General features: G+C 56.9%; 1 protein-coding gene and 1 long non-coding RNA gene across 4 annotated transcripts; one reads left to right on the top strand and one right to left on the bottom strand.

The window, feature by feature from the left end:
• Positions 1-878: 878 nt before the first annotated feature.
• LOC128949997 (uncharacterized) lies at positions 879-1,998 on the bottom strand. The gene is made up of 3 exons (XR_008484298.1): positions 1,748-1,998; positions 1,419-1,705; positions 879-1,227 (listed from the first exon to the last, which is right to left on the bottom strand). It is a non-coding gene; the product is annotated as an uncharacterized LOC128949997 (long non-coding RNA).
• A 13,770-nt stretch (positions 1,999-15,768) lies between these two features.
• On the top strand, positions 15,769-56,660 carry LOC128949996 (uncharacterized). Of its 3 annotated transcripts, none has more exons than XM_054294889.1 (4): positions 15,769-15,896; positions 28,757-29,779; positions 30,028-31,035; positions 31,226-32,626. In XM_054294889.1, exons 1-4 carry the CDS (start codon positions 15,882-15,884, stop codon positions 32,054-32,056), a joined length of 2,877 nt encoding a protein of 958 aa, XP_054150864.1. In that variant the 5' UTR covers positions 15,769-15,881; the 3' UTR covers positions 32,057-32,626. The 3 variants fall into 3 exon arrangements, 2 of the variants coding, with proteins under 2 accessions (XP_054150864.1, XP_054150863.1); XM_054294888.1 differs by lacking the exon at positions 15,769-15,896 and adding an exon at positions 28,240-28,522; XR_008484297.1 differs by lacking the exons at positions 28,757-29,779; positions 30,028-31,035; positions 31,226-32,626 and adding an exon at positions 56,576-56,660.
• The last annotated feature ends 13,783 nt before the right edge of the window (positions 56,661-70,443 follow it).

Below are 70,443 nucleotides of genomic sequence, written 5' to 3' on the forward strand. Positions count from 1 at the left end.
AAATTCCGGAGGGAACCGCGGGAATTTTGCACCGAGCGGGCGGAATTCCGCACGGAAACGAAGGAATTTTAACCGGAACCAGAGGAATTTCGCACAGAACTTCGGGAATTCCGCAGGAAAATTCGGGAATTCTGACCAGAACCGGCAGAATCCGGGACGGAAAGGAGGAAATTTTGGCGGGAACCGACGGAATTCCGCACGGAAATGAAGGAATTTTAACCGGAATCCGAGGAATTCCGCACAAAATTTCGCAGGAGAATTCGGGAATTTTGACCAGACCCGGCAGAATTCGTGAGGGAACCGAGGGGATTTTGCACAGAACCGGCAGAATTCTGGACGGAACCGCGGGGATTTTGGGCAGAATTCGGGAGGGAACTGCGGGAATCTTGGGCAGAGCCGGCGGAATTCCGGAGGAAAACGCGGGAATTTGGGGCAGAACGGGCAAAATTCGTGAGGGAACCGCGGGGATTCCGGAGGGAACCGCGGGGATTTCGGGCAGAACCGTGAAAGTTCGGGAGGGAACCGCGGGGATTTTGGGCAGAGCCGGCGGAACTCCGGAGGAAAACGTGGGAATTTTGGGCAGAACGGGCAAAATTCGTGAGGGAACCGCGGGGATTCCGGACGGAACCGCGGGGATTTCGGGCAGAACCGTGAAAGTTCGGGAGGGAACCGCGGGGATTTTGGGCAGAGCCGGCGGAATTCCGGAGGAAAACGCGGGAATTTTGGGCAGAACGGGCAAAATTCGTGAGGGAACCGCGGGAATTCCGGACGGAACCGCGGGGATTTTGGGCAGAGCCGGCGGAATTCCGCAGGAAAACGCGGGAATTCCGCCCAGAACCGCGCGGATCAGAGCGCCCCGCCCCGGCCCCGCCCCCGGCCCCGCCCAGGGCGCGCCTGCGCGCCAGGTGAGCGCGGGCAGGGCGGGCAAGGGCGGGCAGGTGTTCGTGTGCCACTGCGGGAAGGCGTTCTCGCACCGCTCCATGCGGCAGCGGCACGTGAACATGCACCTGGGGCTGCGGCCGTTCACCTGCGCGCTGTGCCGCAAGCGCTTCAAGATGAAGCATCACCTGACGGAGCACATGAAAACGCACACGGGGCTGCGGCCCTACACCTGCCACACCTGCCACCGGGCCTTCATGTGGAGGGACAGCTTCGTGCGGCACCGCGGCACCTGTGCGGGGACACCCGGCACACCTGAGTGACACCTGAGTGACACACCTGTGACACCTGGCACACCTGAGTGACACCTGGGCACAGGTACTGTCACACCTGGCACACCTGGCACAGGTCCTGCATGTGGAGGGACAGCTTCGTGAGACACCGCGGCACCTGTGCGGGGACACCCGGCACACCTGAGTGACACACCTGGGTACAGGTACTGTCACACCTGGCACAGCTGGCACACCTGAGTGACACACCTGGGTACAGGTACTGTCACACCTGGCACACCTGGCACAGGTCCTGCATGTGGAGGGACAGCTTCGTGAGACACCGCGGCACCTGTGCGGGGACACCCGGCACACCTGAGTGACACCTGAGTGACACACCTGTCACACCTGAGTGACACCTGGGCACAGATACTGTCACACCTGTGACACCTGCCACACCTGCCACCGGGCCTTCATGTGGAGGGACAGCTTCGTGCGGCACCGCGGCACCTGTGCGGGGACACCCGGCACACCTGAGTGACACCTGAGTGACACACCTGTCACACCTGAGTGACACCTGGGCACAGATATTGTCACACCTGTGACACCTGCCACACCTGCCACCGGGCCTTCATGTGGAGGGACAGCTTCGTGCGGCACCGCGGCACCTGTGCGGGGACACCCGGCACACCTGAGTGACACCTGAGTGACACCTGAGTGACACACCTGGCACACCTGAGTGACACCTGGGTACAGATACTGTCACACCTGGCACACCTGGCACAGGTCCTGCATGTGGAGGGACAGCTTCGTGAGACACCGCGGCACCTGTGCGGGGACACCCGGCACACCTGAGTGACACACCTGGGTACAGGTACTGTCACACCTGGCACAGCTGGCACACCTGAGTGACACACCTGGGTACAGGTACTGTCACACCTGGCACACCTGGCACAGGTCCTGCATGTGGAGGGACAGCTTCGTGAGACACCGCGGCACCTGTGCGGGGACACCCGGCACACCTGAGTGACACCTGAGTGACACACCTGTCACACCTGAGTGACACCTGGGCACAGATACTGTCACACCTGTGACACCTGCCACACCTGCCACCGGGCCTTCATGTGGAGGGACAGCTTCGTGCGGCACCGCGGCACCTGTGCGGGGACACCCGGCACACCTGAGTGACACACCTGGGTACAGGTACTGTCACACCTGGCACACCTGGCACAGGTCCTGCATGTGGAGGGACAGCTTCGTGAGACACCGCGGCACCTGTGCGGGGACTGCCACACCTGAGTGACACCTGTGCACACCTGGATACAGGTACTGTCACACCTGTAACGCCTGAGTGACACCTGAGTGGCACCTGGGACACCTGAGTGTCACCTGTAACACCTGGCTACACCTGAGTAACACCTGGGCACAGGTACTGTCACACCTGCCACACCTGCCACCGGGCCTTCATGTGGAGGGACAGCTTTGTCAGGCACCGCGGCACCTGTGCGGGGACACCCGGCACACCTGAGTGACACACCTGTGACACCTGGCACACCTGAGTGACACCTGGGTACAGATACTGTCACACCTGTGACATCTGTGCACACCTCGACACAGGTACTGTTACACCTGGCACACCTGAGTGACACCCGGCACACCTGAGTGGCACCTGAATGACACCTGAGTGACACCTGAGTGACAGCTGAATGACACCTAAGTGACACCTGAGTGACAGCTGGCACACCTGGACTGGTCACGTCACACCTGGTGGGGTTGGTGATGTCACACCTGGAGGCATGGACAGGTGAGGGGGGCGGGGACAGCTGGGTACAATGGTGACGTCACGCCCAGGTGAGCCTGGAGGTCACACACCTGGATGACGTCACACCTGGCGGGGATTATGCCACACCTGGGCAGGAGGGGGGGGATGTGTGCAGGTGATGTCACACCTGGGTGGGTGGGTGATGTCATAACCAGGTGACATCACACCTGGAAAACCGGGTCCCACCCATCCCGTGTCACCTGGATCCCCCTCACACCTGGATCCCTCACACCTGAGTTCCAGCCCGCCCAGATGTTCGGGTTCCTGCACAGCTGGATCACCAGTTCCCAGCACACCTGGGCACCTGCACCTGCCCAACACACCTGGATCCCTCCAGACCCACCTGGATATCCCCCAAAAACACCTGGATCCCCCCAAAAAACACCTGGATCCCCCCAAAAAACACCTGAATCACCCCAAAAAGCACCTGGATACCTCCCAAAAACACCTGGGACACTCCAAAACCCACCTGGAGATGCCTCTGGGACACCTGGATCACCCCTGGGACACCTGAATGCCGCTCGAGGACACCTGGATCCCTCCAAAACCCACCTGGATCCCCCCAAAACCCACCTGGATCCCTCCAAAAATACCTGGACCCACCTAGCAAACACCTGGAGATGCCTCAGGAACACCTGGATCACCCCTGGGACACCTTGGCCCGCCCAAAACCCACCTGGATCCACCCAAAAATCACCTGGAACTGCCCCCAGGACACCTGAAACCCTCCCAGGAACACCTGGGTTCCTCCTGAGCACACCTGGAGCCCTCAGGAACACCTGGAGACCCCCAAAAAACACCTGGGACAAACCAAAAAACACCTGGGAATGGCTCCAGGACACCTGAATCTCCCTCGAGGACACCTGGATCACCCCAAAGCCCACCTGGATCCACCCAAAAATCACCTGGAACTGCCCCTGGGACACCTGAAACCCTCCCAGAAACACCTGGATGCCTCCTGAGCACACCTGGAGCCCTCAGGAACACCTGGGACACCCCCAAAAACACCTGGGACAACCCAAAACCACCTGGGACAACCCAAAAAACACCTGGGACAACACAAAAAACACCTGGGAATGGCTCCGGGACACCTGAATCTCCCTCAAGGACACCTGGATCACCCCAAAGCCCACCTGGAATCTCCAAAAACCCACCTGGACACGCCCAGGAACACCTCGATGCCCCCAAAATCCCACCTGGGACCACCCAAAACCCACCTGAGGCTGCCAGAAACCACCTGGGACTGCCCAGAAACCACCAGGACCCACCCAAAAACCACCTGGGACCCCCAAAATCCCACCTGGAACCCCCAAAATCCACCTGGGACCCCCAAAATCCACCTGGGACCACCCAAAATCCCACCCAGGACCACCCAAAAACCACCTGGCACCCCCAAAAACCACCTGGACCCACCTAAAAACCACCTGGGACCCCCCAAATCCCACCTGGACCCCCCAAATCCACCTAGGGCCACCCAAAATCCCACCTGGCCCCTCCCTCGTGACGTCACAGGTGTGGCCATGCCCCCCGCTCCTCCCCCCCCCGGGTTTCTATTTTTGGGTCGATTTGTGGCGATTTTTGGTTTCCATTGATAAAAATCCAACTGGGGGCGTGGCCAAGGCTCCTTTGGGGGTGGGGCTTTTGGAGGGGGCGGGGTCAGAATGCAGAACTGGGGCTTGGGAGGGGCGGGGTCTGAAGGGGTGGGGCACCCTGTGGGCGTGCCCAGCAGCAATGGGCGGGGCTAGAAATGCAGGGCGGGGCTTAAAGGGCGTGGTCAACACCTGGGGGTTCATCCTGCCCCCTCCTGACCCCCAAAACCTCACCTGGGACCCCAAAATCTCCTCAGGACCCCCCAAAACCTCACCTGGGACACCTGGGAAACCCCGAATCTTTGGGAATTCTCACCTGGGACACCCAAAATCTCCTCAGGACCCCCAAAACCTCACCTGGGACACCCCAAATCTTTGGGAATTCTCACCTCAGACCCCCAAAATCTCCCCAGGACCCCCCAAAACCTCACCTGAGACACCCCAACCTAGCTTGGGACACCTCAAATCTTTGGGAATTCTCACCTGGGACACCCCAAAATCTCATCCAGGACCCCCCAAAACCTCACCTGGGACACCTGGGAAACCCCAAATCTTTGGGAATTCTCACCTGAGGCTCCCAAAATCTCCTCAGGACCCCCCAAAATCTCACCTAGGACCCCCCAAAACCTCACCTGGGACACCTGGGAAACCCCAAATCTTTGGGAATTCTCACCTGAGGCTCCCAAAATCTCCTCAGGACCCCCCAAAATCTCACCTAGGACCCCCCAAAACCTCACCTGGGACACCTGGGACACCCCGAATCTTTGGGAATTCTCACCTGGGACACCCAAAATCCCCTCAAGACACCCGAAAACCTCACCTGGGACCCCCAAAACCTCACCTGGGACCCCCCATACCTCACCTGGGACACCCCAAATCTTTGGGAATTCTCACCTGAGGCCCCCAAAATCTCCTCAGGACCCCCCAAAAGCAGCCAGAGGAGTAGGCGTGGGGCGGGGGCGGTGACGTCACCCCTTCCGAATTCCGCTCTCCGTCCGCGTCGCGTCCCGAACCGCGAGCGGGGCGAGCTCGCGTCCCGGAGTGTCCCCAAAGCGTCCCCAGAGTGTCCCGGAGTGTCCCCAAAGCGTCCCCAAAGTGTCCCAGAGTGTCCCCAAAGCGTCCCCAGAGTGTCCCCAGAGTGTCCCCAAAGCGTCCCCAAAGTGTCCCAGAGTGTCCCCAAAGCGTCCCCAGAGTGTCCCGGAGTGTCCCTGAAGTGTCCCCAGCGGCCATGGAGCCCCGCGAGGTGCGACAATCCTGGGGTGGGAGGGGACGGAGGGGACACGGGAGGTGGCAGTGGGGACACGGGGGTGGCAGTGGGGACAGGGAGGGGACAGACGGACAGGGAGGGGACAGAGGGACAGGGAGGTGGCAGTGGGGACAGGGAGGGGACAGAGGGGACACGAGGGTGGCAGTGGGGACACGGGGAGTGGCAGTGGGGAGAGGGGGGTGGCAGTGGGGACAGGGGGGTGGCAGTGGGGATAGGGAGGGGACAGACGGACAGGGAGGTGGCAGTGGGGACAGGGGGGTGGCAGGGGGGACAGGGAGGTGGCAGTGGGGACACGAGGGTGGCAGTGGGGACAGGGAGGGGACAGAGGGGACAGGGGGGTGGCAGTGGGGGCAGGGGGGTGGCAGTGGGGACAGGGAGGTGGCAGTGGGGACAGGGAGGTGACAGTGGGGACAGGGATAGGGAGGTGGCAGTGGGGACAGGGAGGGGACAGAGGGGATACGGGGGGTGGCAGTGGGGACGGGGGGGGTGAACGGAGGCAGTGGGGGACAGAGGGGACACAGGGGTGGCGGGAGGGGCAGGGGGTCGCAAAGGGGACAGGAGGGCATAGGAGGAAGCGGGGAGGTGACAGAGAGGTGAAGGGAGGGGGACAACAGGAGGTGGCAGGGGGTGGCAGAGGGGTCAGGGGGTGACGAAGGGACAGAGGGACAGCAGAGCCCTGCGGGGAGGGGACAAAGGGGATCCCGGGAGGGCACAGGGGACACCCCAGGAGGCCACAAGCGCCACCATGTCCCTGACACGTCCCCTGTCCCCTCCCCAGCTGCTGGAGCGGCTGGTGGCCGTGGTGGCCACCCTGGGCAGGCTGGTGGCCATCGCGACCGCGCCGCGCAGGGGCGTGCTGCCGGGTGGGACCCCAAGGTGGCCCTGGGGACCTTCATCCGTCACCTCAGGGGGACCCTGGGCTGCTGCGGTGTCACCTCCTGGCGCCGCGGCACCCCATGTCCCTCCTGGTGTCCCCATGTCCCTTGAGGACACTGAGGACCTTTTGGGGACACCACCCCCGGTGTCCCCATGTCCCTCCTGGTGTCCCCATGTCCCTTGGGGACACAGAGGACCTTTTGGGGACACCACCCCCGGTGTCCCCATGTCCCTCCAGGTGTCCTCATGTCCCTTAGGGGACACTGGAGACCCTTTGGGGACACTGAGGACCTTTTGGGGACACCACCCCCGGTGTCCCCATGTCCCTCCAGGTGTCCCCATGTCCCTTGTGGTCACTGAGGACCTTTTGGGGACACCATCCCAGGTGTCCCCATGTCCCTTAGGGACACTGGAGACCCTTTGGGGACACTGAGGACCACTTGGGGACACCACCCCAGGTGTCTCCATGTCCCTTCTGGTGTCCCCATGTCCTTGAGGACACTGGAGACCCTTTGTGGACACTGGGGATCCTCTGGGGACACCACCCCCGGTGTCCCCATGTCCCTCCTGTTGTCCCCATGTCCCCTGTGGACACTGAGGACCTTTTGGGGACACCACCCCTGGTGTCCCCATGTCCCTCCTGGTGTCCCCATGTCCTTCCAGGTGTCCCCATGTCCCTTGTGGTCACTGAGGACCTTTTGGGGACACCATCCCAGGTGTCCCCATGTCCCTTAGGGACACTGGAGACCCTTTGGGGACACTGAGGACCACTTGGGGACACCACCCCAGGTGTCTCCATGTCCCTTAGGGACACTGGGGACCCCTTGGGAACACCACCCCCAGTGTCCTCATGTCCCTTCTGGTGTCCCCATGTCCCTCCTGGTGTCCCCATGTCCTTCCAGGTGTCCCCATGTCCCTTGTGGTCACTGAGGACCTTTTGGGGACACCATCCCAGGTGTCCCCATGTCCCTTAGGGACACTGGAGACCCTTTGGGGACACTGAGGACCACTTGGGGACACCACCCCAGGTGTCTCCATGTCCCTTAGGGACACTGAGGACCACTTGGGGACACTGAGGACCACTTGGGGACACCACCCCAGGTGTCTCCATGTCCCTTAGGGACACTGAGGACCACTTGGGGACACCACCCCAGGTGTCCCCATGTCCCTCCTGGTGTCCTCATGTCCCTTAGGGGACACTGGAGACCCTTTGGGGACACTGAGGACCTTTTGGGGACACCACCCCAGGTGTCTCCATGTCCCTCCTGGTGTCCCCATGTCCCTTAGGGACACTGGAGACCCTTTGGGGACACTGAGGACCACTTGGGGACACCACCCTTAGGGACACTGGGGACCCCTTGGGGACACCACCCCCAGTGTCCTCATGTCCCTCCTGGTGTCCCCATGTCCCTCCAGATGTCCCCATGTCCTTGAGGACACTGAGGACCTTTTGGGGACACCACCCTTGGTGTCCCCATGTCCCTCCTGGTGTCCCCATGTCCCTTAGGGACACTGGGCACCCTTTGGGGACACCCCCTCAGGTGTCCCCATGTCCCTCCTGGTGTCCCCATGTCCCTTAGGGACACTGGGCACCCTTTGGGGACACCCCCTCAGGTGTCCCCATGTCCCCTCAGGTGCCACCACCGGCCCTGTCCCCACCCCCTGGAGGTGCCACCATTGTCCCCATTGGTGGGGGGAGGGGGGTTGGGGTGGGGTTGTCACCAAATGTCCCCCAGCGCTGGCGCCGCGTCACCGTCACCATCCTCGTGTCTTGTGTCTGTCCCCATCTCACCGGGGGGGAGGTGACACCCGTGTCCGTGTGCCATGTCCTGTCACCAGGGTGGGTGGGGACAGTTTGGGGGGTTGGGGACAATTCAGGGGGGTGGGGACAATTCAGGGGGGTGGGGACAGTTCAGGGGGGTTGGGGACATTTTGGGGGGCTGGGGACATTTCAGGGGGGTTGGGGACAGTTCAGAGGGGGCTGGGGACATTTCAGGGGGTTGGGGACAACTGAGGCAGTGCCAGGACAATTTTGGGGGTGGGGGGACAATTCTGGGTGGGGGTGGGGACAATTTTGGGGGTGAATCGCCTCCGTTTTGGGAGGGGGTGGGGACAAACCGAGGGCGTCCCGCCTTCAATTTTTGGGGTTAATTTTGGGGTGAAACTTTTAGGGTCGGGGTTAATTTGAGGGGTTCAGGGTTAAGTTTAAGGGTTCGGGGTTAATTTTAGTGTTAATTTTAGGGGTTCACGGTTAATTTTAGGGGTTCAGGGTTAACTTTAGGGTTAATTTTAAGGGGTCGGGGTTAATTTGAGGGGGTCGGGGTTAATTTTAGGGGTTAATTTGAGGGGGTCGGGGTTAATTTTAGGGGTTAATTTGAGGGGTCGGGGTTAATTTTAGGGGGTCCGAATTAATTTTGGAGTTAATTTTAGGGATTCAGGATTGATTTTGGGGGTTCAGGGTTAATTTGAGAGGTTCAGGGGTTAATTTGCGGGGTTCAGGATTAACTTTAGGATTAATTTTTGGGGGTCGGGGTTAACTTTAGAGGTTCGGGGTTAACTTTAGAGGGTCGGGGTTAATTTTAGGAGTTCAGGGCTAATTTGAGGGGGTCAGGGTTAACTTTAGGGTTAATTTGAGTGAGTCAGGGTTAGTTTTACGGGATCAGAGTTAATTTTAGGGGTTCAGGGTTAATTTTAGGGTTAATTTGAGGGGTTCAGGTTTATTTTTAGGGGATCAGGGTTAATTTTAAAGGGTCAGGGTTAATTTTAGGGTTTCAGGGTTATTTTTAGGGGGTCGGGGTTTAATTTGAGGGGTTCAGAGTTAATTTTGCGGTTAATTTTAGGGAGTCAGGGTTATTTTGAGGGGTTCTGGGTTAACTATAGGGTTAATTTTAGGGCGTCGGGGTAATTTTAGGGTTAATTTTAGGGGGTCGGGGTTGATTTGAGGGGGTCAGGGTTAACTTTAGGCGGTCAAGGTTAATTTTAAGGAGTCAAGGTTCATTTTAGGGTTAATTTTAGGGGGTCAGGGTTAATTTGAGGGGCTCGGGGTTAACTTTAGAGGGTCAGGGTTAACTTTAGGGGTTCAGGGTTAATTTTAGGGGTTCAGGGTTAATTTTAGGGGGTCAGGGTTAATTTTAGGGTTAACTTCAGGGGTTCAGGGTTAACTTTAGAGGGTCAGGTTTAATTTTAGAGGATCAGGTTTAACTTTAGGGGTTCAGGGTTAATTTTAGGGTTAATTTTAGGGGTTCAGGGTTAATTTGAGGGGGTCAGGGTTAACTTTAGGGTTTCAGGGTTAATTTTAGGGGTTCAGGGTTAATTTTAGGGGGTCAGGGTTAATTTTAGGGTTAACTTCAGGGGTTCAGGGTTAACTTTAGAGGGTCAGGTTTAATTTTAGAGGATCAGGTTTAACTTTAGGGGTTCAGGGTTAATTTTAGGGTTAATTTTAGGGGTTCAGGGTTAATTTGAGGGGGTCAGGGTTAACTTTAGGGTTTCAGGGTTAATTTTAGGGTTAACTTTAGGGGGTCAGGGTTAATTTTAGGGGGTCAGGGTTAATTTTAGGGTTAACTTTAGGGGTTCAGGTTAATTTTAGGGGGTCAGGGTTAATTTTAGGGTTAACTTTAGGGGTTCAGGGTTAATTTTAGGGGGTCAGGGTTAATTTTAGGGTTAACTTTAGGGGTTCAGGGTTAACTTTAGGGGTTCAGGGTTAATTTTAGGGGGTCAGGGTTAATTTTAGGGTTAATTTTAGGGGTTCAGGGTTAATTTTAGGGGTTCGGGGTTAACTCCGGGGCGGGTCAGGGATGGTTTTTGGGTGCATTCGCGTTGATTTGGGGCCGCCCCGAGGGCCCCGCGCCGGTGCCGCAGGTGAGTGAGCCCCGCCCGGGGTGGGGCGGGGGACGCTCGGGGACACTGGGGGACACTGAGGGGACACTGAGGGGACACTGAGGGGACACAGGGGACACTGGGGGACATTGAGGGGACACTGAGGGGACACTGAGGGGACACTGGGGGACATTGAGGGGACACTGGGGGACATTGAGGGGACACTGAGGGGACACTGAGGGGACACAGGGGACACTGAGGGGACACTGGGGGACATTGAGGGGACACTGAGGGGACACAGGGGGACATTGAGGGGACACTGAGGGGACACAGGGGACACTGGGGGACATTGAGGGGACACTGAGGGGACACTGAGGGGACGCTCGGGGACACAGGGGACACTGGGGGACACTGAGGGGACACTGAGGGCGGCGCTGGCCGGGGCGGGGGGGTGAATGAGCCCCCTCGGTGCCTTGCAGGAGAGGCAGCTTTCCGCCGTGGGTGCAGCAGACCCGGGTGTGATTTGGGGGGCCGGGGGGGTCCCCGGGCGGCCCCCGCCTCCGCCCCCGCCACCCCCGATCACGGCCAACGGCTGCGAGCGGCGCGGCCCCGCTGCTGAGCACTGACCCCCGCCCCGGGGGTCGCCGGGACCCCCCCCCTCAAACAAATCCGCACCCACACCCCCCCTTGAGTCCCCCCGAAACCCCCCCAGCCCTGGGGGAAAAAAGGGGGAAAGGGGAGGGCGGGGGGGAGGGGGGAACACCCGGAGACCCCCGGGGTGAGGAGGAGGAGGAGGAGGAGGAGGAGGAGGAGGCGAGGGGGGCTCGCGTTTGGGGGGGGGTCTCTGTCACGCGAGGAATTCGGGGGGGTTTGCGCGAGGAATTTTTGGGGGGGTCCTCGTGCAGCAGATCCTCGTGCAAAGGGCTCCTCGCGCGGGGAAACGGGGGGGGGGGGAGCGGGACAGGAATTGGGGGTCCCCGTGCGACAATTTGGGGTCCCCGTGTGAGAATTTTGGGGTCCCCGTGCGAGAATTTTGGGGTCCCCTTGCGGATTTTGGGGTCCTCGTTCCAGGAATTGGGGTCTCCGTGTGACGATTTGGGGGTCCCCATGTCAGGAATTGGGGGTCCCCGTTTGAGAATTTGGGGTCCCCGTGTGGATTTTGGGGTCCTCGTTCCAGGAATTGGGGTCTCCGTGTGACGATTTGGGGGTCCCCATGTCAGGAATTGGGGGTCCCCGTTTGAGAATTTGGGGTCCCCGTGCAGATTTTGGGGTCCCCGTTCCAGGAATTGGGGTCCCCGTGTGAGAATTTGGAGTCTCCGTTTGAGAATTTGGGGTCCCCGTTCCAGGAATTGGGGTCCCCGTGTGAGAATTTGAGGTCCCCATGTCAGGAATTTGGGGTCCCCATGCGACAATTTGGGGTCCCCGTGTGAGAATTTGGAGTCCCTGTGTGAGAATTTGAGGTCCCCGTTTGAGAATTTGGGGTCCCCGTTCAGGAATTGGGGTCCCCGTGTGACGATTTGGGGTCTCCATGTCAGGAATTTGGGGTCCCCATGCAACAATTTGGGGTCCCCGTTCCAGGAACTGGGGTCTCCGTGTGGATTTTGGGGGTCCCCGTGTGAGGATTTTGGGGTCCCCGAGCAAGAGTTTTGGGGTCCCCCTGCAAGGGCCCCTCGCGCCACCATCACCTCGTGTCACCAAGAGGAATTTGGGGGTCCTCGTGTGCCAGAGCCCCCCGAGTGTCACCAGTTCCTCACCGAGGGCTCTGAGTGTCACCCTGAGGAATTTGGGGGGCCCCGAGTGGCCACCAGCTCCTGGTGTCACCAAGAGCTCCTTGGGTGCCACCAGTTCCTCAAGTGCCACCATCTCCTCGTGTCACCAAGAGCCCCTCGGGTGCCACCAGCTCCTCGTGTCACCAGGACCTCGTGCAGGAGAAATTGGGGGAGGGGGTCCTTGTGCCACCAGGAGCTCCCCGAGTGCCACCAGGCCTGGCCCAGCGGGTCCCTGGTGTCACTGGGGTCTCTCTGCCCTCGGGCACGCACCGGGACCCCCCTGAGCACCGGGACCCCCCAATTTCACCGTCCTCGTGCACCGGGACCCCCCCTCAGGACCCATCAGGACCCTCGAGTTTCCCTTCCCCCCTCGGGACCGCCAGAGACCCCCCCCCATCAATCAGCGCCGTCACCGAGCACCGGGACCCCCCCCTCGAGCATTGACCCCCTCATTGTGCACCGGGATCACCGGAAACACCCCCCGAGTCACCGAGACCACCGGACCCCCCCTCAAACATCGCCAGCCTCGGGCACCGGAACCACCGGAGACCCCCCCGAATCACCGAGCACCGGGACCCCCCTTTGTGCACCGCCCCCCCTCGTGCACCAGCACCGGGACTGGACCCTCCTCGAGCACCGGGACCACCCTCCCGTGCACTGACCCCCCCTCACCGCGCACCGGGACTGGACCCCCCCTCGAACCCCGGGACCCCCCCCGGGCAGCGCCACCCCCGAGCACCGGGACTGGGACCGGACCCCCCCTCGTGTACCGACCCCTCCCCGAGCATCGGGCCCGGACCCCCCCTTTGTGCCCACCCACCCATCACGGGGGTTCCGCCCCCTCCCCTTTGACCCCCCGGGAACAGCACCGGGACTGGGGGCGGGGGCCCAGGAGCGGGACCGGGGGGACTCCGATCGCTGGGGGGCCACAGGGGGGTCCCCAGCACCGGGGGGTCCCTTGGGGCTCAATCCTGTGACCCCCACCCCGTTATCACCAGGGTCCCCTCCCAATTTACCGGGACCCCCCCCATTCACTGCCTCCCCACTTCACCGACACCCCCAAAGCGCTGGGACGCCCCCAGTCCATGAGACCCCCCCCAGTGCAGCAGGACCCCCCACTCACCGCCCCTCCCCCATCCATGGGACCCCCACCTCACCGCCCCCCACTCACCAGGACCCCCCAATCCATGAGACCCTCCCCCCCACACTCACCAGGACCCCCCAATCCATGGGACCCCCCCACACTCACCAGACCCCGCCCCCCACTTCGGCACCCCCCGGGCCCCCTCCCCATTGAATGAACCCCCCGAAACGCCCCCAACCCCTCCCCTCTCGGCCCCCCGAGCCCCCGGCCGGCGTTGGGCCCCGCCGGGGCCGGGCTGGCTCCACCCCCCGGGGCCCCCCCGGGACCCCCAGGACCCCCCGAGCCCCCCCGGTGGGGCCGGGCTGGCTCCACCCCCCGGGGCCGCCGCTGAGCGGAGCCTTTCAATAAACGCCGATCGGTCTTGTAGCCACGCCCACAGCAGGGCGGGGCCGCGCGGGGTGGCCAATGGGGAGCGGGTGAGCGGGAGGGTTAAATAGGATCATGAATGGGAACGTGGGAAAAGGGGCGCGGCTCCGGGAGCACCGGCCAATGGAGAGCTGAGGGGGCGTGGCCTGGGATTGGGCGGGAACGGGCCGTCAAGCAATGGAGGCGTGGAAAGAGAGCGGGGCTCCGGGAGCGGCGGCCAATGGAGAGCGGAGGGGGCGTGGCCTGAGTTTGGGCGGGAAGGGGCCGGCAAGGAGCGGGGGTGAAATTATCCCGAAATTACCCCAAAAAATCCAAATCCCCCCAAACTCCGGTCAAGGACCACGAAGTACTCCAAAAATACCCCAAAGTTGCCCCCCCTCAAAAAAAAAAAAAATCGAAACTCCAGTCAGGGACCATATAATGACCCCAAATCCCCACAAAATTGCCCCACATCCAATCAGGGAGGCTCAAATCCATGTAGGAACGCCCAGATTTACTCGGGATGCCCAAAACCCGGTCGGGACCACCTAAAATCTTCTCAGGACCCCTTAAAATCCCCCCCAGATCCCCTCAGGACCCCCCAAAATCCCCCCTCAAATCCTCTCACAACCCCAATTCTCCATAGCGACCCCCCAAAATCTCCACAAACCCCTCCAGGGCCCTCAATTCTCCCTCAGGAGGCCCCCAAATCCACTCCAAAGCTCCTCGGGAACCCCAGTTCGCCCTCAGGGCCCCCCAAATCCCCTCATATCCCCTCAGCACCCCGAAACCCCCACACAACCCCCCTAAACCCCCGGTTCTCCCTCAGGGACCCCCAAAACCCCTCAGAATCCCCCACATCTCCTCATGACCCCTCACAGCCACTCAGGACCCCCCATTTCCCCTCAGAACCCTCCAAAACCCTCCAAATCCCCTCAGATGCCTCCCAAATCCCCTCACGACCCCTCACATCCCCTCAGGACTTCCAGATCCCCTCAGGACCCCCCAGATCCCCTCAGGACCCCCAGTTTCTCCTCAGGAACCCAAATTCTCCCTCAGGACCCCCCAGTCTGGCTCAGAATCCCCCAGATCCCCTCAGGACCCCCGGTTTTCCCTCAGGAGCCCACAAACCTCCTCATATCGCCCCAAATCCCCTCAGGACCCCCAAATCTCCCTCAGGACTCCACAAACCCTCTCAAGACCCCTCAAATCCCCTCAGAACCTCTCACATCCCCTCAGGAACCCCCCAGTCCCTCTCAGAAACCCCCAAATGCCCTCACGACCCCGGATTCTCCCTCCGGACCCTGCTCAAATCCTCTCAGGACATCCCCAAATCCCCTCACTTCACCTCACAACCCCACCAAACCCCCTCAGGACACCCCAAATCCCCTCAAATCTCCTCAGCCCTCCCCAGTCCCCTCATAATTCCCCCAACCCCCTCCTCACCGCCCCCACCGCTCCCGGTGCTGACCGCGGTCGCTGTCGCCCATCCCGCGCTGCCGGGGGCGGTCCCAGGGCTCCCTCGGCGCCCCCAAATTCCCGCCCCGTCCCCGCCCCCCGCGCCTCAGCCCCGCTCCGCCGCCGCTGGGCCCCACCGGGACCACAATGCCCACAATGCACCGCGGTTCTGCCGGAAGCGGCCGCACGACGCCGCCGCGGGGGGGACTTCTGCCCATACTTCTGATCGTGGCGCGCGGCTTCTGATCTTCTGATTGGTGCGCGCGGCTTTTGGCGCTTCTCACCAGAGGTCTCGCGAGAGAATCAGGACGCCAATTTGAGTGACGGCAACTCTGTGGGCTCCTAAATGCGGCCGGGAACGGCAGAATCCGCCTGGAAATGGCGAGATGGAGCCTAAATCCCCTGGGGATGGAGTCTAAACCCCCTGGGATCGAGCCGAAGCAGCCACCCATGCATTGGAGCGGTACTGGAAAGGGCGGGCGGTGACGTCACCTCGCCCGCCCCCGCCCCGCCCCTTTTGGCGCTCCTCGCGCAGCGCCTCCGCCATTACCGCGCGCGCCGCCGGCGGGGCCGGTTCTGTGCCTGGACCGGCGCCTGTCCCGGGACTCGTTCGCCACCCGAGCGTCCCCAAGTTGTCCCCAGTGACGATGGAGGCCAAAGAGGTGCGACAGGAAAGGGGAGAGGGGACATGGGGGGTACCCGGCCGGTAGCGGGGACAATGGGGGAGAAGGGACAGTGGGGGAAGGGGGGACGCGGGGGGTGGCGGGAGGGGACAGGGGGTCGCAAAGGGGACAGGCGGGAGTGTCGCCGTTACGGCGTGGCGACCTGGTTCGGAGTCCGGCACGGTGACCCAAAGCCCAGGGTCACTCGGTCCACATGCTCCTGACACCAACGTGGTGAACAGCAAATGGCGTTTATTAGGGGGTCTCAGGGGTTTATAATGGCTTGGGCAGTCAGCGTCATTTCCTTCTGCTCACGTCCGGCTGGGTGCGGCCAGGTACGGAGCGAAGGTCTGACTGCAGGGTGAGAGGGGCTTCCTATCTAACCGTACAGCCCGAGATCTTCTGCACGCTTGTCCCTGACTCTCCACACGGGAGTGGCAGGAAGCGGGGAGGTGACAGAGGGGTGGAAGGGGGGTACGAGAGGAGGTGGTGAAAGGGGGCAGTGGGGAACGGTGGGGGTGGCAGAGGGCACAAGGGGGTGACCAAGGGATAGAGGGAACAGCAGAGCCCTCCAGGGAGGGGACCCTGGGAGGTCACAGGGGCTACCGCAGGCGGCCACAAGTGCCACCAGGTCCCTGACACGTCCCTTGTCCCCTCCCCAGCTGTTCCTGGGCCTGCTGCAGCCACAGGTCACCATGGTTTCCATCCTGGGCAAGCTGCCGGACACCCTGCCCAGATGGGACGAGATGCCACTCAAGTCCCTAGAGTACCTGCGCTCGAAGCTGGTGGACTTCAGCGGGAAGCTCGGCGGCACCATGAAGTGCATTGATGACACCTGGTGGCACCGCGATGTCACCTCCAACAATAAAGCCCCTCCCGCCTCCCTGAGTGGAGCTCTGGCCGCCTATGAGAACACCCCATGGACCACCTGGGACCATGTGACAATGGAGGCCTGGCACATGCTGGGGTTGGCGGATAAGCGGCTGGAGAACTATGCTGAGCTGGCCAGGGCAGCCCCCGCACTCCTCAGCATCTGCAGGGATTTGGCCGCCGAAGTGACCTATCTGGAGGCCACTGCCTGGGCCAGGGAGCAGCAGGACGAGTCTGCCTGGTTTTGGATAGCTCAGGAAAACATGGTGGAGCTGGGTCTGGCCCTGGGCAGGGAGGAGGAGGCCGAGGTTTTTTCCACGTGGGAAGCCCAGGTGAGAGAACAGGCCAGGGTGGCTGCCAGCGTGGCAACAATGGCCACCATGGTGAGAGAGCGGGTGGAGGAGGCCCTGGAGCTGCTGGAGCGCTTGGTGGCCGCGTGTGACGAAGCCACCGCGTTCCCCCGGGAGCTGCAGCGCCTGCTCAGGGACACCATGGCTACCCTGGAAGGGACAAATGAGGCGTCCCCCGATGTCCCCGAGGGCTTGGTGGCCAAGGTGGCTGTGGTTGAGTGGCTGTGGGAGGCTAACGCCCGCCTGGTCAAGGATCATTTGCTAGGAGCAGTTGACATTGTCACCAAGCTCTGGTTCACTGGTGGTCGCACCAGCCCCAGTGGCTGTGGGGTGGCCGAGCGGTGCCAAAGAGCCATCGAGGACATCCCAAGGCTCCTTCGACCTCCACAGCGTCCCCAGAGCGTCCCCAGAGTGTCCCCAGTGAGCATGGAGCTCCAAGAGGTGTGGCTGGGGGGAGAGGCGGAGGGGGGAGAGGTGGACAGAGTGGACACTGGAGGGGTGGGGGCAATTATTGGGGATAGAAGCCACATGGGGGTGGTGGGAGGGGACAGGGAGTCGCCAAGGGGACAGGAGAGAGTAGCTGGAAATGAGGGAGGTGACAGGGGAGGGGACAAAAGGGAGGAGGGTGCAGTGGGGAATGGGGTGACATAGTGGGGAGGAGGACACTGGGGCTGGCAGTGGTGGCAAAGGGGACAGCAGTGGGAGCGGGGGGCTGGCAAAGTGGACAGCAAGAGGGCAGGGGCTACGAGGGGAGGGGCAGGGGGTGTCAGGGGGATCAAGAGGCTGACAAAGAGATGTACAAGACAAAGGGGAGCCCTCGGGGACAGGGGGCCAGCCCAAGAGGCTGTAAGTGCCACCAGGTCCCTGACACCTCCCCTGTCCCCTCCCCAGCTGTTTCTGGCCCTGCTGCAGCCACAGGTCACTCTGGTGGCCACCCTGGGCGAGCTGCTGGACACCCTGCCCAGATGGGACGAGATGCCGCTCAGGTCCCTAGAGTACCTGTACTTGAAGCTGGTGGACTTCAGCAGGAAGCTCAGGGGCACCACGGAGTCCATTGATGACACCTGGTGGCACCGTGATGTCACCTCCAACAATAAAGCCCCTCCCACCTCCCTGAGTGGAGCTCTGGCCGCCTACGAGAACACCCCATGGACCACCCGGGACTGTGTGAAAATGGTGGCCAGGGGTTGGCTGGTGTCGGTGGATAAGCGCCGGGAGAACAGCGCCGAGCTGGCCAGGGCAGCCACTGAGCTCCTCAACACCTGCATGGATTTGGCCACTGAGGCGGCCACCAAGGCAGCCACCGCCACTGCCTGGGCCAGGGAGCTGCTGGCCCTGGCTGCCCATTATGGGTCAGCTCAGGAAAACATGGTGGAGCTGCGTCAGGCCCTGGGCAGGGAGGAGGAGGGGGATGAGGTGGTGGCCGAGTATGAAGCCCAGGTGAGGAGAGAGGCCAGGGTGGCTGCCAGCAAGGCAGCAAGGGCCACCATGGTGAGACAGCGGCTGGAGGTGGCCTTGGGGCTGCTGGAGCGCTTGGTGGCCGCGTGTGACGAAGCCACTGCGTTCCCCCAAGAGCTGAAGCGCAGGGTTGGGGACATCGTGGCTACCCTGGAGGGGACAAATGAGGCATCACCTGATGTCCCCAAGGATTTGGTGGCCAAGGTGGCCGTGGCCGAGCAGCTGTGGGAGGCCAACGCCCGCCTGGCCAAGGATCACCTGCTGGGGACAATTGAGGACATCACCAAGTTCTACTTCACTGGTGGTCCCACCAGGCCCAGCGCCCGTAGGGTGGCCGAGCGGTGCCAAAGAGCCATCGAGGACATCCCAAGGCTCCTTCAACCTCCAGAGTGTCCCCAGAGTTTCCCCAAGGTGTTCCTAATGAGCATGGAGCTCCAAAAGGTGTGACAGGGACGGGGAAAAGGGGGCAATGGGGGATGGGGGAGGGGGTGGCGGGAGAGGACAGAGTCACAAAGGGGATGGGGGGAGGAGCAGGAAGTGGGGAGGTGATGGGGGAAGGGAACATGGAGGGGGAGGGGCAGTGGGGCATGGGGGGACACGGGAGGGGAGGGACACAGGGGCTGGTGGGGGGTGGCAGAGGGAACAGCAGGGCGTGGCAGGGGCTTCAACTAGGGTGGCAGGGGGTGGCACAGTGGAGAGCAGTGGGATCACTGAGGTGGCAGAGAGGACAGCAGGGGAGTGGCAGAGGGGACAGCAGCGGGTGCAGGGGGTGGCAGAGGGGACAAGACACCGACAAAGGGACAGAGGGGACAAAGGGGAACCTGGGAGGGCACAGGGGCTGCCACAGGAGGCCACAAGTGCCACCACTTCCCTGACACCTCCCCTGTCTCGTTACCAGCTGTCCTTGACCCTACTGAAGCACAACATTGCTAAGCCCTTCTGGCATCGCCGTTACAACTCCGATCTTGCTGACGCTCCCACCTCTCTGTGCCCGGCCCCGGCCGCCTACGAGAACACCCCGTGGATCACCCGGGGTGAGAAGGGACCAGGTGACAATGGTGGCCAGCGAGTGGCACAGGTCGGTGTCCACGTTGGAGGACAGCTGGACCCAGCTGACCAGAGAGGCCATCAAGCATAACAGTGTTCTCCCATGCCGCCATTTCCGCACTGCTTTGGCAGCCAAGGTGACCGGGGCTGAGTGGCTGTGGGTGGCCAGCAGCCTCCTGGCCAGGGACCACTTGGTGGGGGCACTTGGGGACATCCACACCTTCAGGTGTGGTGACCCCGATGGCTCCATCGCCCGCGCGGTGGCTGAGTTGTGCCAAAGAACTGCTGAGGACATCCTGAATCTGTTACAGGGACAGTGATGTCCCCAACGTGACATCATCAGGGCAGTGACATCATCAGGGACATGGCTGTCCTTTTTTCTGCCTTGCCATGTAGGATTTGAAACAAATATAGGGAATTTTCTGGGAATTTTCACTGAAATTGACCCAAATCCTGATGGGAATTCCCAGGGTAATGTCACTGGGGACACTCAGGGACATTCTGGGGACACTCAGGGACAGGGGTGAAGGAGTCCCCTCAAGAGCTTCCAGCTTTTCACTGTGCCTGCAGCGGAGATGGGTTATAAATAACATTAACTGGCTTCTGCCAATTTCTGTATTGGCTTTTCCGCATTGTTGTGAATCACCAGCAATTTGATTATGGAGGGGCTTGACAGCTGGTCTGCAAGCAAAGCTGAGTTAAGAGAAGAAGTAACAATTGATGGTTACTGAATGTATCCATAGCAAGGGAGACGACAAGGTCGTCAGCATGGAAAACGATTGGAAAAAATAGATGAAAATTTTTGTTAGCCAGACTATGTGCCTAAGTACATGTGTAAACGTGCCTTATTTAATTTCTGTAAAGCTTTTGCCATTTATATTGACGCTAATGTCTTTGCACCAGTTAATATCATAATTAATATTTGTTAAGGGTATATAAACTGGAGAACGTGTAGAATAAAAAACTTTATCTTCTTGGACCCCGATTACATGTGTGTGAGATACACATCCAAACTAATGGTGACATTTGATACTGATATTGATTATAGATGATTACTTGTAGCTGCTGGTTGGTGCAATATAATCTATCAGTTCATGTCTGCGCCGTACAGCCTATTAATTATTAATTAATACCATCTATAAAAATTAGACTGGGCTGATCTGAACTCTGTGTCAGACACATCACTGACCCCATTGACAGACGAGTGCTCAATAAATCCATCCCAATGTTCCTTGAGGGGAGCACAGCCAGGCAGCTGCTTCAAGGCGCTGTCACTGAGATATTTCCCTTTGAAAACCCTGGATGGGAGGGAAACACACCCCATCAGATGGCAAAATTAAAATTATATCAAAGCCTTGTGGCATGTGGGTTAAAACATGGGGTCTCTAAGGCTGTAAATTGGACAAAGCTTCACCAAGTGAGGCAAAATGATGATGAATCACCCACTGATTTCTTAAACAGGTGAAGAGAAACTGCCATCAAATCTACTGATCTAGATCCTGAGTCAGCTGATGGCAAAGCACATCTGGTTTTGTTTTGTGTGGGTCAGGCTTCAAATGATATAAGAAGAAAAGACAAAGGGAGTTCAAGACATGGATAAATGGCTGGAGGTTGCCTGGAAGGTGTTTTGAGACAGGGGCCCAACTGAAAGAGTTAATCCCAGCCTAGCAAGAAGGCATCTCGGGAAAAGTCACCCAAGAAAGCTTCCCCTGTGGAGAAGGCTCAGAGAGCATCCTGTAAGAAATGGGGGCATTGGAAAAAGGACTGTCCAGTGCTGAAAGAAAAAACATCAGTCCCTCTCGTAGCTGCGGTGCCCAGCGGGGAATAATGAGCATTGACTCCATGATTGCAGCAGGCTGATCAATCCCTTTGTTTTACCATCCTGTACTACTAAGAAAAACCCATGGCCCTTGCCTGACAGTCACAACACACACGTGGAACCAATTGGCCAATCAAGCCAAACAACCATCGCCAGTGGCCAGCTGTTCTGGTTTGAAAGTAAAACCAGTGAGAGACTCCAAGTCAGAAGTACCAGTTATTAGGAAAAGGGACAAAAACTCAAACTACATGAAATACAAAAGAAAAATATATATAAGTGTATAATGTACATAACAATGTACATAAAAGATATTTAGATATTGATATATATAAAATATGGAATGAAACGTTACACACAGATCTCACTTAACATTTGGTCTCCTTGTGGTACAAAAGGGGTTTCCCCGTCCTTCTGCATTACCCACCAAGCAGAACCAGGTCCTTGAGCAAAAATCTTGGTGCCCCACATTGGGCGCTAAAATTATGTTCTGGTTTGAAAGCAAAACCAGTGAGACACTCTAAGTCAGAAATACAATTTATTAGGAAAAGGGAAAAAAACCCAAAAGACATCCACTAGTACAAAATAAAACCACTGGCAGAGTCAGAACAGAACCTGACACCCTGCTGGTTAGCATGGTGGTGGCAGTCCAGATGAAATGGTCTTGTTGCAGTGGTGATCCCATAGAAGAGATCTGGTAGCTCTTGTCCTCTGGAAACCAGTGGGTAAGGGCTGCCTGTTCTGTCCCAAAGCCCAGATGATATCCAGGTGGGGATGCTGAGCTCCTCCCCCCTGGGTGGAGCATCTCCCAATGGGCTGATATCGTTCTGAGTCATGATTGGTCCTTGATTGCCCATTCAACAGAAATGGCTGCTGGAGGGAGTTATCTCTGAGTCATGGGGCAAGGCACTGATGGGTCCATTAACAGGAGATGAGGAAAAAACAGTGCCCTGTTGCCCTGGTTTTTAATGATTTTGTAAGCCTTCTGATGTTTACATTCTTGTAAGGAACGTTCTCACTTTATGTAAATGCCTTATTATTTTGCATTCTTTTAAGGAGGAGGAGAAATTTGATGGACTGTTGGTTTGTCCAGTGTCATTGATGAGGTGGCACTTTCACCCTCCAGTCCACTGTCACTTTTGGAAATCTCTAAATGTTGGAGTCAGAAATTAAAAGTGCTCTTTTTTACCTTGGGAGAGGGGCGTGCCCACATTGTGTTATTTCCTGTCCTGTAGCGACATCTGGTGGCCGCTGTGTGAGGAACAGCCACCGGTGAGGTCATATCGTTTGACTCCCCGTCCCTGTTTTGGCGTGGTGACTGTGAGCCCTTTGGCACTTTGCCTGCAGCTCTTGAGATAACGGCAAATCCTGTGGGTTTCATGGAGGCTTCTCTGGTTTTGGACATCTGGAAGGGTCTCATGGAGCGGAAACGGGTTTCCATTTCCTGGAGTGATTTTGAAAGATTATTTCTGTGGGCCAGACAGCAAGAGTTTTTTTCAACACTGCAGAGGCATTCTCTGGGGAGGCGTGGCCTCTTGTGGGAGGCCAAGCGCTTTTTGATGCTTGTAGGATAGATGTGGGATCACTGCTGGTGCAGTGGAAAAAGTTTGACGGGATTTGGCGAAGGTCTGAGTTTTTTAGCTCTCCGAGTTCCCAGGGGGACCCTTCTGTCTCACATGTGAATGAGGGGGTGTAAGCGCCAAAAGGAGGGATGCGGGACTCCAGGTGACTCTTCAAAATGCAATTTATTATATCCAAGGCATTATAGCAGTCCGGGGTCAAGGGTGACAGATCTTGTGTCTACATCAGTCAGCCGCCAGCTGCAGGCAGGCCTGGAGACCCACATCCTCCATTCAGGCTCTCACTAATGGTGCCTCACGTTGGGCGCCACCGTAAGAGCCAAAATGAGGGATGTGGAACTCCAGGCGTCTCCTCAAAATGCAATTTATTACATCCAAGAGTTACAGCAGTGCAGGGTCATGTGTGACCGAGCCTGTGCCTGCAGGTGTGAGCTCCAGCTGCAGGCAGGCCTGGAGACCTGCACCCCTCGTTCAGGCTGTTACTAATCCCTCTTCCTAATGGTGCCCCACGTTGGGTGCCACTGTAAGAGTCAGGTTGAAAGATGCACGACTCCAAGCAGCTCTTCAAAATGCAGTTTATTACATCCAAGGTGTTACAGCAGTCCAGGGTCGTGGGCGACAGAGCCTGTGCCTACAGCTGTCAGCTCCAGCTGCAGGCAGGCCTGGAGACCCACATCCCTCATTCAGGCTCTGTCTAATGGTGCCCCACGTTGGGTGCCACCGTAAGAGCCGAAATGAGGGATGTGGGACTCCAGGGAGCTGTTCAAAATGCAGTTTCTTACATCCAAGGTGTTACAGCAATCCAAGGTCATGGGTGACCGAGCCTGTGCCTACAGCTGTCAGCTCCAGCTGCAGGCAGGCCTGCAGACCCTTTAATTTTGGTTACAATGCATTAGATACTTTTCTTTGCTCAGCATCTCAATACAACAGAACGAATCTGTACCTTAACTTTTACCTATAGCCTATCATAACTACTATAATTTCCATATTCATGTTACTGTTCTCCAATCACTAAAAGTTAGTACATTACCATTTAAGCTGGAAGATGTTTTTCAGTTTTCTTACAGTTGAAAATTCTGAGACCTTTTTTCTGCTTGCAACATCTGCAGGCTTGTTTGGCTGTGTAATCTTTCTGCTCTGTAAAAACATCTTTTTTGAGGTGGGTTTGTCCTTTGCTCTAAGCCATAAAAACCCCTTCTAACGAACACACCCTTTGCCTCCTTGGTTATCCAGTCTGACTGGCTCAGCAATTCTTCTCTTCTGAATCAAAACTTCCTTCCATCTCTGTTCCTTCTTCAGATTCTCCATTCAAAAATCTCTCTGCCCAGCACACACACCTGTGAGACTTTCTTGTCAAACTTTCATCCTTCCCAACACAAGTGAGTTTCCCATCCCACCTTCCCGTGTCTCCCCCATGGTCACACAGACAGAACCACAGGTCAGCCCATGGGGTGCACCCTCTCTGTCGAGCTGGGGGACGTTGGGCTCTGACTGTGGGGCCTGTGACTCGCACGGGTGCTGCACTGATCTTCCTCACCTCCTCCCTCATCTCCCTCATCTCTCCTTTGAGTTCCTTGACCACAGCAGAGACACGAGCCTGCATGGGGCCATTGATCATACTCTCATAATTTCTGTGAAAAGCACCAATCACTTGTTTTTAGAATTTTAAAAGTTTAATAGTAATAAAATGGTTATAAAAATAGTAATACAATTAGTAATAAAAATTTGGAATATTGGGAGGAGGACAATATGAGACAATAAAAATAAAGAGTTATGGCCAGTCCAGGTACCTCTTTCTAGGCAAAATAAGCCCAAAAAAGGGACACCCAGTAACAGAAGATTAATCCTTAAAAGCTTAAAAGCAATAGCCTGTTGCATATTCATTCACCTCATACGTGATGCATAAATTCCATTCAAACACAGGATTTTGTTTGGTGTCAAATTCTTCCTCTGAATCCTGATAACGTCTTCAGGGCTGAGCAAGGCAGGAAGAAGTTTGTTTCTTCTGATAAGGGAGCAATAAATTCTCTTTCTCTGAAAGATTTAGGTGTCCTGTGGCTGCTATCTGGTGTGAGTACCTCATTCCTTTCTTTAAAAAATATCCCAATATACATTGTTTCTATTTAAACATTATGTTTTAATTTAAAACTCTACTTAACACACTACTTTAAAAAATTAATACAGTATAACTTCCTAACATAACACATAGAATTCATTTTGATAATAGCAAAGAGCCAATCATAAAATATGCATTTTTCACAGCTGGTTAAAAACATTGCAATCCCCAGCCAGAAGATGTCAGGAGAGTGCCCTGTGAAAGAAAGATGGGTGTGTTTGGAAAAAGAAAGTGAAACCAACTTGGAGGATGCATGAAAAGAGAAAGAAGTGCAACTGAAAAGACAAAGGGATAGAGAGGGACAGATATATGGAAAGAATCTTTTTATTGATATGGTGGAAAAGATTACAAAATAATTAATTGGACTGATTGTTAGGTGGGGGCGGGGGCAAAAATAACTGAAATTTGTCCATGGGACAGTATCAGTTCAGTTCCCCTTGTCATTTCAAAATTGATTACATCAAGAAAAAACATGGCAATACCCAAAAGAAGGGAAGCATAGTGAAAGATAAAATCAACAATAATCAGGGAAGAGGGTTGATCAAGAAAAGGGAAAATGTATCCTATAGAAGTAGGAGAAACTCCATGTAAAAGATATCTGGCAGCAAATGACACACACACACCAGGTGGATCCCAGAAACTCCCCATTCATATTGGTCAATAGAAAAAACTGAAAGGCGATGGGTATACAGTGAAAAAGAAAAAATGCTCAGGAGATTATATTGACCCATTTGAAGTTTGAATGCTCAGGAGATTATATTGACCCATTCTGGGCAATAGAAACCTTATACAAATATTGGAAACATATAACAAATCAAGATTCTAATTTCTGGGATTGTTTTCCCTTAAAAAGGAAGTGAGTTTTTTGAGAGTTTGGTGGTTAAACTAATAAGTGCTGATATTGGAATATTGGCATTTGGTGTGGCTACAGAGGATATGGACACGCTTCCGAGAGTACAGGGGGTTAAAAGCAGAGAACTCTCAGGGGAAGCTCTTTCAGTTCTGCTCTGTGAGAGAAGTCAGAGCTCTCCTGCTCAGCTGCGGGCTGAGCGGGGCAGGGGAAGCCGTGCGGCCGCGTGAGGGAGGTGAGAGCTTGGGACAGAGAAGGGAAGTGAAGGCTTTGGCAAGAGAGAAGGGGAGAAGAACGCTGAGAAGCAGCGGGCAGCTCTTCCCCTGCCCCGGGAGAGAGACACAGAGCTCGTGCTTGTGTCTGTGTTTGTGCTCCTGTGAAACTGGATATCATGTGCTGGCAGCAAGGCTGGCTGAGAAGGAGAAGGGGCGGGTGGTGCAGTGAGGGTGCAGCGAGAAGGCGCTGGGCAGGGCAGCGTGAGAGTTCTGGACAGGCAGAGCCTGAGATTGGAACTCTTCTCTTAGATGATAGAAACTTTACACAAGCTGATTATTCTGGAGCTGAATGACCACAGAGATAGAGATGAAATAAAAAGAAATAGAGGAGTGTGATCAAACTGTGTGCAAGAGAAAGATATCAGAAGAAGTTGAGAGAAATCTTCGCATAGAGCAGATGATGGCGTGGCCTTTTAGCTGGACTTTTCTGGTATAGCCATGGACAGAACTATTTTTTTTCTGTGACACAGAGAGTGCATTTAGGGGGAGGCAATGGCTCGGAGCCAAGAGTGCAGCGATGTGATGCAAAGGAGTGGCGTGAACAGAGACAATGAGTGAAGAGAGCAGTGGTTGCCTTTGATCTTCAGTGAGGAAGAAGATCTCAGCTCTTGAGACCCCCTCGGCTCCAGGAGGTGAATTTGGGAGGGACCGGTGTCCCAAAAGTGAGAGACTGTTGCTCTTTTGGAACTGGGCAAAGCATCCTTAAAAGGGGAACCCCAGAAGCAGCTCTGGTCCATGTGCAGTGGTGAGAGCACTGGGCATGGAAGGAAGATGTCACCATGGCAAATGTTCTCCGGGCGGTGCCATGTGTGACACAGAAACACAAGAGGTTCCTACTGCATTTGCTGGGGAAGCCTGTGGTACAAGAGGGACTCCTCTCTCCTTGATAAACTGAGAATTGATTATCTGATGGGCAGTGATGAACTAAGAGTTGATTATCTGAGGCATGGTAACTGGACTGAGAATCTAAGGTTTTATCTCATTGTGCTGTGGTGGAAATTGTGGAGAGGAGAAGGAATGTTTTGGAAGGTTTTCATTCTGAGTTCTGTGTGTCTTTCTTTTTACATATAGTTGTTGGTCAATAAGGTTTTTTTTTTCTTTTTTGCTAAATTGGAGCCTGCTTTACTTTATTTCTGGTCACATCTCACAGGAGACAATAGGGAAAATATATTTTCATGGGGGCACTGCCATTACGCCAGTGTCAAACCATGACAAATACTAAATAGCTATAAGAGTTCTATTCTAGATATATATAGATATAGTAGTAAATAGTTATAAAATACTAAATAGTTATAAGAGTTCTATTCTAGATATATTATAGATATAATAATAATTAGTTCTATAATACTAAATAGTTCTAGTTATAAGTTATATTACAGCTATAATACTAAAATAGTTATAATAAGTATATTTTAGTCATATTACAGCTATAGTACTAAAATAGTTATTATAGTTCTACTTATAATACTAAATAGAGTTAGTTATGGTTCTATTGCAGTTATAATACTAAATGGTTACACTTATATTAGTTACATTATAGTTATATTATAGCTATAATACTAAATATAGTTTTAATAGTTATATTACTGTTATAATACTAAATAGTTCTAGTTATAATAGTTATATTCTAGTTATATTGCAGCTATAATACTAAATAGTCATAATAGTTATTGTTCTGGTTTGAAAACAAAACCAGTGAGAGACTCCAAGTCAGAAATACAATTAATTAGGAAAAAGGAAAAAAACCAAAATACATGCAATAGTCCAAAACGAAATCACTGACAGACTCCGAATTCCGCCTTTCCGCCGGAAGCGGCCGCCGACGCCGCTGGGCGGAAACTTCCGCCAGTACCTCTGCCAAGCGCGGCTTCTGATTGGTCCGCGCTGCATGACGGGGCAGCTGTGCCGCCATCTTTGTTAAGGCAGTCCCGCCGGCCCCTCAGAGCGCTCCGCGTTCCATCATAAATCAAGCCGGGAACGGCGGAATCCTTCTGGAAATGCCGGGATGGAGCCTAAATCGCCTGGGACTGAATCAAAATCCCCTTTGGCGATTGAGCCAAAGCGCCCAAATCCTGGAGCTTGCCATGGACTGGGGCGGTCGTGGAAAGGGCGGGCGGTGACGTCACCTCCCCCCGCCCCCTTTCCGGCGCCTCCCGATCCCGCTCGGGGCCTTTCCGGCGCGCCGTTCCCGGGGCTCCTTCGCCACCGGAGCGTCCCCAAGGTGTCCCCAGGGTGTCCCCGGTGACCCCATGGAGCCCCCAGAGGTGCGACGGGAGGGGGCAGAGGGGACACAGGGGGGACAGAGGGGACAGTGGGGGATGGGGGGGACACGGAGGGGACAATGGGGAGTGGCAGAGGGGACGAGGGGCTGACAAAGGGACAGACGGGCAGCAGAGCGCTCCAGGAAGGGGCAAAAAGGACCCCTCGGGGGCAGAGGGATGCCGCAGGAGGCCGTAAGTGCCACCATGTCCTTGACACCTCCTCTGTCCCCTCCCCAGCTGTCCCCGGCCCTGCTGCAGCCACAGGTCACCGTGGTGGCCATCCTGGGAGAGCTACTGGACACCCTGAGCAGGCGGGATGAGATAATGCTGCTACCCATGTCCCCATGGTCCCTGTACTGGGACGTGGAGTTCTTCACCAGGGAGCTCCAGGTCACCCTGCACCGCTTTGATAACCCCTGGTGGCCCCAAGATGTCACCTGCGATGATGATAGCCCTTCCAATGCCCTGAGGCAGGACTCGGCCACCCACAAGAGAAACCCATTGGTCTCCTTTTTCCATAACCTATTTGAGGTTGGTAAGTGCCTGTGGTCGGTGCCTGCACTTGTGAACGGCTGGGCCGAGCTGGCCAGGAAGGCCACCGAGCTCCGCAAGACCTGCAGGGTGATGGCCACCAAGGCGGCTGACAGGGCGGTCACCGCCACTGCCTGGGCCAGGGAGCTGCAGAACGAGGCTGCCCGTTATGGGACAGCTCAGGAACACATGGGGGAGCTGGGTCAGGCCCTGGGTGGGGAGGAGGGGGCCGAGGTGGTGGCTGGGCATGGAGACCAGGTGAGGAGAGAGGCCAGGGAGGCTGCCAGTGAGGCAGCATGGGCCACCATGGTGAGACAGCAGGTGGAGGCGGCCCTGGGGCTGCTGGAGCGCTTGGTGGCCGCATGTGACGAAGCCACCGCGTTCCCCCGGGAGCTGCAGCGCCTGCTCTGGGTCACCCTGAATGGCCCGAAGGGGACAAGTGAGGCATCCCCTGATGTTCACGAGGACTTGGAGGCCAAGGTGGACATGGCTGTGCAGCTGTGGGAGGCCAACACCCGCCTGGCCAAGGATCATCTGCTAGGGGCAGTTGAAGACATCATAAAGTTCTATTTCATTCCTGGTCACTTTGGCTCCCGTGCCTGTGAGGTGGCCGAGCGGTGTCAAAGAGCCATGGAGGACATCCCAAGGCTCGTTCAACCCCCCTCGTTCAACGTGGAGCGTCCCCAGAGCTTCCCCATGGTGTCCCCAGTGAGCATGGAGCCCCAAGAGGTGCGATGGGGGGGACGGGGGTGGGGGAGAGAAGAAGATAGAGAGGATGCTGTGGGGGGGAGGGGCCACGGGGTGACTGGGGGGACACGGAGGGGGAGGGGACACAGGGACTGACAAGGGGTGGCAGCAGGGACAAGAGGCTGACAAAGTGATGGAGGGGACAAAGGGGACCCCTCAGGGGCAGGGGGCCATCACATGAGTCCACAAGTGCCACCAGGTCCCTGACACCTCCTCTGTCCCCTCCCCAGCTGTCTCCAGCCCTGCTGAAGCTGCCGGTTACTGTGGTGGCCACCCTGGGCGAGCTGCTGGACATCCTGCCCGGTTCAGAAGACATGCACCTGCTTGGGTCCCCAGGGTGCCTGTATTTGGACCTGGAGGATTTCACCAAGGAGCTCCAGTACACCCTGTACCGCATTGATGACAGCTGGAGGTGCCATGATGTCATCTCCGGTTATGATGACCATCTCACCTCCCTGAGCCAGACCCTGGCTGCCTACAAGAGCACCCCAGGGACCACCCGGAACCGTTTGGCAATGGCGGCCAGCAAGTGGCAGGGGTCGGTGTCTGTGCTTCTGGACAGGTGGGCCGAGCTGGCCAGGAAAGCCACCAAGCTCCGCAACACCTGCAGGGTGATGGCCACCAAGGCGGCTGACAGGGCGGCCACCGGCACTGCCCAGGCCAGGGAGCTGCAGGACAAGGCTGCCCGTGATGGGACAGCTCAGGAAAACATGGTGGAGCTGGGTCAGGCCCTGGGTGGGGAGGAGGGGGCCGAGGTGGTGGCCGGGCATGAAGCCCAGGTGAGGAGAGAGGCCAGGGTGGCTGCCCGTGAGGCAAGAAGAGCCACCATGGAGAGACAGCAGCTGGAGGTGGCCCTGGGGCTGCTGGAGCACTTGGTGGCCGCGTGTGACGAAGCCACCGCGTTCCCCCGGGAGCTGCGGCGCCTGCTCAGGGACATTGAGGCTGCCCTGGAGGGGATAAATGAGGCATCCCCCAATGTTCTCAAGGGCTTGGTGGCCAAGGTGGCCCAGGCCGAGCGGCTGTGGGAGGCCAACGCCCGCCTGGCCAAGGATCACCTGGTGGGGGCAGTTGACAACATCATCAAGTTCTATTTCACTGGTGGTCTCCCCAGCCTCAGTGTCTGTGAGGTGGCCGAGCGGTGCCAAAGAGCCATCGAGGACATCCCAAGGCTCCTTCGACCCCCAGAGCGTCCCCAGAGTGTCCCAAATGTGTCTCCAGTGAGCATGGAGCCCCAAGAGGTGCGACAGGGGGGAGTGGGGCACAGAGGGGACAATGAGGGGGACATGGGGGCTGGCGGGAAGTGGCAGTGGGGACAAGAGGCTGACAAAGGGACGGAGGGGCAAAGGGGACCCCTTGAGGGGACCGAGGCCACCACAAGAGGCCACAAATGCCACCAGGTCCCTGACACCTCCCCTGTCCCCTCTGCAGGTGTCTCCTCCACAGCTGCAGGTGCTCGTGGCCGTGGTGGACACCCTGGGCAAGCTGGTGGCCACCCTGGCTGGGCCACACAGGGACAAGTCCTCAGACTCCCTGCATGAGGACCTGAAGAACTTCACCCGGGGCCTTCGTGCAATCCTGAACCACGGTGGTGTCACCTCCCTGGGCCAGCCTGGTGTCCCCTCCCTGAGACGGGCCCTGGCCACCCGCGGGGCCACCTCTGGGACCACCCGGGCCAATGGGAGAGCCGCGGCCAAGGCGTGGCGGGAGTTGGTGGCCAGGCTCGTGGACAGCTGGGACTGGCTGGCCAGGGAGGCCACCAAGCTCCGTGAGAAGGTGGTCACGGAGCAGCGGCTGCTGATGGCCCTGGACAAGGAGATGGCCTGGGAAATGGCCACATATGATGCCCAGGTGGTGACAGCCACCAATGAGGCCATGGGAGAGGCTGTGGTGGCCACCAGGAGGGGACATTGGGCATTGGTGGCCCTGGGGCTGCTCCGGCACTTGGTGGCCATGTGTGACAGGGCCACCTTGTTCTACTGGAACATGGAGTGGCGGCTCAGGGACATCAAGGCCACCCTGAAGGGGACAAACGAGGCGTCCCCTGATGTTCTTAGGGCCTTGATGGCCAAAGTGTCCAAGTTTGAGTGGCTGTGGGAGGCCAGCACCCACCTGGCCAAGGATCACCTGCTGGGGGCACTTGGGGACATTGACAACATCCTCTTGAGTCCCGGTGGTGGCCCTGGCAGCAGTGTGGTGACTGAGCGGTGCCAAAAAGCCATCGAGGACATCCCGAGGCTGCTGCAGGAAAGTTTCACGTAGGGGCAGTGACATCATCCGGGACATCACTGCTGTCACCTGTGCCCTCCCGGTTCAGTGTTTGAGATAAATCTGGGGAATTTTCAATAATACTGTCCCAAATCCTGCTGGGAATGACATCACTGGGGACACTCTGGGACAGTCAGGAACGCTCAGGGGCACTCAGGGATACTCAGGGAACACTCAGGGAAACTCTGGGGACACTCAGAGATCCTCAGAGACACTCTGAGGACACTCAGGGACACTCGGGGACACTCAGGGACACTCAGGGACACAGGACAGGGTGAATGAGTCCCCTCAAGAGCTTCCAGGTTTGCACTGTGCCTGCAACAGAGCCGGGTCATAAATGACAATTTAATAATTGCCTTTTGCACATTGTATTGATCATCAGCAATTTGATATTATATTTGATACTGTTATTGATTATCAGTGATATCTTGTAGCTGCTGGTTGGAGCAATAAAATCGATCAGTTCATGTGTACACCATACAGCCTATTAATTAATTAATTAATAATTAATATCGTCTCTATAAATCAGCCTGGTCTGATCTGAACTCTGAGTCACACACATCACTGACCCCATCGAGAGACGAGTGCTCAATAAATCCATCCCAACGCTCCTTGACGGGAGCACAGCCAGGGAGCTGCTCCAAGGCGCCGTCACTGAGATATTTCCCCTTGGAAACCCTGGGTGGGATGGAAACACACCCGAGCAGATGGCAAAATTAAAATGATATCAAAGCCTCGTGGAATGTGGGTTAAAACATGGGGTCTCTGTTGGAGAGTTTTTCAAGAATGGCTTAAAGAAAAAGGCCATGAGACATACAATTGAGAGAAAAGTAGAAGAGAAAAGTAAAAGCAGTTTCTAACAGTTCTCAGCCTTCTGATTTGTAGAAACAATTAGACTCTCTCAGGCATCACTTTATAAACAATAGAGTTCTCAGACTGTCTTCCCATAACAAGCAGAACACCGTCTCTGGGAAGGCCTGCCATCCTGAGAACAGATGTAGAAGTTTTGGGAACACTGGTTTCTGTTTTAGTTTCTGGTTTCTGTTTTGGTTTCTGTTTTTAATAAACAATTGTAGGTATTCTAAAACAAGAGGAGTGGTTAGAAGTTTCTCTGTTAGCCTATCATGAAATTGGATTACAGAATATTCATGAAGTTCGTTAGTACTGTTCTTTAAGGTGATTGATTGATCAATAAAATTGGAGTTCGATGCATTATAGGATGGTCGTCTCCCCATCATCTCCAACAGGTCTCTAAGGCTGTAAATTGGTCAAAGCTTCACCAAGTGAGGCAAAATGATGATGAATCATCCACTGATGTTTTAAACAGGTGAAGAGAAACTGCCATCAAATATACTGATCTGGATCCTGAGTCAGTTGATGGTAAAGCACATCTGGTTTTGTTTTTTGTGGGTCACAATTCAAATGATATAAGAAGAAAAGACAAAGGGAATTCAAGACATGGATAAACTGCTGGGGTTGCCTGGAAGGTGTTTTGAGACAGGGGCCCAACTGAAAGAGTTAATCCCAACCTAGCAAGAAGGCATCTCGGGAAAAGTCACCCAAGAAAGCTTCCCCTGTGGAGAAGGCTCAGAGTGCATCCTGTAAGAAATGGGGGCATTGGAAAAAGGACTGTCCAGTGCTGAAAGAAAAATCATCAGTCCCTCTCGTAGCAGCGGTCCCAGCGGGGAATAATGAGCATTGACTCCATGATTGCAGCAGGCTGATCAATCCCTTTGTTATACCATCCTCTACTACTAAGAAAAACCCATGGCCCTTGCCTGACAGTCACAACACACAAGTGGATCCAATTGGTCAATCAAGCCAAACAACCATCGCCAGTGGCCAGCTGTTCTGGTTTGAAAGTAAAACCAGTGAGAGACTCCAAGTCAGAAATAGCATTTATTAGGAAAAGGGACAAAAACCCACACTACATGAAATAGAAAAGAAAAATATATACAAATGTATAATGTACATACTAAAGTATATAAAAATATATAGATGTATAGATATATAGATATAGATAAAATATCGAATGAAACCTTACAACAGATCTCACTTAAAATGGGTCTCCTTGTGGTACACAAGGGGTTTCCCCATCCTTCTACATTGCCCACCCAAAGTAAGCAGGTCCTTGAGCAAAAATCTTGCTGCCCCACTTTGGGTGACAAAATTATGTTCGAGTTGGAAAACAAAACCTGTGAGAGACTCCAAGTCAGAAATGCAATTTATTAGGAAAAGGGAAAAAACCCCAAAACACATCCAACAGTGCAAAATAAAATCACTGACAGAGTCAGAACAAAACCTGACACCATGCTAGGTAGGGTGGTGGCAGCAGTCCAGATGAAATGGTCTCGTTGATGTGGTGATCCCATAGAAGAGATCTGGTAACTCTTGTCCTCTGGAAACCAGTGGGTAAGGGCTGCCTGTTCTGTCCCAAAGCCCGGATTATATCCAGGTGGGGATGCTGAGCTCCTCCCCCCTGGGCAGAGCATCTCCCGATGGGCTGATATCGTTCTGAGTCATGATTGGTCCTTGATTGCCCATCCAACAGAAATGGCTGCTGGAGGGAGTTATCTCTGAGTCATGGGCCAAGGCATTGATGGGCCCATTAATAGGAGATAAGGAAAAAACAATGCCCTGTTGCCCTGATTTTTTATGGTTTTTTAAGCCTTCTGATGTTTACATTCTTGTAAGGAACTTTCTCGCACGCTTTATATAAATAACCGATTGTTTTGCATTCATTTATGAAGGAGGAGAAATTTGATAGACTGCTGGTTTGTCCAGTGTCATTGGAGAGGTGGCACTTTCACCCTCCAATCCACTGTCACTTGGAAGTCTATAAATGTTGGAGTCAGAAATTAAAAGTGCTCTTTTTTACCTTGGGAGAGGGGCGTGTCCATGTCATGTTATTTCCTGTCCTGTAGCGACATCTGGTGGCTGCCGTGTGTGGAACAGCCACGGGTGAGTGCATATTGTTTTACTCCCCCTCCCTGTTTTGGTGTAGTGACTGTGAGCCCTTTGGCACTTTGCCTGCAGCTCTTGAGATAACGGCAAATCCTGTGGGTTTCATGGAGGATTCTCTGGATTTGGACCTCTGGAAGGGTCTCATGGAGCGGAAATGAATTTCCTCTTCCTGGAGTGATTTTGAAAGATTATTTCTGTGTTCCAGAGAGCAAGGGTTTTTTTCCAGCGCTGCAGAGGCATTCTCTAGGGAGCTGTGGCTTCTTGTGGGAGGCCAAGCGCTTTTTAATGATGGCACGATAGACGTGGGATCACTGCTCGTGCAGTGGAAAAAGCTTGACGCAATATGGCAGAGGTCTGTGTTTTGTAGCTCTCAGAGTTCCCAGGGGATCCATTCTGTCTCAGATGTGGATGAGGGGTTGTAAGCGCCTAAATGAGGGATGTGGGTCTCCAGGCAGCTCTTCAAAATGCAGTTTATTGCATCCAAGAGGTTACAGCAGTCCAGGGTAGTGGGTGACTGAGTCTGTGCCTACAGCTGCCAGCTCCAGCTGCAGGCAGGCCTGGAGACCCGCATCCCTCATTCAGGCTCTCACTAATGGCGCCCCACTTTGGGCGCCACCTTAAGAGCTGAAGTGAGGGATGTGGGACTCTAGTGGTCTCCTCAAAATGTAGTTTAGTACATCCGATGTGTTACAGCAGTCCAGGGTCATGGGTGACAGAGCCTGTGCCTGCAGGTGTGTGCTCCATCTGCAGGCAAGGCTGGAGACACACATCCCTTGTTCAGGCTCTTACTAACAGTGCCACACGTTGGGCGTCACCGTAAGAGTCAGATTGAAAGATGCAGGACTCCAGACAGGCCTTCAAAATGCAATTTATTGCATCCAAGGTGTTACAGCAGTCCAAGGTTGTGGGTGACAGAGCCTGTGCCTACAGCTGTCAGCTCCAGCTGCAGGCAGGCCTGGAGACCCGTATCCCTCATTCGTGCTCGTACTAATGGTGCCCCACGTTGGGCGCCACCGTAAGAGCCTAAATGAGGGATGTGGGACTTCAGGCAGCTCTTCAAAATCCAGTTTCTTACTTCCAAGATGTTACAGCAGTCCAGGGTCGTGGGTGACAGAGCCTGTGCCTACAGCTGTCATCTCCAGCTCCAGGCAGCCTGGATACCCTTAAATTTTGGTTACAATGCATTAGATACTTTTCTTTCCTGAGCATCTTAATACAGTAGAACCAATCTATATCTTAACTTTTACCTATAGCCTATCATAACTACTCTAATTACCATATTCATGTCACTATTCTCCAATCACTAAAAGTTAGTACATTACAGTTTAAGCTGGAAGATGTTTTTCAGTTTTCTTGCAGTGGAAAATTCTGAGACCTTTTTTCTGCTTGCACCATCGGCAGGCTTGTTTGCCTGTGCTGTCTTTCTGCTCTGTAAAAACATCTTCTTGTTTGGGGTGGGTTTATCCTTTGCTCTAAGCCATAAAAACCCCTTCTAACTAACACGCCCTTTGCCTCCTTGGTTATCCAGTGAGACTGGCTCAGCAATTCTTCTCTTCTATATCAAAACTTGTTTCCATCTCTATTCCTTCTTCAGATTCTCCATTCAAAAACCTTTCTGCCCAGCACACACACCTGTGAGACTTTCTTGTCAAACTTTCATCCTTCCCAACAGAAGTGGGTTTCCCATCCCACCTTCCCGTGTCTCCCCCAAGGTCACACAGACAGAACCACAGGTCAGCCCTTGGGGTGCACCCTCTCTGTCGAGCTGGGGGACGTTGGGCTCTGACTGTGGGGCCTGTGACTCCAACGGGTGCTGCACTGATCTTCCTCACCTCCTCCCTCATCTCCCTCATCTCCTCTTTGAGTTCCTTGACCATGGCAGCGACACGAGCCTGCATGGGGCCATTGATCATACTCTCATAATTTCTGTGAAATGTACCAATCACTTGTTTTTAGAATTTTAAAAGTTTAATAGTAATAAAATGGTTATAAAAATAGTAATACAATTAGTAATAAAAATTTGGAATATTGGGACGAGGACAATATGAGACAATAAAAATAGAGTTATGAAGAGTCTAGGTACCTCTTTCTGGGCAGAATAAGCCCAAAAAAGGACACCCAGTAACAAAAGATTAATCCTGAAAATCTTAAAACCAATAGCCTGTTGCATAATCACACACCTCATATGTGATGCATAAATTCCATTCAAACAAAGGATTCTGTCTGGTCAGTGTCAACTTCTTCCTCTGAATCCCGACTTCAGGGCGGAGCGAGGCAGGAAGAACTTTGTTTCTTCTGATAAGGAGCAATAAATTCTTTTTCTCTGAAAGATTTCAGCGTCCTGAGGCTGTTATCTCAGTGGGAGTGCCTTATTCATTCCTTTTGAAAAAAGTATCTTACAAAGCATAGTTTCTATTTAAACATTATGTTGTAACCTAAAACTATATTTAGCACACTATTTAAGAAAATTAATACAGCATCACATTCTAACATAACACACATAATATTCATTTTAATATTTGCAAAAAGCCAACCATAAAATACGCATTTTTCACAATTTCTAAGCTTGTTGTTGACAGAGCACACTGTCTCTCGGTTGGTGTCAGCATCAGCCATTGCAATGAAGATGGTGCGTTGAGATGGCCCCAGATTTGCCAGACTCCACAACATTTGCCCTGTCCACTTGACCTTGTTGAGGTCATTTCCATGCTGTCCATCCCTCCCAAAGAGTACCTCCAATACTGCCACTTCTCTCAGCTGTTGGATCACTTCCTGAAGGGTTTGATATCATTTTAATTTTGCCATCTGCTCGGGTGTATTTGCCTCCCACCCAGGGTTTCCAAGGGGAAATATCTCAGTGACAGCGCCTTGAAGCAGCTCCCTGGCTGTGCTCCCCTCAAGGAACGTTGGGATGGATTTATTGAGCACTCGTCTGTCAATGGGGTCAGTGATGTATCTGACACAAAGTTCAGATCACCCCGGTCTGCTTTATATAGAGAATATTAATTAATTAATTAATTAACTACATGCACACATGAACTGATAGATTATACTGAACCAACCTGCAGCTGCAAGGAATCATCGATTATCAATATCAGTATCAAATACCGTATCAAACTGCTGGTGATCAATAATAATGTGTGAAAGGCAATACAAAAGTGCAGATGCCAATATAGGATTGCAAAAACCAATGCAGAATTGCAGAAGCCAATTATTAAGTTGTCATTTATATCCCAACTCTGCTGCAGGCACAGCAGAAAGCTGGAAGCTCTTGAGGGGACTCCTTCAGCCCTCTCCCCTGTCCCTGAGTGTCCCCCGAGTGTCCCTGAGTGTCCCCAGAGATGTCACCCCAGGAATTCCCATCAGGATTTGGGGCAATTTCAATGAAAATTCCCAGAAAATTCCCCGAATTTATCTCAGATACAGCACGGGGAGGGGACAGGTGACAGCAACGATGTCCCCAATGATGTCACTGCCGCGATGATGTTGTGGCAGTGACGTCACTGTCCTGAAGCAGCCTCGGGATGTCCTCGATGGCTTTTTGGCACCGCTCGGCCACCGCACGGCTGCCAGGGCCATCGGGGCCACCACGGCCACCATAGGGATTCAAGAAGAGGTTGTGGATGTCCCCAAGTGTCCCCAGCAGGTGATGCTTGAACAGGCGGGCGCTGGCCTCCCACAGCTGCTCAAACTTGGCCACCACAGCCACCAAGGCCTCGGGGACATCGGGGGATGCGTCATTTGTCCCCTCCAGGGCAGCCTTGATGTCCCCTAGCCAGTCCTGCAGTTCCGAAAGGAACAACCTGACTCTGTCACACGCATCCACCAAGCGCTGCAGTGACTCCAGGGCCATTTCTGCCCAATGTCTCCTCCTGATGGCTACCCTTGCTGGCCTGGTGGCCACCACAGCTTCTCCCATGGCCTTGTTGGTGGCCACTGCCATCTGGGCATCGCGTGTGGCCCCCACTGAGGCCTCCTCATCCCTGTCCAGAGCCACCATCAGCTGCTGGGCTGTGGCTGCCAGGTTGTCCTCAGCTGTCCCCCTGCGGGTGGCCTTGTCCTGCTGGTCCCTGGCCCAGGCGAGGGCCATGTCCTTGCAGGCATCACGGAGCTTGGTGACCTCCTCGACCAGCTGTTTCCATCTCTCCTCACACGCAGACACCAACTCCCGCCAGGCGCTGCCCGCGGCTCTCGCATCGGCCCAGGTGGCCCCAGGGGTGGCCCCGAGGGTGGCCAGGGCCTGGCCCAGGGAGGGGACACCAGGGTCACCCAGGGAGGTGTCACGGGGGTGTTCCAGACCCTTACGGAGGCTCCAGGTGAAGATCCTCAGGGCCGCATGCAGGGATTTTGGGGGCACACAGCGCCGCACGCCCCGGTGTGGCCCAGTCACAGTGGCCGCCACCTCACCCAGGGTGGCCACCACTTACACCAGAGCCTCCAGCAGCTGGGGAGGGGACACCTGGGGAGGGGACAGGGGAGGTGACAGTGAGCTGGTGGCTCTTGTGGCCTCCTGTGTTGGCCCCTGTCCCCTCCCTGCAGGGCCCTACTGTCCCCTGTTCCAGTGCCATGCCCTCCTCCCCTCAGCCACCCCTTGCCACCCTCCCCACTGTCCCCTCAGCCACCCACTACCGGCACACTTGTAGCCCCTGCCATCCCCTGCTGTCCCTTCTGCCACAGCCTCCCAGCCCCTGTGTCCGCCCTCCCCCGTCATCCCCATCTCTCACTGCCCCACTGTCCCTCTTTCCCCTACACCCCTCTGTCTCCTCCTTATTACAGCGTCCTGAGTGGGTCGCTGCTGGTGAGAGAGAGACGGTGAATCTTGTTTCTAGATCAGAAGGCTGGATTTATTGATATATGAGATATAATACATTATAACTATACTAATAAGAATAAACAGAGAAGTTGCAGAGCTGCTAAGCTAGGAATAGAAAGAAAGAATACAATCTATAACAAAGTTGTGTCCAAGGACTCAGTCCCTAGCTTGCACCCGTGATTGGCCTCCAATTATAAACATGGGAACATGAGCCAATCAAGGTGCCCCTGTTGCATTCCACAGCATCTGATAATAATTGTTTACGTTCTCTTCTGAGGCCTCTGCCTTCCAGAAGACGCAGAAATCTGAAAGAAAGGATTTCTGTGAAAAATGTCTGCGACACCTCCTCTCTTCCTGCTACTCTCTCTGGTCCCCTTTGTGACCTCCTCTCCCCTCCTGCCACACCTGCAGTGTCCCCTCCGTCCTCATCTCTCTCCCCTACCACCCCCACTCCCCCGCCCCACCAGCACACCTCTTCGAGCTCCATGTTCGGTGGGGACACCCTGGGGACGCTCTGGGAACGCTGTGGAGGTTGAATGAGCCTTGGGATGTCCTCGGTGGCTCTTTGGCACCGCTCGGCCACCCCACAGGCACTGGGGCTGGTGGGAGCACCAGTAAACAAGAACTTGATGGCATCTGGAACTGCCCCCAGCAGGTGATCCTTGGCCAGGCGGGCGTTGGCCTCCCACAGCTGCTCAGCCTCAGCCACCTTGGCCACCAAGGCCTTGGGAACATCGGGCGATGCCAAATTTGTCTGCTTCATGGCGGCCTTGATGTCCCTGAGCAGGCGCTTCAGCTCCCAGGGGAACACGGTGGCTTTGTCACACGCGGCCACCAAGCGCTGCAGCAGCCCCAGGGCCGCCTCCACCTGCTGTCTCACCATGGCGGCCCTTGTTGCCTCTCTGGCAGCCACCCTGGCCTGTTCCCTCACCTGGGCTTCATGCCCAGACACCACTTTCCCCCTCTCCTCCCTGCCCAGGGCCTGACCCAGCTCCCCCATGTTTTCCTGAGCTGTCCCATCACGGGCAGCCTCGTCCTGCAGCTCCCTGGCCCGGGCAGTGGCAGTGGCCACCCTGTTGGCCGCCTTGGTGGCCAAATCCCTGCAGGTGTTGTGGATCTGGGTGGCTGCCCTGGCCAGCTTGGCCCAGCTGTCCACAAGCACATTCACCGACCTGTGCAACTTGCTGACTGTCATTGTCACATCGTCCCAGGTGGTCCATGTGGTGCTGTCATAGGCAGCCAGGGCCTGGCTCAGGGAGGTGAGAGGGTCACCATCATTGTGGGTGACATTGCGGCACCACCAGGTGCCCTCAGTGCAGTACAGGGTGACCCAGAGGTTCTCAGTGAAGTCCACCAGGTCCCAGTACAGTCTCACTGTGGACACGGGCAGCAGCATCTCCTCGTCCCGCCTGGGCAGGGTGCCCAGCAGCTCACCCAGGGTGGCCACTACGGTGACCTGTGGCTGCAGCAGGGCTGGGAAGAGCTGGGGAGGGGACAGGGGAGGTGTCAGGGACCTGGTGGCACTTACAGCTTCCTGGGATGGCCCTCTTCCCCCAAGGGGCCCGCTTTTGTCCCCTCCGTCCCTTTGTCCGCCTCTTGTTCTCTCTGTCACCCCCTGCCCCTCCCCTCGGAGCGCCTCCTGCCCCTCTCCTGTCCCCTCTGTCACCCCCCAACACCCAACATGTCTGCCCCACCCCCCACTTCCCCCTTCCCCCCCTGTTCTCTCCACTTCTCTGTCACCTCCACCTCTCCACCTTCCTGCCACTCCGTCCTGTCCCTCCCATCCCGCACTGCCCCTTTCACCACTGCCCATTGCCCCCTGCCCCCCAAAGTGTTCCCTCTTTCTCCCTTTCAACCCCCCCCCCCCCCCCCCCCCCCAACCCGCATCGCACCTTTTGGAGCTCCATGCTCACTGGGGGCACCTTGGGGACACTCTGGGGACACTCTGGGGGTCGAAGGAGCCTTGGGATGTCCTCGATGGCTCTTTGGCACCGCTCAGCCAGCCCACAGCCAATGTGGCTGGCGGGATCACCATCGATATAGAACTTGATGATGTCATCAACTGTTCCCTGCAGGTGATCCTTGGCCAGGCGGGTGTTGGCCTCCCACAGCCGCTCGGCCTTGGCCACTTTGGCCACCAAGGCCTCAGGAACATCGGGCGATGCCAAATTTGTCTGCTTCATGGCGGCCTCGATGTCCCTGAGCAGGCAGTGCAGCTCCCAGGGGAACGCGGTGGCTTCGTCACACGCGGCCACCAAGCGCTCCAGCAGCCCCAGGGCCGCCTCCAGCTGCTCTCTCTCCATGGTGGCCCTTGTTACCTGGGTGACAGGAACACTGGCCACTACCCCCACCCAGGCCCTCTCCTCCCTGCCCAGGGCCTGACCCAGCTCCACCATGTTTTCCTGAGCTGCCCCATAACGGGCAGGAGCACTGGCCACTCTCGCCTCCCAGACCCTCACCTCCCTGCCCAGGGCCTGACCCAGCTCCACCATGTTTTCCTGAGCTGCACCATCACGAACAGCCTCGTCATGCAGCTCCCTGGCCCGGGCGGTGGCGGTGGTCACCCTGTCGGTCACCTCATTTACCAACCTCCTGCAGGCGTCACGAAGCTTGGTGGCCTTCCTGTCCAGCTGAACCCAGTTGTCCATTAGCACATCCACCAACCTGTGCCACTTGCTGGCTGCCATTGTCACATTACCCCAGGCGGTCCCTGGGATGCCCTTGTAGGCAGCCAGGGTCTGGCTCAGGGAGGTGACAGGGCTGTCATCATAGTTGGTGACATTGCAGTGCCACCAGGCATCATCAATGCCATACAGGCTGTCCCGGAGCTCCTCGGTGAAGTCCATCAGGTCCCAGTACAGTCGCCTTTGGGACAAAGGCAGCATCTTTGCGTGCCGCCTGGGCAGGGTGTCCAGCAGCTCACCCAGGATGGCCATCATGGTGACCTGTGGCTGCAACAGGGCTGGGGACAGCTGGGGAGGGGACAGGGGAGGTGTCAGGGACCTGGTGGCATTTGCGGCTTACTGGGGTGGCCTCCTCCCCCTGAGTGGTCCCCTTTGTCCCTTCCATCACTTTGACAGCCTCTTGTTCCCTCTGCCACACCGTGCCACTCCCCTCATAGCCCCTCCCACCCCATGCCCCTCTGCTGTCCCCTCTGCCACCACCAACACCCCCCGTGTCCCCCCCTATACCCCACTGCCCCCTCCCCTCCCCACCCACAGTTCCCTCTGTCCCGTTCCCCCACCATCGCACCTCTTGGAGCTCCACGCTCACTGGGGACACCTTGGGGACACCTTGGGGATGCTCTTGGGGTTGAAGGAGCCTTGGGATGTCCTCGATGGCTCTTTGGCACCGCTCGGCCACATTACAGCCACTGGGGCTGGCGGGTTCACCATCGATATAGAACTTGTATATGTAGTCATGTGTCCCCACCAGGTGATCCTTGGCCAGGCGGGCATTGGCCGTCCACAGTCGCTCGGCCACGGCCACCTTGGCCACCAAGTCCTCGGGGACATCAGGGGATGCCTCATTTGTCCTATTCAGGGCGGCCTTGATGTCCCCGACCCTGCGCTGCAGCTCCTGGGTGAAAGCGGCGGCTTCTTCACACGCGGCCACCAAGCGCTCCAGGGCCGGCTCCAGCTGCTGTCTCCTTTTGCTTGCCCTAGTGGCCAGAATGGCAGCCACCCTGGCCTCTCTCCTCACCTGGGCTTCATGCCCGGCCACCACCTCGGCCCCCTCCTCCCTGTCCACAGCCTGACCCAGCTCCACCATGTTTTCCTGAGCTGTTCCATCACAGGCAGCCTCGTCCTGCAGCTCCCTGGCCCGGGCAGTGTTGGTGACCACCTTGTCAGTCAGCTCAGTGACCGTCATCCTGAAGGCATTGCGGAGCTTGGTGGCCCTACTGGCCAGCTTGGCCCAGATTTCAACATGCCGATCCACCGCCTCCTGCCACTTCTTGGCCGCCATTCTCACATGGAACCAGGAGGTCCATGGGGTGCTCTTGTAGGCGGCCAGGGCCCGGCTCAGGGACATGGGAAGTACATGCTTATAGGTGACATTGTGGTGGTACCAGGCGTCATCAATGTCATAGACGGTGCAACCAATCGTACTGGTGAAGCCCAGGAGTTTAATGGACAGACACCTTAGGGACTCGAGCAGCATCATCATCTCCTTGTCCCACCAGGGCAGGGTGGCCAGCAGCTCACCCAGGGTGGCCACCACAGTGACCTGTGGCTGCAGCAGGGCTGGGGACAGCTGGGGAGGGGACAGGGGAGGTGTCAGGGACCTGGTGGCACTGACGGCCTCCTCAGGTGGCCCCTGCCGCAGAGGGGTCCCCTTTGTCCCCTCCATCCCTTTGTCAGTCGGTTTCTCTCTCTGCCACCCCCTGTCTTTCCCCTCATAGCCCCTCCCACCCCTTGCCCCCTACGCTGTCCCCTTTGCCACCCCCACCACCCCTGCTCTCCCCTCCCCCACGATGTCCTCCCCATGCACCACTGCACCATCCCCTTCCTTTCCCCTCCCCTCCTGTGTCACCTCCCCCCTTCTGACCACTCCCTCCTGTCCCCTGTGCAGCCTCCTGACCCCTCCCACCACCCCTCTGTCCCCTCTATCCCCCATTGCCCCCTCCCCCCTCCCTTCCCCTCTGTCCCCATCTCTCTCCCCCTATCCTGTCACACCTTTTGGAGCTCCATGCTCACTGGGGACATCTCGGCGATGCTCTGGGAATACTCCGTGGGTCGTAGGAGCCTTGGGATGTCCTCGATGGCTCTTTGGCACTGCTCGGCCACCCCACAGGCACTGGGGCTGGTGCGACCACCAGTGAACAAGAACCTGATGATGTCGTCAACTGCCCCCAGCAGGTGATCCTTGGCCAGGCGGGCGTTGGTCTCCCACAGATGCTCGGCCTCGGCTACCTTGGCTACCAAGCCCTGAGAAACATTGGGGGACGCCTTATTTGTCCCCTTCAAGGCAGCCTCGATGTCCCTGAGCAGGCGCTGCAGCTCCCAGAGGAACGCGGTGGCTTCGTCACACGCGGCCACCAAGCGCTCCAGCAGCCCCAGGGCCGCCTCCAGCCGCTGTCTCACCATGGTGGCCCTTGCTGCCTCGCTGGCAGCCACCCAGGCCTGTATCCTCTCCTCGACTTTATAGCTGTCCTCCTCCTCGGCCCTGTCCTCCCCGCCCAGGGCCTGACCCAGCTCCACCATGTTTTCCTGAGCTGTCCCACCATAGGCAGCCCTGCGCTGCTGTTCTCTGGCCAGGGTGACTCTGTCAACCGCCTCAGCAGCCGCCTCTCTGCAGGTGTTGTGGAGCTTGGTGGCTGCCCTGGCCAGCCGGGCCCAGCTGTTCACGAGCGCTGCCACTGACCGCTGCCACTTGCTGGCTGCACTTGTAACACAGTTCTGGAGGGTCCATGGGGTGCTCTTGCAGGTGGTCAGGGTCTGGCTCAGGGAGGTGACAGGATCATCACCATCAGAGGTGACACTGCAGCACCACCAGGTGTCATCAATGCAGTAAAGGGTGACCCGGAGGTCCTTGGTGAAGTTCATTAGGTCCCAGTACAGGTCCACTGCGGACACAAGCTTCATCTCATCCCGCCTGGGCAGGGTGTCCAGCAGCTCACCCAGGATGGCCACCATGGTGACCTGTGGCTGCAGCAGGGCCGGGGACAGCTGGAGAGGGGACAGGGGAGGTCTCAGGGAACTGGTGACATTTGTGGCATTCTGGGGCGGCCCCTGCCCCCCCAAGGGGTCCCCTTTGTCTCCTTCATCCCTTTGTCAGCCTCTTCTTCCCTCTGGCACCCCCTGCCCCTCCCCTAGTAGCCCCTCCAAGCCCCTGCCCCTCTGCTGTCCCTTCTGCCACCCCCCAACACCTCCAATGTCCCCCCTGTACCCCACTGTTCCCTTCCCTCCATTTTCCCTCCACCTCTGTGACTTCCCCCCTTCCTGCCACTCCCTCCTGCCCCTCCCCTCCCTCACAGCCCCTTTCACCACCCCCATGTCCCCGGCCCCCGAGTGTCCCCTCTGTCCCCTTCTCATCCCCAGGCCCCTCTCAACGCACCTCTTGGTGCTCCATGCTCACTGGGGAGATCTTGGGGATGTTCTGGGCATGCTCTGGAGGTCGAAGGAGCCTTGGGATGTCCTCGATGGCTCTTTGGCACCGCTCGGCCACCCCACAGGCACTGGGGCTGGCGGGATGACCATTGAAATAGAACTTGATGATGTACTGAACTGTCCCCAGCAGGTGATCCTTGGCCAGGCGGGCGTTGGCCTCCCACAGCCGCTCAGCCTCGGCCACCTTGGCCACCAAGGCCTTGGGAACATCGGGCGATGCCAAATTTGTCTGCTTCATGGTGGCCTCCATGTCCCTGAGCAGGCGCTTCAGCTCCCGGGGGAACGCGGTGGCTTCGTCACACGCGGCCACCAAGCGCTCCAGCAGCCCCAGGGCCGCCTCCAGCTGTTGTCTCACCATGGTGGCCCTTGTTGCCTCTCTGGCAGCCACCCTGGCCTCTCTCCTCACCTGGGCTCCATGCCCGGCCATCACCTCGGCCCCCTCCTCCCCGCCCAGGGCCTGACCCAGCTCCACCATGTTTTCCTGAGCTGTCCCATCACGGGCAGCCATGGCCTGCCGGTCCCTGGCCTGGGCAGTGGCAGTGGCCATCATGTTGGCCGCCTCAGTGGCCAAATCCTTGCAGGTGTTGTGGAGCTTGGTGGCTTTCTTGGTCAGGTTCGCCCACATGCGCTTGAGCGCTCCCAGTGACATGTCCCATCCGAGTAAGTCCCACATCACACGCTTCTGGGGGGTTCCTGATTGGCTGTCATAGGCGGCCAGGTCCAGGCTCAGGAAGGTGAAAGGGTTATTATCATCCTTGGTCACATTCCAGCACCACCAGGTGTCATCAGTGCGGTACAGGGTGGCCCGGAGTTCCCTGGTGAATTCCTCCAGGTCCCGGTGCAGGCTCACTGCAGACCCGAGCAGCGCCTCGTTCTCCCTGGGCAGGGTGTCCAGCAGCTCGCCCAGGATGGCCACAGCGCTGTCCTGTGGCTGCAGCAGGGCTGGGGACAGCTGGGGAGGGGACAGGGGACAGGGGAGGTGTCAGGGTCATGGGGGCACTTGTGCCCTCCTGGGCTGCCGCCTGTGCCCTCCTGAGCTCCCCTTTGTCCCCTCCCTGGAGGGCTCTGCTGTCCTCTCTGTCACTTTGTCACCCCCCCGACCCCTCTGCTCCCCCCTGCCACCTCCCCCCTTCTCCTCTCTGTCACCCTCCCCCTTCCTCCTATGCCCTCCTGTCCCCTTTGCGACCCCGTGTCCCTCCCGCCAGCCCCGTGTCCCCTCTGTCTCCCATTGTCTCCCTTCACCCTCCCCCGTGTCCCCTCTGTCACCCCCGTGTCCCCTCTGTCCCCTCCCCCCCACCACTCCGGGATTGTCGCACATCGAGGGGCTCCATGGCAGCTGGGGACACTCCAGGGACACTCCGGGGATGCCGTGGGGACACTCCAAGGACACTTCGGGTGACAAACACGCCCGGGTGGCAGTTGGGGACACGCAGGAACGGGACGCAGCCAGATGGAGGAAACAGGAAGAGGTGACGTCATCGCCCCTCCTCCCCCCACTGTGGAACCAGGGCAGGGCCCCAGTGTCCCCCCCCGATGTCCCCAACGGGACCCCAATGTCCCCTCAGGGTCCCCAACTAGGCTGAAGTGTCCCCTGATGTCCTGTTGGGGACACTGGTGACTCACCAGTTTCCTGTTGGGGACACTGTGGGGACATGAGGGACATCGTGGTGACCCAAAATGGGACAGGGGACGTCAGGGTGGCCCTGGTGTCCCCAGGGGAAGGACACGGGGGCATCCCCAAGGGAAGGTCACAGGGGTGTCCCCAAGGTCCCCAACAGGACCCCGGTGAGTCCCTGGGGTCCCCAGCCGACATCAGGGGGACACTTGAGCCTTGTGGGCAACGGGACATCGGGGCAACACCGGGGCCATGTGGAGACACTCAGGGGACATCGGGGTCCCTGTGGGGACATTGGGGGGACCCTGCCCTGGCCCCACAGGTGGGGGGGGTCATGGGGGACAATGACGTCATCTCTTCCTGCATCCTCCATTTGTCTGTGCAATTTCCCTGTGTGCCCTCAACTGTCACCGGGGCTTCTTTGTCACCTGGAGTGTCCCGGGACTGTCCCTTGAGTGTCCCCAAGGTGTCCCCAGAGTGTCCCCCGTGTCCCCAATGGCCATGGAGCCCCTCGAGGTGCGACAATCCCGGTATGGGGGGACACGGGGGTGACAGAGGGGACAGGAGGGTGGCAGGAAGGGGGCAGGTGACAGAGGGGTGGAGGGCACAGAGGATGGCAGACGGGTTCTGACCCACTGAATTTGTGCTGCTCCATTGGGGACATCGGGGCCATCGCTGCTGAAGCAGCCCCAGCGCCGGCGCTGCAGCATCCTCGATGGGAACGGTCCTGCTCGGCCCCAGGGCCCCCTTGCTTTGGGCCTTTCTTTTTCTGATAATAAATACTGAAATCACTTTAGTACCGGGAGCCTGCTCTCGTTTTTAACAACACAAAATTCAGGATGCCCAGGGCACATGGAATTCAGGATTCCCGGGGTACACAGAATTCAGGATTCCCAGAGCCCACAGAATTCAGGATTCCCAGAGCACACAAATTTCAGGATTCCCAGGACACACGGATTTGAGGATTCCCAGGGCACACGGGCAGACGGTGATCGGTCCCTCAGGGCTGAGCTCCAGCGGTGCCACTGAATTCTCTCTGCAGGGACAGCCTGGCCGCCCTCCTCCGATGCCAAAGGGCGACAGAGAGAGGCTGCCCCCAACCCTGCCCCCCATTCTCCCGGTGTCTCTGTGTCCCCTCCCAGAGAAACTCCCAAAAACCAGAGGAGTTCCCCCTCCCCGCCTTCTCAAGCACTCAGCCATCAGCGCCTCTCAGCAACTCAGTGGGAAAAAATGCACAAGAAACAAGGAAAGAACAGAAAAACCCAACCCCCAACAAGGGCTGGTGGCGGCTGCGGTTTTTGGGGGTTCCAGCGACACCCGGGGCGGGGTCAGTGCTCAGCAGCGGGGGGGGCCCCAAACCACAGCCGGGTGTGAGAAACAAAGCTCACTCCTTGAAAATTGTAAATGTTTAATCGGGGCTATAAAAGGATTTTAGCACTTGGCCAAAAAACTTGCCCGTAATTTAACCCATTGTTCTCCAGATCCGGTTCCACCGCTGGGCTGCAAACACATTCCTGAGTTCAGACATTATCCAAACATTCCCGGGATGTTTGGATGTCCCAGGAACTCCTGTTTGGTTTGTGCCTCTGACTTGTCTGCAGGACATTCTGTAGATTGGGTCAATATATTTGATTTCTTCTCCTGGTTCCATCCTGGTGTTTCACACCCCCTGATCAATTCATAAATTCTTATCAGGTTTGTGTCACGGTTATCATCACCTGGAGAGGCCGGGCCCAGGTGTGAGAAACAAGGGAATTGTTTTACACCTGAGTCAGTTACACAAAGGCATTTTAACATTGCATAGTCCCTATTTTAACATTTATTATTTGTCTATTTAATATTTTTCCATTTTTAATATTTTAATGCTTATGATGTCTTGATTTATTACTCCAGCATTAAATTGGTTACACAGTGCACAGATAAACTGATTGATTATATTGTACCAGCGAGCAGCTACAAGGAATTTTCAATAATCAATAATCAAGTACCAGAGCAAAATACATTTGAAAGTATTTTTTGGCAAAAGCCAATGCAGAATTTCAGCAGCCAATGTAGAACTGCAGCAGTCAATGCAGAATTGCAGTTACCAATGCAGAATTGCAGAAACCAATGCAGAATTGCAGAAGCCAATTATTAAATTGTCATTTATGACCCAGGTCTGCTGCAGGCACAGTGGAAATCTGGAAGATGCTGAGGGGACTCATTCACCCCTGACCTCTGTCCCTCAGTGTCCCCAGAGTGTCCCTGAGTGTCCCTGAGTGTCCCCCGTATGTCCCAGAGTTGTCCCAGAGTTTCCCTGAGTGCCCCTGACTGCCCTCCCCGATTTTTCCTGAGTATCCCTATGTGTCCCTGAGCATTCCCAGACTGTCCCAGAGTTCCCCTGTGTGTTCCCAGAGTGTCCCTGAGTGTCCCCAGTGATGTCACCCCAGGAATCCCCATGTGGATTTGGGACAGTGTCAATGGAAATTCCCAGAAAATTCCCCAAATTCGTCTCGAATCCCATGTGGGATGGGGAGAGGGCACAGGTGACAGCAGCGCTGTACCCGATGATGTCATCGCCCTCAATGACATCACAGCGGTGACATCACTCTCCCCGCAGCAGCCTCGGGATGTCCTCGATGGCTTTTTGGCACCGCTCGGCCACCGTGCAACCATCAGAGCCATCGGAGCCACCAAAGCCACCTGGGCCACCAGGGCCATCAGAGCCACAAGAGCTCTCAGGGGGCTTTGTGAGGAGCCTGCAGATGTCCCCAAGTGTCCCCAGCAGGTGACACATGGCCAGGTGGGCCCTGTGGCCACCAAGGCCCTGGGGACATTTGTCCCCTTCAGCATGGCCTTGATGGCCTCGAGCCAGCGGTGCATCTCAAAGATGAAATGCCTGGCACTTTCACACGCAACCACCAAGTGCTCCAGCAGCCCCAGGGCCACTTCTGAGCACTGTCCCATCCTCACTGGCTGCCTCCTCCTCCTCCTCCTCCTCCTCCTCCTCCTCCTCAGTGGCCGCTGCCACCCAAGCCTGATATGCAACCCCTGCCGAGGCCACCTCCTCCCTGTCCAGGGCCACTGGCGGCTGCTGGGCCGTGGCCACCAGGTTGTCCCCAGCTGTCTCCCTGCAGGTGGCCTCATCCTGCAGGTCCCTGGCCTGGGTGGTGACCTCAGTGGTGGCCTCAGTGGTGGCCTTGTCCTCGCAAGGCTCACAGAGCTCAGAGGCCCCCCAGGCTCTGGGCCAGCAGGGCCACCGACTCCCGCCAGGCCCAGGCTGAGGCTCTCACCTTGGCCCAGGTGACCCTGGGGTGGACCCGAGGGTGGCCAGGGCCTGGCTGAGGGAGGGGACATCGCGGTGGCCCAGGGAGGTGACACCACGGTGCTTCAGGGCGTTATGGAGGCCCCAGGCAAAGCTCCTCAGGGACTCTGGGGACACTCTGGGGACACGCGCTGCTGCTCATCCCTCTGGGGCCCAGTCACGGTGGCCGTCGCCTTGCCCAGGGTGGCACCACGGCCACCAGAGCCCAGAGCACCTGAGAAGGGACAGCTGGGCAGGGGACAGGGGAGGTGTCAGGGACCTGGTGGCTCTTGTGGCCTCCTGGGGTCCCCTTTGTCCCCTTTCCTGGGGGGCTCTGCTGTCCCCTCTGTCTCTTTGCCACTCTGTCATCCCCTCTGCCACCCTCTGCCACCCTGTCACTGTCCCCTCTGCCACCCTTGGCCCCCTCCACCCCTCTGTCACCTCCCCCCTTCCTACCATGCCACCCGGTCCCCTCTGTCACCCCCGTGTCTCCCCACCCCGGGATTGTCACACCCTGAGGGGCTCCATGGCCCCTGGGGACATCTGGGGACACTCTGGAGATACTCTGGGGACACTCCGGGTGACAAACACCCTCAGGTACCAGCTGGGGACACACGGGAATGTGGCACGGCCTGATGGAGGAAGAAGGAAGAGGTGACCTCACTGTCTGCCCTGACCCCCCCGACACGCGGGGACAGGGCAGGGTCCCAAATATCTCCCCAATGTCCCCAATGGGACCCCGATGTCCCCTGAGTGTCTCCACATGGCCCTGGTGCTGGCCTGATTTCCCCCACAAGTGCCCCTGATGTCCAGCTGGGGACACCAGGGACTCACCGGGGTCCTGTTGGGGACCCTGGGGACACCCCTGTGCCCTTCCCTTGGGGACACCCCCGTGTGCTTCCCTGGGGGACACTGGGGCCACCCTGACGTCCCCTGTCCCATTTTGGGTCACCCGATGTCCCCGATGTCCCCACAGTGTCCCCAACAGGTCCCTGGTGTGTCACACGAGTCCCCAGCAGGACATTGGGGGACACTTGAGCCTAGCTGGGGACCCTGAGGGGACATTGGGGTCCCATTGGGGACATCGGGAGGGACATTGGGGCCCTGCCCTGGTTCCACAGTGGGGGGAGGGGTGGCGGTGACATCACCTCTTCCTGTTTCCCCTATGCAGCCGCGCTGCGTTCCTGCCTGTCCCCAACATTCACACGGGCGTGTTTGTCACCCACAGTGGCCCTGGAGTGTCCCCGGAGTGTCCCCACGGCATCCCCGGAGTGTCCCTTGAGCGTCCCCAGCTGCCATGGAGCCCCTCGAGGTGCGACAATCCTGGAGTGGTGGGTTGGGAGGGGACAGAGGGGACACGGGGGGGACAGAGGGGACACGGGGGGGGAGCAGTGTGAAAGGAGGCAGTGGGGCATGGAGGGGACACGGGGGTGGCGGGAGGGACAGGGGGTCGCAAAGGGGACAGGAGGGCACAGTAGGAAGGGGGACGGTGACAGAGAGGTGGGAGAGGACAACAGGAGGCGGCAGGGGGTGGCAGAGGTGTTGGAGAGGGTGACAAAGGGACAGAGGGCACAGCAGAGCCCTCCAGGGGGGGGACAAAGGGGAGCTCAGGAGGGCACAGGCGCCAGCCCAGGAGGCCACAAGTGCCACCATGACCCTGACACCTCCCCTGTCCCCTCCCCAGCTGTCCCCGGCCCTGCTGCAGCCACAGGACAGCGCTGTGGCCATCCTGGGTGAGCTGCTGGCCACCCTGCCCAGGGAGAACGAGGCGCTGCTCGGGTCTGCAGTGAGCCTGCACCGGGACCTGGAGGAATTCACCAGGGAACTCCGGGCCACCCTGTACCGCACTGATGACACCTGGCGGGGCTGGAATGTCACCAACGATGATAAAAACGCTCTCACCTTCCTGAGCCAGGCCCTGGTCGCCTATGAGAGCACCCCAGGGCCCCCTCCCCATAAACGTGTGCTCTGGCCGTTAGCCAGATGGTACATGCCACTGGGAGCGCTCACGGACAGGTGGGTTCAGCTGGCCAAGAAAGCCACCAAGCTCCGTGACACCTGCAAGGAGGTGGCCAATGAGGCAGCCAACATGGTGGCCACTGCCACTGTCTGGGCCAGGGAGCCGGAGGACGAGGCTGCCCGTGATGGGACAGTTCTGGAAAACATGGTGGAGCTGGGTCAGGCCCTGGGCAGGGAGGAGGGGGCTGAGGTGGTGGCCGGGCCTGAAGCCCAGGTGAGGAAAGAGGCCATGGTGGCTGCCAGAGAGGCAACAAGGGCCACCATGGTGAGACAGCGGCTGGAGGCGGCCCTGGGGCTGCTGGAGCGCTTGGTGGCCGCGTGTGACGAAGCCACCGCGTTCCCCCGGGAGCTGGAGCACCTGGCCGACGATATGAAGGCCACCGCAGAGGGGAGAAACACGAAGTCCTCTAATGTCCCTGAGGCCTTGGTGGCCAAGGCGGCCGTGGCCATGCGGCTGTGGGAGGCCAATGCCCGCCAGGCCACACGTCACCTGGTGAGGACATTTCCAGACAGCATCAAGTTCTTGTTCACTGGTGGTCCCGCCAGCCCCAGTGCCTGTGGGGTGGCCGAGCGGTGCCAAAGAGCCATCGAGGACATCCCAAGGCTCCTTCAACCTCCGGAGTGTCCCCAGAGTGTCCCCAGGGAGTCCCCAGTGAGCATGGAGCTCCAAGAGGTGTGACACGGGCTGGGGGGTGAGGAGAGGTAGAGGGAGAGAGGGAACACTGGGGAGGGAGGTGACACGGGGCCTGCTGAGGTGACAGAGGGGACAGCATTGGGGGAGGGAGGTGGGAAGGACTACAAGGGGAGGGGGTGGCAGACGGAACAAGAGACTGAGAAATGAATGGAAGGGACAAAAGGAACCCCTCGGGGGCCGGGGGCCACCAGGTCCCTGATACCTCCCCTGTCCCCTCCCCAGCTGTCCCCAGCCTTGCTGCAGCCACAGGTCACCGTGGTGGCCACCCTGGGTGAGCTGCTGGACACCCTGCCCAGATGGGACAAGGAGATGCTGCTGCTTGGGTCTGCAGGGAGACTGTACCGGGACCTGGAGGACTTCACCAGGGACCTCCGGGTCACCCTGTACTGCATTGAGGGAACCTGGTGGCTCCGCAATGTCACCGCCGATGATGACGATGACCCTGTAACCTTCCTGAGCCAGGCCCTGGCTGCCTACAAGAGCACCCCAGGGACCACCCGGGACCGTGTGACAATGGCAGCCAGCAAGTGGCACAGGTCGGCGTATGCGTTTGTGAGCAGGTGGGCCAAGCTGGCTGAGAAAGCCACCAAGATCCATGACACCTGCTGGGATTTGGCCACCAAGGCGGCCACAGCCACCGCCCAGGCCAGGGGGCTGCAGGACGAGGCTGCCCATGATGGGACAGCTCAGGAAAACATGGGGGAGCTGGGTCAGGCCGCGGGCAGGGAGGAGGGGGATGAGGTGGTGGCCGAGCGTGAAGCCCAGGTGAGGAGAGAGGCCAGGGTGGCTGTCAGTGAGGCAACAAGGGCCACCATGGTGAGACAGCGGCTGGAGGCGGCCCTGTGGCTGCTGGAGCGCTTGGTGGCCGCGTGTGACGAAGCCACCGCGTTCCCCCGGGAGCTGCAGTGGCGGCTCAGGGACACCAAGACCACCCTGGAGGGGACAAATGAGGCGTCCCCCAATGTCCCCGAGGACTTGGTGGCCAAGGTGGCCGAGGCCGAGCAGCTGTGGGAGGCCAACGCCCGCCTGGCCAAGGATCACCTGCTGGGGACACTTCAAGACATGATCAGCTTCTATTTCACTGCTGGTCCCACCAGCCCCAGTGCCTGTGGGGTGGCCGAGTGGTGCCAAAGAGCCATCGAGGACATCCCAAGTCTCCTTCAACCCCCAGAGCGTCCCCAAGGTGTCCCCAAGGTGTTCCCAGTGAGCATGGAGCTCCAAAAGGTGTGAAAGAGGGATGGGGGGAGAGGGGGACAGAGGGGACACTAGGGGGGAGGGGGCAATAGGTGATGGGGCGGACATGGGGGTTTGCAGGAGGGGCCAGTGGGTCACAAAGAGGACAGGAGGGTGTGGCTGGAAGGGGGGAGGTGACAGACAGGGGGAGGGGAAAGGCGGGAAGGGGGCAGTGGGGAATGGAGGGAATAAGGAGGGGAGGGGACATGGGTGCTGGCATAAGGGACAGCAGTGGGAGCAGGGGCAGGAAGGGCTACAAGGGAAGGGGCAGTGTGGGATAGAGGGAACAAGAGGCTGACAAAAGGACAGAGGGGACAAAGGGGACTACTCAATGTCAGGGGGCCACCCAAGGAGGCCACAAGTGCCACCAGGTCACTGACACCTCCCCTGTCCCCTCCCCAGCTCTCCGTGGCCCTGCTGCAGCCACAGGTCACCGTGGTGGCCATCCTGGGCGAGCTGCTGGCCACCCTGCCCAGGAGGGACGAGATGCTGCTGCCTGTGTCTGCATTGCGCCTGTACTGGGACCTGGCGGACTTCACCAGGGACCTCCGGGTCACCGTGTACTGCGTTGATGACACCTGGTGGCGCCGCAATGTCACCTCTGATGATAAGGATCCTGTCACCACCCTGAGCCAGGCCCTGGAAGCCTGCAGGAGCACCCCAGGGATCACCTGGAATGATGTGACAATGGCGGCCAATGAGTGGCAGGGGTTGGTGGCTGTGCTTGTGGACAGGTGGACCCGGCTGGCCAGGGCAGCCACCGAGCTCCACAACACCTGCAGAGACGTGGCCACTGAGGCGGCCGACAGGGTGGGCACCGCCAGGGAGCTGCAGGACTGGACTGCCCTTTATGTGCCAGCTCAGGAAAACATGGGAGAGCTGGGTCAGGCCATGGGCGGGGAGGAGGGGGCCGAGGAGGAGGACATCTACAAAGCCCAGGTGAGGAGAGAGGCCATGGAGGCTGCCAGCGAGGCAACAAGGGCCACCATGGTGAGACAGCGGGTGGAGGCGGCCCTGGGGCTGCTGGAGCGCTTGGTGGCTGCATGTTACGAAGCCACCGCGTTCCCCCGGGAGCAGCAGCGCCTGCTCAGAGACATCGAGACTGCTCTGAAGAAGACAAATGAGGCATCCCCCGATGTCCCTGAGGACTTGATGGCCAAGGTGGCCGAGGCTGAGCGGCTGTGGGAGGCCAACGCCCGCCTGGCCAAGGATCACCTGCTGGGGGCAGTTCCAGACATCAAGTTCTTGTTCAATGGTGGTCCCAACAGCCCCTGTGAGGTGGCCGAGCGGTGCCAAAGAGCCATCGAGGACATCCCAAGGCTCCTTCAACCCCCAGAGTGTCCCCAGAGTTTCCCCAAGTTGTCCCCAGTGAGAATGCAGCTCCAAGAGGTTTAACGGGGGAGGGGGGACTGAGGGGACCCTGAGGGGGAAGGGGCAATTATTGGGGATGGAGGGAACACAGGGATGGTGGGAGGGGACAGGAGGGAGTGGCAGGAAGTGGGGAGGTGACAGAGGAGTGGAGGGAAAAGGGGTAAGGGGGCAGAGGGCAATGGGGGGTACACGGTGGGGAGGGGACATGGGGGGCTGGAAGGTGTGGCAGAGGGGACAGCATTGGGGGCAGGGGGTGGGAGGGGCTTTGAGGGGAGGGGCAGGGTGTGGCAGAGGGAAGAAGAGCCTGACAAAAAGATGGAGGGACAAATGGGACCCCTCAGGGGCAGGGTGCCACCACAGGAGGCCCTAAGTGCCACCAGGTCCCTGACACCTCCTCTGTCCCCTCCCCAGCTGTCCCCAGCCCTGCTGCAGCCACAGGTCACCGTGGTGGCCATCCTGGGCGAGCTGTTGGACACCCTGCCCAGGGAGGATGAGGAGATGATGCTGCTGTTGCCCCCAGGGTGCCTACACAGGGACCTGAAGGAATTCACCTATGATCTCTGGAAAACCATGGGGTACACTGAGTGTGTCTGGTACCACTGCAAGGACCGCGACGGTATTGGTGACCCTGTCACCTCCCTGAGCCGGGCCCTGGCCGCCTACGAGAGCACGCCATGGACCACCTGGTTCAATGTGACAACAGCAGCCAGCGTGTGGCGCGTGTCAATGCTTGCGGACAGGTGGGCCCAGCTGGCCAGGAAGGCCACCAAGCTCCGCAATGCCTGCAGGGAGGCGGTCAATGAGGCAGCCTCTGAGAAGGCCACTGCCACCGCCCGGCCCAGGGAGCTGCAGGACGAGGCTGCCTGTTATGGGACAGCTCAGGAAAACATGGGGGAGCTGGGTCAGGCCCTGGGCAGGGAGGAGGGGGCTGAGGTGGTGGCCGGGCATGGAGCCCAGGTGAGGAGATTGGCCATGGTGGCTGCCACCCAGGCAACAAGGGCCACCAGGAGGAGACAGCAGCTGGAGGTGGCCCTGGAGCGGCTGGAGCGCTTGGTGGACGCATGTAAAGAAGCCAGCAAGTTCCACCGGGAGCTGCAGCAAAAGTTTGGGGACATTGAGGCTGCCCTGAAGGGGACAAATGAGGCGTCCCCCAATGTCCCCAAGGACTTGGTGGCCAAGGTGGCCGAGTTCGAGTGGCTGTGGGATGCCACCACCTGCCTGGGCAAGGATTACCTGCTGGGGGCAGTTGATGACATCGTCAAGTTCTATTTCAATTTTGGTGACAATAGCTCCACTGGGGTGGCCCGGCGGTGCCAAAGAGCCATCAAGGACATCCCAAGGCTCCTTCGACCCCGAAAACATCCCCAAGGTGTCCTCAAGGTGTTCCCACTGAGCAAGGAGCTCCAAGAGGTGTGACGGGGCAAGGGGGAGGGAGAGGGGGGGAATAGGGGGATGGGAGGGACACAGAGGATGGAGGGTGGAGGCAGAGGGACAGCAGTGGGGGCAGGGTGGTGGCAGAGGGAACAAGAGGCTGACAGAGGGATGGAGGGGATAAAGGGGACCTCTTGGTGGCTGGGGGGCCACCCCAGGAGGCCGCAAGTGCCACCAGGTCCCTGACACCTCCCCTGTCTGTTCCCCAGCTGTCTCTGGTCCTGCTGCAGCCACAGGTCACCGTGGTGGCCATCCTGGGGGAGCTGCTGGACACCCTGCCCAGGGTGGATGAGAAGATGCTGGTGTTCATGTCCCCAGGGTGCCCATACTGGGATCTGGAGGAATTCACCAATGAGCTCTGGGCCACCATGAGCAATATTGATGACACCTGCAGGCACCACAATGTCACCTCCAATGAAGATGACCCTGTCACCTCCCTGAGCCAGGTCCTGGCCGCCTACAAGAGCACCCCATGGACATCCCGGAAGCGTGTGACAATGGCCGCCAGCAAGTGGCACCGGTCAGTGGATACGCTCGAGAAGAGCTGGGCCCAGGTGGCCACAAAGGCCATCAAGCTCCGTGACATCTGCAAGGAGGTGGCCTCTGAAGCGGCCGACAGGGCGGGCAGGGCCACCGCCTGGGCCAGGGAGCTGCAGAACTTGGCTTCCCTTTATAGGACAGCTAAGGAAAACATGGGGGACCTGGGTCAGGTCCTGGGCAGTGAGGAGGGCAAGGCGAGGAGAGAGGCCATGGAGGCTGCCGGTGAGGCAACAAGGGCCACCATGGTGAGACAGCTGATGGAGGTGACCCTTGGGCTGCTGGAGCGCTTGGTGGCCGCGTGTGACAAAGCCACCGCGTTCCCCCGGGAGCTGCAGCGCCTGCTCAGGGACATCGAGGTCACCCTGGAGGGGACAAATGAGGTGTCCTCCAAAGTCCCCGAGGATTTGGTGGCCAAGGTGGCTGAGGCCGAGCGGCTGTGGGAGGCCAACGCCTGCCTGGCCAAATATCACCTGCTGGGAACACTTCAAGACATCATCGACTTCTATTTCACCTGTGGTCCCACCAGCCCCAGTGCCTGTGTGGTGGCCGAGCGGTGCCAAAGAGCCACTGAGGACATCCCAAGGCTCCTTCGACCCCCAGAGAGTATCCAAAACATTCCCAAGGTGTCCCCAGTGAGCATGGAGCTCCAAGAGGTGTGACGGGGCTGGGGGAGAGGGGGACAGAGGGGACACTGGGATGGAAGGGGAGGCAATGGGGGAATGGGGGGGACACAGGAAGGATGGCAGGAGGGGACAGGGGTTCGCAAAGGGGACAGGAGGGAGTGGCAGGAAGGGGGGAGGTGACAGAGGGGTGGCGGGGAAAGGGGGGGAAGAGGGGACACATGGGGGGAGAGGGGACATGGGGGCTGAGGGGAGTGGCAGAGTGGACGGCAATGGGAGCGCTGGGTGGAACGGGCTATGAGGGGATAGACAGGGGGTGACAGAGGGAACAAGAGGCTGACAAAGGGACGGAGGGGACAAAAGGAACACCGCAGTGGATGGGGAACACCCCAGCAGGCCATAAGTGCCACCAGGTCCCTGACACCTCCCCTGTCCCCTCCCCAGCTCTTCCCAGCCCTGCTGCAGCCACAGGTCACCATGGTGGCCATCCTGGGTGAGCTGCTGGCCACCCTGCCCAGGCGGGACGAGGAGATGCTGCCCGTGTCCACAGCGAGCCTGTACTGGGACCTGGTGGACTTCACTGAGAACCTCCGCGTCACCCTGTACTGCACAGATGACACCTGGTGGCACCGCAATGTCACCTACAATGATGATGAACCTCCCACCTACAATGATGGTGACCCTCTCACCTCCCTGAGCCAGGCCCTTACTGCCTACAAGAGCACCAAATGGACCGAATGGGACCATGTGACAATGGTGGCCAGCAAGTGGCAGCGGTCGGTGTCTGTGCTTGTGGACAGATGGGCCAAGCTGGCCAGGACGGCCACCAAGCTCCACAACACCTGCAGGGGGGTGGTCACTGAGGCGGCCAACAGGGCGGCCACTGCCACCGCCCGGGCCAGGAAGCTGCAGGACGAGGCTGCCCATGATGGGACAGCTCAGGAAAACATGGTGGAGCTGGGTCAGGCCCTGGGCGGGGAGGAGGGGGCCGAGGTGGTGGCCAGGCCTGAAGCCCGGGTGAGAAGAGAGGCCAGGGTGGCTGCCAGCGAGGCAGCAAGGGCCACCATGGTGAGACAGCGGCTGGAGGTGGCCCTGTGGCTGCTGGAGCGCTTGGTGGCCTCATGTGACGAAGCCACCGCGTTCCCCCGGGAGATGCAGCGCCTGCTCAGGGACATTGAGGCTGCCCTGAAGGGGACAAATGAGGAGTCCTCCAAAGTCCCCAAGGCCTTGGTGGCCAAGGTGGCCGAGGCTGAGCGGCTGTGGGAGGCCAACGCCCGCCTGGCCAAGGGTCACCTGCTGAAGGCAGTTCCAGATGCCATCAAGTTCTTGTTCACCGGTGATCCCACCAGCCCCAGTGCCTGTGGGGTGGCCGAGCGGTGCCAAAGAGCCACCGAGGACATCCCAAGGCTCCTTCAACCCCCAGAGTGTCCTCAGAGCATCCCCAAGGTGTCCCCAGTGAGCACAGAGCTCCAAGAGGTGCGATGGGGAGGTGGGGGAGAGAGTGGGACGAAAGTGACACTGCAGGAGGGAGGGGGCAATGCGGGGACAGGGGGGCTGGTGGGGGGTGGCAGAGGGGACAAGAGGCTGACAAAGGGATGGAGGGACAAAGGGCACCCCTTGGGGGCAGGGGGCCACTCCAGGAGGCCACTAGTGCCACCAGGTCCCTGACACCTCCCCTGTCCCCTCCCCAGGTGTCCCCTCCACAGCTGCAGGTGATGGTGGACGTGGTGGCCATCCTGGGTGAGGTGGTGGCCACCGTGACCGGGCCACACAGGGCCACCTGCCTACGCAATTCCCAAGACTCCCTGCATGAAGATGTGAAGAACTTCATCCGGAGCCTCCATAAGATCCTGAGCCACGGTGGTGTCCCCTCCCTGGGCCGGGCCCTGGCCACTCTCAGGGCAACCCCTGGGATCACCTGGGCCGATATGAGATTCACGGCCAAGGCACGGTGGGAGCTGGTGGCCAAGCTTGTGGACAGCTGGGACCAGCTAGCCAGAGAGGCCACCAAGCTCCAAGACGGCTGCAGGAAGGTGGTCACAGCCCGGCAGCTGATGGTGGCCCTGATCAGGGAGGACGTGACCTGGGAAATGGCCCCGCACGATGCCCCGGTGGCGGCAACTACCAATGAGGCCATGGGAGAAGCTGGGGTGGCCACCAGGTGGGCAGTGGTGGCCACCAGGTGGGGACATTGGGCAGCGGTGGCCCTGGAGCCACTGCAGCGCTTGGTGGCCGCGTGTGACAGAGTCGCCTTGTTCTACTGGAACATGGAGTGGCAGCTCAGGGACATCGAGGCCAGCCTGAAGGGGACAAACGAGGCGTCCCCTGAAGTCCCCCAGTCCAAGCTGGATGAAGTGGCAGAGTCTGAGCGGCTGTGGCGCGCCAGCACCCGCCTGGCCAAGGATCACCTGCTGGGGACACTTGAGCTCATTGACAACATCCTCTTGAGTCCCTGTGGTGGCCAAGGTGTCTCCAGTGGCCCCGGCAGCCGCGCAGTGGCCGAGCGGTGCCAAAAAGCCATTGAGGACATCCCGAGGCTGCTGCGGGGACAGTGATGTCACTGCAGTGTGTTCATCGGGGTAGTGATGTCACTGGAGAGACTTGTGGATGCTTGAGTGCCACCAGCTTCTCATGTCACCATGAGCCCCTCAAGTGCTGCCAGCCCCTCAAGTGCCATCAGCTCCTTGTGTCACCAAGAGCCCCTCAAGTGTGACCAGCTCTCAAGTGCCACCAGCTCTTCATGTCACCAAGAGCCCCTCAAGTGTCACCAGCTCCTCAAGTGCCAGCAGCTCCTCGTGTCAGCAAGAGCCCCTCAAGTGCCATGTCCCTGGGGCAGTACTGGTGCCACTGTGCTGGTGGTGGTGCCATGTCCCTGGTGCTACCTCTGCAGTGTCCCTGTGTCTCCGCAGAAGGGACAGAAGGGGTGGCAGAGGGGACGGGGGGTGGCAGGAGAGAACAGGGGGTCACAAAGCCACAGAGGGGACAGCAGAGCCCTCCAAGGCAAGTGCCACCAGGTCCCTGACACCTCTGCTGTCCCCTACCCACGTGTCCCCTCCACAGCTGCATGTGCTGGGGGCCATGGTGGCCACCCTGTGTGACGTGGTGTCCACCCAGTCAGGGCCACACAGGGGCAAGTTCCAACACAAGTCCTCAGACTCCCTGCATGAGGACCTGGAGAACTTCACCCAGAGCCTCCGTAGGACCCTGAATCACAGCAGTGTCACCTCCCTGGGCCACCGTGGTGTCCCCTCCCTAGGCCAGGCCCTGGCCACCCTCAGGGCCACCGCGGGGCCACCTGGGTCGATGCGAGAGCCGCGGGCAGCGCCTGGTGGGAGTTGGTGGCTGCGGGCAAGGAGAGATGGAAACAGCTGGTCGAGGAGATCACCAAGCTCCGTGATGTCTGCGAGGACGCGGCCCTCACCTGGGCTAAATAGCAGCAGGACAAGGCCACCCACAGGGGTCGTAAATGGCAATTTAATAATTGGCTTCTGCAATTCTGCATTGGTTTCTGCAATTCTGCATTGGCTGCTGCAATTCTGCATTGACTGCTGCAATTCTGCATTGGCTTTTGCCAATAAATACTTTCAGAAGAATTTTGCTCTGGTACTGGATTATTGATTTTTGATAATTCCTTGTAGCTGCCTGCTGGTACAATATAATAGATCAGTTTATCTGTGTAGCCAATTTACTGCTGGAGTAATAAATAGATATTATATCTCAGACCTTAAAATATTAAACACAGACAAATATTAAATAGACAAATAATAAATATTAAAATACAGACTATGCAATGTTAAAATGCCTTTGTATAACTGACTCAGGTGTAAAACAATTCCCTTGTTTCTCTCACCTGGGCCCGGCCTCTCCAGGTGATGATAACCGTGACACAAACCTGAGAAGAATTTATGAATTGATCAGAGGGTGTGAAACAGCAGGATGGAACCAGGAGAAGAAATCAAATATATTGACCTCATCTACAGAATGTCCTGCAGACAAGTCAGAGGTTCAAACCAAACAAGAGTTCCTGGAACAGCCAAACCTCCCGGGAATGTTTGAATAATGTCTGAAATCAGGAATGTGTTTGTAGCCCTGCAGTGGAACCGGATCTGGAGAACAACGGGTTAAGTTACGGATGAGTGTTTTGGCCAACTGCCAAAATCCTTTTATATCCCTTATTAAACTTTTACACTTTTCAAAGAGTGAACTTTGTTTCTCACACCTGGCTGTGGTTTGGGCCCCCCACCCCCCCCCCCCCCCGCTGCTGAGCACTGACCCAGCCCCGGGTGTCGCTGGAACCCCCAAAAACCGCAGCCGCCACCAGCCCTTGTTGGGCGTTGGGTTTTTCTGTTCTTTCCTTGTTTCTTGTGCATTTTTTTTTCCCGTGGAGTTGCTGAGAGGCGCTGATGGCTGAGTGCTTGAGAAGGCGGGGAGGGGGAACTCCTCTGGTTTTTGGGAGTTTCTCTGGGAGGGGGGCACAGAGATAGCGGGAGAATGGGGGGCAGGGGTTGGGGGCAGCCTCTCTCTGTCGCTCTTTGGCATCGGAGGAGAGCGGCCAGGCTGTCCCTGACTGCAGAGAGAATTCACTGGCGCCGCTGGAGCTCAGCCCTGAGGGACCGATCACCGTCTGCTCCTGTGCCCTGGGAATCCTCAAATTTGTGTGTCCTGGGAATCCGGAATTCCGTGTGCCCTGGGAATCCTGAATTCCATGTACTCTGAGAATCCTGAACTTCGTGTGCCCTGGGAATCCTGAACTCCGGGTGCCCTGGGAATCCTGAATTCCGTGTCCCTGATGTCCCCACAGAGTCCCCGGCAGGAAACTGGTGTGTCCCCAGTGTCCCCAGCAGGACATCAGGGGACACTTGAGCCTTGTTGGAGACCCTGAGGGGACATCGGGGTCCCATTGGGGAAATCAGGAGACACTGGGGACTCTGCCCTGGTCCCACGGCGGGGGGGGGCAGTGACATCACATCTTCCTGCTTCCTCTATCCGGCCGCGCCCTGTCCCTCTGTGTCCCCAACTGTCACCTGGGTGTGTTTGTCACCTGGACTGTCCCCAGAGTGTCTCTGGAGTGTCCCCGGAGTGTCCCCAGCTGCCATGAAGCCCCTCGAGGTGTGACAATCCTGGAGTGGTGGTGGAGGAACGGGACAGAGGGGACATGGGGTGACAGAGGGGACACGGGGGGGGTGAAAGGAGGCAGTGGGAGATGGAGGGGACACGGGCGGGGTGATAAAAGGTAGTGAGGGACAGAGAGGACACGGGGGTGGTGTGAGGGGCAGGGGGTTGCAAAGGGGACGGGAGGGCATAGGAGGAAGGGGAGAGGTGACCGAAAGGTGAAGTGGGGGGGGGGGGGGCAACAGGAGGTGGCAGGTTGTGGCAAAGGGACAAAGGGGACAGCAGAGCCCTCCAGGGAGGGGACAAAGGGGACGCCAGGAGGGGACAGGGCCCACTCCAGGAGGCCCTAAGTGCCACCAGGTCCCTGACACCTCCCCTGTCCCCTCCCCAGCTGTCCCCGGCCCTGCTGCAGCCACAGGTCACCGTGGTGGCCATCCTGGGTGAGCTGCTGGCAACCCTGCCCAGGGAGGATGAGGAGATGCTGATGCTACTCGAGTCCCCAAGGTGCCTGTACAGTGAACTGGTGGGCATCACCGCGGAGTTCCACGGCACCCTCTGTGCCACTGATGACACCTGGTGGCACTGCAATAACTCCTCTGAGAGTGAACCTCCCACGTCCTTTAGCCAGGCCCTGGCTGCCTGCAGGAGCACCCCAGGGACCACCTGGTTCCATGTGAAAATGGCAGCCAGGAAGTGGCAGGAGTCCATGGTTGTGCTTGTGAACAGCTGGGCCCAGATGGCCAGAAAGGCCACCAACCTCCACAATGCCTGAAGGGAGGTGGCCACTGAGTTGGCCAACACGGCAGCCACTGCCACTGCCCGGGCCAGGGTGCAGCAGGACAAGGCTGCCCGTGAGGGGAGAGCTCAGGAAAACATGGTGGAGCTGGGTCAGGCCCTGGGCAGGGAGGAGGGGGCCGAGGTGGTGGCCAGGCATGAAGCCCAGGTGAGGAGAGAGGCCAGGGTGGCTGCCAGCGAGGCAACAAGGGCCACCATGGAGAGAGAACGGGTGGAGGCGGCCCTGTGGCCTCTGGAGCGCTTGGTGGCCGCGTGTGACAAAGCCACCTTGTTCTACTGGAACGTGTAGTGGCGGCTCAGGGACATCGAGACCATCCTGAAGGAGACAAACGAGGCATCCCCTGATGTCCTCCAGGCCTTGATGGCCAAAGTGGCCAAGTTTGAGTGTCTGTGGGAGGCCAGCACCGCCTTGCCAAGGATCACCTGCTGGGGACACTTGGGGACATTGACAACATCCTCTTGACTCCCTGTGGTGGTTGCAGTGGACCTGGTGGACCTGGCAGCCGCACGGTGGCTGAGCGGTGCCAAAAAGCCATCGAGGACATCCCGAGGCTGCTGCAGGAAAGTTTCACATAGGGGCAGTGACATCATTGGAGACATCGCTGCCGTCACCTGTGCCCTACCCATGCACTGTTTGAGATAAATCTGGGGAATTTTCAATGATACTGTCCCAAATCCTGCTGGGAATGACATCCCTGGGAACACTCTGGGACAGTCAGGGACACTCAGGGACACTCAGGGATACTCAGGGAACACTCAGGGAAACCCTGGGGACACTCAGGGACACTGGGGACACCCAGAGATACTCAGGGACACTCTGAAGACACTCAGGGAACTCAAGGACACTCTGGGAGAGGGGACAGGGGTGAATGAGTCGCCCCAAGAACTTCCAGGTTTGCACTGTGCCTGCAGTAGAGCCGGGTCGTAAATGACAATTTAATAATTGCCTTTTGCACTTTTGTATTGCCTTTTGCACATTGTATTGACCACCAGCAGTTTGGTATGGTATTTGATACTGATATTGATTATCGATGATACCTTGTAGCTGCTGGTCGGTACAATATAATCTATCAGTTCATGGGTGCACCTTACAGCCTATTATTAATTAATTAATCATTAATATCATCTCTATAAATCAGCCTGGTCTGATCTGAACTCTGTGTCAGACACATCATTGACCCCATTGAGAGACGAGTGATCAATATACCCACCTCAACGTTCCTTGAGGGGAGCACAGCCAGGGAGCTGCTTCAGGGTGCTGTCACTGAGATATTTCCCCTTGGAAACCCTGGGTGGGATGGAAACACACCCAACAGATGGCAAAATTAAAATGATACCAAAGCCTCGTGGAATGTGGGTTAAAACATGGGGTGTCTAAAGCTGTAAATTGGTCAAAGCTTCATCAAGTGAGGCAAAATGATGATGAATAAGCCACTGATTTCCTTTCTGGAGTCAGAAATTAAAAGAGCTCTTTTTTACCTTGGGAGAGCGGCGTGCCCACATTGTGTTATTTCCTGTCCTGTAGCGACATCTGGTGGCCGCCGTGTGTGGAACAGCCATGGGTGAGGTCATATCATTTTACTCCCCGTCCCTGTTTTGGCGTGGTGACTGTGAGCCGTTCAGCACTTTGCCTGCAGGTCTTGTGATAACGGCAAATCCTGTGGGTTTCATGGAGGATTCTCTGGGTTTGGACCTCTGGAAGGGTCTCATGGAGCGGAAACAGTTTTCTGTTTCCTGGAGTGATTTTGAAAGATAATTTCTGTGTTCCAGAGAGCAAGGGTTTTTCTCCAACCCTGCAGAGGCATTCTCTAGGGAGGCGTGGTCTCTCATGGAAGGCCACGCACTTTTTGATGATGGCACGATAGATGTGGGATCACTGCTGCTGCAGTGGAAAAATTTTGATGCAATTTGGCAGAGTTCTGGGTTTTGTAGCTCTTGGAGTTCCCAGGGGGACCCTTCCGTCTCAGATGTGGATGAGGGGGTGTAAGAGCCTAAATGAGGGATGTGGGACTCCAGGCAGCTCTTCAAAATGCAGTTTATTACATCCAAGAAATTACAGCAGTCCAGGGTCATGGGTGACAGAGCCTGTGCCTACAGCTGCCAGCTCCAGCTGCAGGCAGGCCTGGAAACCCAAATCACTCATTCAGGCTCTGACTAATGGCGCCCCACTTTGGGCCCCACGTTAAGAGCTGAAATGAGGGATGTGGAATTCCAGGCGTCTCCTCAAAATGCAGTTTAGTACATCCGAGGTGTTACAGCAGTCCAGGGTCATGGGTGACTGAGACTGTGCCTGCAGGTGTGTGCTCCAGCTGCAGGCAGGCCTGGAGACTCGCATCCCTCATTCTGGCTCTTACTAATCCCTCTTACTAATGGTGCCTCACGTTGGGTGCCACCGTAAGAGCCAGATTGAAAGATGCAGGACTCCAAGCAGCTCTTCAAAATGCAGTTTATTACATCCAAGGTGTTACAGCAGTCCAGGGTCATGGGTGACAGAGCCTGGGCCTACAGCTCTCAGCTCCAGCAGCTGGCACATCTGGAGACCTGCATCCCTCATTCAGGCTCTCAGTAATGGTGCCCCTCGTTGGGCGCCACCATAAGAGCCAGATTGAAAGACGCACGACTCCAGGCAGCTCTTCAAAATGCAATTTATTATATCCAAGGTGTTACAACAGTCCAGGGTCACGGGCGACAGAGCCTGTGCCTACAGCTGTCAGCTCCAGCTGCAGGCAGGCCTGGAGACCCGCATCCCTCATTCACGCTCGTACTAATGGTGCCCCACGTTGGGCGCCACCATAACAGCCAAAATGAGGGATGCGGGACTCCAGGCAGCTCTTCAAAATGCAGTTTATTACGCCTAAGACCTCACAGCAGCCCAGGGTCGTGGGTGACAGAGCCTGTGCATACAGCTTTCAGCTCCAGCTGCAGGCAGGCCTGCAGACTATTTAATTTTGGTTACAATGCATTATATGCTTTTCTTTGCTTAGCATCTTAATACAGCAGAATCAATCTATACGTTAACTTTTACCTATAGCCTATTATAACTACTATAATTTCCATATTCATGTTACTACTCTCCAATCACTAAAAGTTAGTACATTACAGTTCAAAATAGAAGGTATTTTTCAGTTTTCTTGCAGTGGAAAACTCTGACACCTTTTTTCTACTTGCACCATCGGCAGGCTTGTTTGCCTGTGCTGTCTTTCTGCTCTGTAAAAACATCTTCTTGTTTGGGGTGGGTTTATCCTTTGCTCTAAGCCATAAAAACCCCTTCTAACTAACACACCCTTTGCCTCCTTGGTTATCCAGTGAGACTGGCTCAGCAATTCTTTTCTTCTGTATCAAAACTTACTTCCATCTCTATTCCTTCTCCAGATCCTCCATTCAAAAATCTTTCTGCCCAGCACACACACCTGTGAGACTTTCTTGTCAAACTTTCATCCTTCCCAACACAAGTGGGTTTCCCATCCCACCTTCCCGTGTCTCCCCCATGGTCACACAGACAGAACCACAGGTCAGCCCATGGGGTGCACCCTCTCTGCTGAGCTGAGGGACGTTGGGCTCTGACTGTGGGGCCTGTGACTCCAACGGGTGCTGCACTGATCTTCCTCACCTCCTCCCTCATCTCCCTCATCTCCTCTTTGAGTTCCTTGACCACAGCAGGGACATGAGACTGCATTGGGCCATTGATCATGCTCTAATAATTTCCGTGAAATGTACCAATCACTTGTTTTTAGAATTTTAAAAGTTTAATAGTAATAAAATGGTTATAAAAATAGTAATATAATTCGTAATAAAAATTTGGAATATTGGGACAAGGAAAATATGAGACAATAAAAACAAAGAGTTATGAAGAGTCCGGGTACCACTTTCTCGGCAGAATAAGCCCAAAAAAGGGACACCCGGTAACAGAAGATTAATCCTTAAAAGCTTAAAAGCAATAGCCTGTTGCATAATCACACACCTCATATGCGATGCATAAATTCCATTCAAACAAAGGATTCTGCCTGGTCAGTGTCAACTTCTTCCTCTGAATCCTGACTTCAGGGCTGAGCAAGGCAGGAAGAAGTTCGTTTCTTCTGATAATGGAGCAATAAATTCTTTTTCTCTGAAAGATTTGGGTGTCCTGTGGCTGCTATCTGGTGTGAGTACCTCATTCCTTTCTTTAAAAAATTTCTCATATACATAGTTTCTATTTAAACATTATGTTATAACTTAAAACTATATTTAACACACTACTTAAAAAAATGAATACAGCATAACTTTCTAACATAAAAGATATCATATTCATTTTGATATTTGCAAAAAGCCAATCATAAAATATGCATTTTTCACAGCTGGTTAAAAACATTGCCATCCCCAGCCAGAAGATGTCAGGAGAGTGCCCTGTGAAAAAAAGATGGATGTGTTTGGAAAAAGAAAGTGAAACCAACTTAGAGGATGCATGAAAAGAGAAAGAATGTCCCTGCCCATCCCTGAGTGTCCCTGAGCGTCCCTGTCTTCCCTGAGTGTCCTCAGAGTGTCCCCATGTGTTCTTGAGTGTCCACAGTGTCCCAGAATGTCCCTGAGCAGCCTCCCTGATTTTTCCTGAGTATCCCAACGTGTCCCAGAGTCTTTGTGGTATTGCTATTCTTACTCCACAGTCAGTAGCTGTTATCTTGCTCTCTAGTACAATTTGGTTTACTACAGCAATTAAAGCAAGGTTAAACTGCACCCAAAGTAACAATGTTTGCTCATATACTTCTATTTAAGATACATCCTGGAGAAAACTCTGATATCCTCCTGAGTTACGCCCTAAAAATTTAGCTAATGCTACTCTCGGGGTAATAGTGTTTAGTATGTGAAAGCAGTTATTGCATATTAGGTTATTAGGCCCAAATTTTTGCTTTTCCCCTCAAACCACTGCTAAATTATGGTCTTGACGAACTTATCGCCAAGTTTTTAAGTTACACTTTATACAATGAACCTTAAGCCACAGCTTACAAACACAACCATGCAGAAAACAAGGATTTTCTATCTGATTTACAACTTGTGATGGAAGTGAAGGTAAAAGAAGTCTGTGTACATCTAACCCATCTGTATGAAGCCTATGTGGAGCTGCCAGTACTCCCTCAGCATACTCCAGCAAACTTGGCAGACATTCCCACCGCTGTTCACCTGCCAGGTGCTGAAGAATCGGATTCAGGGCTGTCTGGAATCTGTGCCTTCGCCGATTCTCCGCCTCTGGGCACAGCATGGGCTGGCGACGATGGTTTCAGATAGGGCTTCACCCACTTGGCTGTAATCCAACAAATGCCTTTATCTGTAAGTAAGCACGCATAACCTCTTCCTCTTAATCTGACTGTAGCTGGTCCTTCCCACACCCCTGTTTCTGGATTTTTGAATATGACCTGAATGCCGTCAGGCAATTCCTCACTTGCATTATGTGTGAGGGCATGATGCACAAGAATAGGTGGATCTTCCCTATCTCCTGTTGTTCTAAGGTAATTAAGTACAAAAATGGCTTTAGCGGTTTTTTCCTCAGGGGTTAACCCTGTCTTTCCCCTTTTGGTTTTTGCAGCATGCCCTTGAGTGTCTGATGGGCACGCTCAATAATTGCCTGACCAGTAGGATTGTGAGGAATCCCAGTGTCACATTGAATACCCCATAAATTACAGAAACGTTTGAATCTTGAGGAACAGTAAGCAGGACCATTGTCAGTCCTTATTGCTAAGGGGATACCTAATATGGCAAAGCAATTGTACAAATGTTTCTCTACATGATGCGCTGTCTCACCTGTTAAGG

Source organism: Melozone crissalis, unplaced genomic scaffold (assembly GCF_028551555.1).
Source record: "Melozone crissalis strain CALT ecotype California unplaced genomic scaffold, PUWL_Pcris_2 ptg000365l_1, whole genome shotgun sequence".
In the NCBI taxonomy this organism is placed as follows: domain Eukaryota; kingdom Metazoa; phylum Chordata; class Aves; order Passeriformes; family Passerellidae; genus Melozone; species Melozone crissalis.

Coding starts and splice junctions, on each gene's coding strand:
- LOC128949996 (XM_054294889.1), top strand. Junction 29,780..30,027: donor TGAGCATGGAGCCCCAAGAG/GTGCGATGGGGG, acceptor TCCCCTCCCCAG/CTGTCTCCAGCCCTGCTGAA. Junction 31,036..31,225: donor TGAGCATGGAGCCCCAAGAG/GTGCGACAGGGG, acceptor TCCCCTCTGCAG/GTGTCTCCTCCACAGCTGCA.